General features: G+C 42.1%; 1 protein-coding gene across 1 annotated transcript; it reads right to left on the minus strand.

Moving 5' to 3' along the window:
- Positions 1–335: 335 nt before the first annotated feature.
- Positions 336–38,979, minus strand: PXDC1 (PX domain containing 1). Its single transcript, XM_081950920.1, has 5 exons — positions 38,015–38,979; positions 20,561–20,652; positions 14,143–14,260; positions 8,030–8,141; positions 336–3,134 (listed from the first exon to the last, which is right to left on the minus strand). The coding sequence occupies exons 1-5, from the start codon at positions 38,268–38,270 to the stop codon at positions 3,017–3,019; spliced, it is 696 nt and encodes a 231-aa protein (XP_081807046.1). The 5' UTR covers positions 38,271–38,979; the 3' UTR covers positions 336–3,016.
- Positions 38,980–72,089: the final 33,110 nt, after the last annotated feature.

Below are 72,089 nucleotides of genomic sequence, written 5' to 3' on the forward strand. Positions count from 1 at the left end.
TATTCAACTTGACTTTTGAAAGGGAGGCTAATATGTCTGCCATGAATTCATTTTAGGATTCATAACTCAGTTCCATTTTCCGCATTTCTACTGAAATGCGTAAATTAAAAGGCTGAGAAAAATGCACCATCCTGTGACAATCACAATAGAAGAATACTAGAATACCTGTGTCGACTTTGTGCTCCCAGATGGTATTGGATTACAATCCCACAATCCCAGACCTCTAGAGATGGTGAGATTTACAGACAACAGTATCTGAAACTGAAACTATTAAAAAAAGGCCAACCAGCGAGCTCCTTTTGTGCAATAAAAAAAATGATATTCAATTGCAAATGTTACATTGAAGATGAGTAATACTTTTATTTCAATAAAATATAATGGAAACATGTTTTGTAAAAGAGTTAGGGTTTTCAATAACTTATTAATATTTACAATTGCAAATGTTGCTTTACAGTTATTATACAAAAGATTCTGAAAAGCTTTAGCAATGGGGAAAATGTACCATATCCTTCCCAGCCAAGAGGGGGGAAACGGAATTAATTAATAGAATGTACTGATTTCCATTACATTATGGACATTACAAGCATGTGTTGATTTAATACTGCCTTCACTGTCATTTCCCAATCCTTGTAAACTACAGTTTGACATCAATAATTCACTGTGCCCTAACTCTAAAATACAGAACAACGGTTCCAGACCATCCTGACAAAGGAAGCAATCACTGAAACACCTGCAGGTGGGCCTCTTCTAAATAATTCAATCACTATGTGGTTGAATGCTACCCTGTGAGCTCTTTCTCAAATGTTAAGGCAACAACACTCAGCAGTTTAAGCCCTATTTTGGCTGTTGTGTTTTCATGGGAGAATCAATTCTCTTTCTCCATCCATGTGTCATTTGTGGCCTTAGCTGTGTGGATTTTACTTCTGCCATACCTCTTTCATGGAAAACGAGTTGTGTATTTTTGTCTTCTGGCTTATGGCTACCTGAAAGGAAGGTGTTGTGTACTGAAGCTGTCCACCAGCAGATGGCGCTGTCCCGGTCTTCCCTGATTGGCCCCTCCGTTTGGCGGGAGAATCCCTGTTACCCCATTGGTTCCCCGACTGACAGCTATCAGTATAAATAGCTGTCAGCCGGGGTTTTTGTTGCTCTGTTCTGTTAAGTTACTGTTACGAATAAAAGGTTAAATGTTCAGCAGCCTCCTCGTACTTCATTACCTCAGAACATAAAAGAAGGTCTAAGAACTACAAGGATCACTCTTTAGGGGAGTGATTGTATTCTTAACAAATGAGTACAGAAGTTCAATAAAGGCTGCATGTCTATCTGTTGGTACTATAGGCTCTCAATCTCCTATGCTATTATGACAGGAAAAGGAATTCTTGTTCAGTTACCACACAAGATTCTGTTACTTTGCCACTGACGTGATACCTATTTATCTACTCACATTTGCATGCTTTCGAACCACTAGGTTGGCAAGAACTGGGGCAAGAATGGGAGCTCACCCTGTCACGCAGCGCTTAGATCTTTCCAGCCAACAAGCCTAGTGTCTTGACTGTTCAGTGATACATGATGTCATGCTGGCCACATGACCATGGATACATCTTTGGACAGGGCTGACTCAATGGTCTCGAAACAGAGATGAGCACCACTCCCTACTAGCAGAGTAAAAACGACTAGCAGGGGCTCCTTTACTTTTACCATATCACACAAGATAAGCTGGGGAGGAAGGTTGGTGCTAAAACAGAACAATGGGGTAACTTTCAAATAATGTAATAAGCTTATGGCTGAGTGAGTGGTACGAACAGTAGCTTGCATTCCTATTATTAATGGAAAAAGATATTCTCTCCTTTCACAAATATTCAAGTTTTGCCACTGTAAAGTCACCTAATGCAAGATCAGATTTTTCTCCGGGCTGAAGCTCATATAGCACATGCCAGTGATGTGCCACAGAAAGCAGTGTTTTTGTGGCACATGATTCATAACAGTAAAATTATTTGATAACATGAATCCGCCCCACCAAATTGTGAACTTCACTCCGTATTCCTTTGTTGTTATTTATATTTAAGGGAGCAGTGCTGAGGATTACTCACCATGGAAATCATACTTTTGGCAAGTTCCTTGTTCTAGTCCGTGGAAAGTTAAGTGACAGGAAGAAATGTACCCCACCTGTGTAAACATTAATACTGAGAATTGCAAAGTGTTCCTATTGTAGAAGAAACGAAATCATGGAGAATTCCTGGAGGAGGAAAACCAAAAGTTTGGATGGACCATTGAAAACTCATCACATTTCCCTTTCACTTAGAGCTACAACTTGCTTGTTTACTCTTTTGTTTCACTATTATTATTTATTTCAGGAGAAAATGATAGTTGCTCAAAAGATTAAAATCCTTGGTTTCAAATGAAGTTGAACTAAGCAGTCAATTCAGGAGCTTATTTCTTGTAGGCACACATTACATAAGGCATTACTTACTCTGGAATACTTCCTGTAAATGAACTACTGGACATTTCTTGCAAACCGTCATGAGAAATGGGGATTGGGGGAAATCCTCTAGTGTCTGATCATAATGAATCTTTTATTAAAAAGAGGTTCAAAATGTTGGGTGGGATTTAGAGACCACTTGACAGAGGAGGAAACATGAAGTTCCTTTTCAAATTTCACCGTAGCTACTGGTACCGCTGATGCTTTGTTTCCATTTTGGTATCATCAAAGTTTTATCAGTACATCAACTATTCTTTTACTCAACAATAGCTTTTGATGTCCTTGTTTCACTCTTTTTTGGCGCTAGAAAAACTTCTTTGTCCATTAGCAGAGAAACACATCCTTGGAAGTTGACCCAGGCAGCCGCAGTGAAGAATCAAACAATGATATCAGCTTCAAGGCTTACCTTTGTAGGAATCCTTTTCTGTATTGTATCATATACTTGCAGCAGGCATGATCAGTGCAAAGCTAGGGGGGGCAACTGAATGCCCCAAGAAAAGACAATTGCCTGATGTCAGCCGTGAAGTCTGTTTGACAGTCTTAGTCCAAAATATCCGTTTCAAATGGAACCAGATGATAGTATGACAAGTTGGTGACATAAGCTGTTGGGTCATCAGCATCCTGCAACTCAGAGGTAAATTCACTAACATTTTCAAACCTAAAAATGGACAAAACAAAGAACTGTCATTCATACCAGGACATACAATAAAGGGGATACCGACACAAAAGGAGATACTGGTTTATGTTTTCTATGTTGTAACACCACCAAGATAATAGCCAGAGGTGGATACTATATAAGTCATTAGGCCCAGGGTACCTGCGAGACCACCTACTGCCACCAGTAGCCTCCCACCGTCCAGTACGATCCCACAGAGTTAGCCTCCTCAGGGTGCCGTCAGCCATACAGTGTCGGCTGGTGTACCCCCAGGGGGAGAGCCTTCTCTGTGGGAACGCCTTTCCTCCATGAATGAGCTGCCCCCGGAGCTTCGCATAATCCCTGACCTCCGGTCCTTCTGACGCGCCCTAAAAAGTTGGCTTTTCCAGCAAGCCGGCCTGGCCTGTTAATTTTAACTCATTTTTAAATGTATTGTCTTATAAATTCAGGGTTTTTTTTGGATATGTATTTAATTTATTTTTAACTTTTGGGATGTGTGTTTTTTAATGTTGTACGCCGCCCTGAGTCCTTTGGGAGAAGAGCGGCATATAAATCCAATAAAAACAAAACAAAACAAACAAACAAAGCCCAGCCAGAATTTGGGGGATCCACCTGAGTGCTCAAATGTAACTGTCTTTTCAAAAAGATTCTCCAGTCTGAACAATCTACAAGAGAACCTGTATAGATACCGCTGGCCTATGGAATTTGAACACCTTGATCTTGAATGCAAATAAACCACACTGACCTTTGCCGTCTGCTCTGGGCCTTGTTTCCTGCCTGAATGAAATGATGCCATTCTTTCTATCTCTTTCAAAAGATTTATGTGTAAGGATTCCAATTCGAAGCGGCAGAGTGGGGTCTTCCTTAAAGGAGACTAATTGGATGAGACTATGAGATGATCATAGACCCAATCAACAAACAGCTACAAGAACATAACTAGATCTATGGCATGACCCAGGTCCATTTAATCAGAGATTCCTTAAACGTCTTCTTCCAAATCAAGATTTGGCACCTGTAATTACCATGCCAGAAAAATAAAATAAAAACCCGATTCCCCTTCCCATGGCACAAGCACCAAGCCCTGTGTCAACTGGCAAAACCCTAAAATAAATAATTGAAAAGCAATAAGAGTGATACATTTGAAATCAAAGGTTTTCCACTTTAAAACTCCATTCTTATGCAACCCAATAAAGGGCTCTCATAAAAGCCTTTGCTTTCTACTCTTACCATTCATCAGAGCTAGTTGGTCATTTGCAGCCATCGTCCTCTGAAAACTGAGTTTACATAACAACTGCCTTGGAATGTTGCTCAAGTTGTTTCACTATTTTAAGCCATATTTCACATGGTAATTCACTATTTTTAAGCTGCTCACAAATGGGCACAAACCACAATTTTGCAATCTGCAAGGTTTCTTCAAATTATGCAATTGATGAATCACAATGAAATCCTCTACCCTGAGTACATGCATTTTAATTTACAGATCGTTATGACAAGGGTTTTAGCTATACATCAGGAGGCTCCATTTTATTATGAACTTGAGTGAAGAATGAAGGAAAGAAGTTAGCTAGAAAGCACTTGAGCAATGAGTGATATATCTGAAACCCAGATGTTCCCATTTCACTCTAAAAAGCTTTTGGCAGCTGCTTTGAAGACCTTTATGCTTGGCAGAACACAATGAAATTTGTAGTTTTTTTTTAATCTCTTAAAATGAAGATGGCATTTCTTTGACCATTGACTTTTGCAGCACTGAAATACAAATATGGCACTGGAGATGAGGTTTTATTCCAGGGTAAATTTATCCACGTACAGAGCTTCTTGTATGGTTTTTAGGTGGGTGCTGGCCTGCCTGAAAACCATCACGGATCCACTGTTAGACTCCTTTCAATTTGCCTACCGAGCAAATAGATCGACAGATGATGCTGTTAATATGACTCTGCACTACATCCGACAACATCTTGAATCTCCAAAGACGTGTGCAAGGGTCCTCTTTGTAGACTTCAGCTCAGCATTCAATACCGTCATTCCAGATATTCTTCTAACTAAACTAAATCAGCTAGCTGTACCTGACCACACTTCTAAATGGATCATAAGCTTCCTAACAGACAGGAAGCAGCAGGTAAAGCTAGGCAAAATCACATCAGATACCTGTACAATTAGCAGAGGAACCCCCCCAGGGCTGCGTGCTCTCTCCACTTCTATTATCTCTCTATACCCGTGATGGCGAACCTATGGCACCCGTGCCACAGGTGGCACGTGGAATCATTTCTTAGGGCACGGGAGGCATTGCCCTGTCAGCTCCAGCTAACTTTGGCCTTCTTTTAAGGCCGTCTTTCACCCTCCGGAGGCTGAGAGCACGACAAACCGGCCCTATGGGCAAACTGGAGGTTCAGGAATGGACTTCCGGTTTGCTCGCAGGGTCATTTTTTGCCCTCTGGAACCTTCAGGAGGCTTCCCTGAAGGCTCCAGAGGGCAAAAAACGGTCCTACGAGCAAACCGGAGGGTGAAAAATGGCCCTACGAGCAAACCGGAAGTCACCGTTCTTGAACTTGCAGGTTGTCCATAGGGCTGTTTTTCATCCTCCAGAGGCTTCAGGAAAGCTCTTGAAGGCTCCAAAGAGCCTCCGGGGGCCCAGGGGGGCTGTTTTTGACCTCTCCAGGCTCCTAGAAAGCCTCTGGAGCCTGGGGAGGGCAAAAACAGAATGCCAAAAGCAGGGGGAAGCACGGGTTGTGCGTGCATGTGCAGGGGAGTCGTGCACATAGCATTATGGGTGTGGGCATGCCCATGCATGACCCCCTTGCACTCCCCCCGCTTTTGGCACGCGATCCAACAAAGGTTAGCCATCACTGCTCTATACAAATGACTGCACCGCAAAAGATCCCTCTGTTAATGTACTGAAGTTTGCAGATGATACAACAGCGATTGGTCTCATTCGAGACAACAGTGAATCTGCATAAAGATGGGAGGTTGAACAACTAGCCTCATGGTGCAACCAGAACAGTCTTCAACTGAACACACTTAAAGCTGTAGAAATGATAGCAAATTTTAGGAGAAGCCCTCCTACACTATCACCATTCACAATACTAGACATCACAGTATCAACAGTAGAGAACTTCAAGTTTCTAGATTTATTATATCTCAAGACTTAAAATGGGGATTGAACATCAAAAACATCGTCAAAAAAGCACAACAAAGATTTTTCTTCCTGTGTCAACTCAGAAAGCTCAGGCTGCCTAAGGAGCTGCTGATCCAGTTCTACAGAGAAATTATTGAGTCTGTCATCGGCACCTCTATAACTGTCTGGTTTGGGTCTGCAATCAAACAAGACAGACACAGATTTCAAAGGATAATTTGAACTGTAGAAAAAACAATTGCTACCAACTTGCCTTCCATCAAGGACCTGTATACTGCGCAAGTCAAAAAGAGGGCTGTGAAAATATCTACAGACCCTTCACATCCCCAACATAAATGATGCTATAGGGCACTGCACACCAGAACAACAAGACACAAGGACAGTTTTTCCCTGAATGCCAGCACTCTGTTAAACAACTAATTCCCACAACATTGTCAAATTCATCTACTAAGACTGTATTACTATTATTCTTCTCATCCTTACTAGTACCTATCTCTGCCCACTTATGGCTATATCCATGTTGCTTGAATCTTTACAACTTATATTGTTTTTATTGTTTCCTAGTATGATTTGATTGCTTATTAGTATCCTATGACTATCACTAACTGTTGTATCTTATGATTCTTGACGAATATACTTTATTTTTCCTTTATGTACACTGAAAGCATATGCATCAAAGACAAATTCCTTGTGTGTCCAATCACACTTGGCCAATAAAGAATTCTATTCTTTTGACAATGGTACATCAGCCATACTAACATCTTGGTTAACTTGGTCTGAATGGATCAAGCCTTGTAAATGGCCAGGTTGGTATCACAAACTGGTTGCAAGAAAAAGCCTGTTGACCTGGCCCTGTGGCAGAAATCCTCCACAACCCGTTTCTCAGGAAACCTTGATATTTTTTGAACATAGGTTGTTGTATTTTTATAGAACAGTATTTAAATTATTTTCCAAATAAAAACATGTCAGAGAGAACACGTGGCTCAGTAAACTGCTCTCCATTTCAATCATGGACGACTGGGGTTTGCACCGTAGATAAAAAGGATATAAATTTGGGTGCTCTGGCCCAAAACTCTTTTTTTTTTAATGCTTTCCATAAGATTCATGATTCATGTATTTGCATGATTCATGAATCTGCACATTTTCTGACTCGCGATGTTTTACTATGGGCTGATTGTAACCTGAATTTTTATGTACAAGGGGATCGTTTCAAACTATCCTAACCGCAGCAACAATACCTGTACAGATAAAGGCACAAGGGGAGAGACTGCCACCTGCTGAATTAAAAAAAATGTCTTTTTGAAGGACTCGCATTGAGTTTATCTGCTTCCTCTTTAATCAAAAACTAAATCGCTATCCTTTCACAAGATTGAAAGTTCATCTGGGTGGAGAAATATAGTCAGTATGTTATTCAAACCTGTCTTTAGAGTAAATGCACAGAAGTAGAAATGGCTCTATTATAGTTTGGGATATGTGAAATGGTTGAACAAATTGACACAGGATCGGTTAAAATAACAACACACACACACACACACACACACACACACACACACACACAGATTTATGAGCCTAGTACTGTCCATATAACATACCTAAACATAATGTTGATCCTTAGTAACATTTTTTTTGTGTGATTAGTATTTTTTCTTATTCTGCCATCCTGTTCAAGACTCAGTTTTATACACTCAATGTGGGGGAGAAAAACAGAGGAGGTGGTTTTATACCTACAGGGGAGGATGCATATCATCCAAGGATCACAATTACTTACAAATGTTCTGTTGCATCGGCCTCCATGTGTCTTTCTTTGCCATTTGGTATACTGTGGTCGATCACTATCGTTTCAGTATTAGCTAAACAAAATCCATTCGAACGCATGATTTCTGAAGAAAAAGAAAAGCGAAAGATTACAAACCTGAACTATATTTCTGAAAAGTACATGCTTAAAGGTAAGTAAAGCATCATATTTCAGGGTGTGCGGTCTAGGGAATTTTACGGGATCGCTATTAAAACGATCAGGAAATCCCAATTTCCCGAGGCTTACTCAGAAGTTAAGTTCCATTGATTTAGAACTGCAGCTCAACTTCCAAGCAAGACAACAATAACATAGCTTTTCTTTACAATTAAAAAAACCCACACAATCCTTGAAAATACAGTCATAATACAGACATTAATGAAGGATCTTTATACAGTTTAATGGCAAGCAGCAATGGAGCTGGCAGTGTTCCTGAAGCCTGGAAGATACTCTGTTTGTATGTCCCTTGGGGTTGGCACTACAAAAAAATTAGTCAAGGGCTTTTCTTACTATTTGCAAGAAGATATTAACCCTTAACCACAGACCACAACAGTTTTCCAAAATGTTCAGGACACCCCTATTTTTAGAAATGGACCATTCCGGTTGCGAATAGAATTTATAACATTTGCTAATTTGATCAATAAATGAAAATTGTAACTATACAAAGTAAATTTAACAACATATCCCACCTATTATTTTCATAGATTAGGAAAATTGTATGAGTGGTCGTCATTATGACCTCATGTCTGTAATAGCTTAGCCGAAATAGTACATCTGTGGTTAAAGGTTAAATTGATCTCTTCTGGCAGCGGTGAGATTTGGCGATGGTGGAAAACAATAGCAGGGATGCATAAGGTTGCTTGGAAGGCCCCACGTAGCATACAAGACGAATATTGTGCAGAATGATCTAGTCTGAAGTTACTTCTGCCACTCTTTGGGAGTGACATAATGTCTGAGACACTAAAGGGAGTTCACCAGAGTTTCTTTTATGGGAGCTGGATTATCAAGGTTGAGAGTGAAAAATTAATACCTCCGAAAGTTAAGGGATCACCCTCTGCAATTTCAATATGTGATTGAATTATTAAATCAATAATTTTTAAAACAACACCTTATTTTATTAGAATTTGGGGCATACACAGAACAAGCGTTTTATTTTCCCACGATCAGTCTGAAATGTTACAGAGTGTTCATCTCCATCTTCAATTCATTTTTTCCAAGTTCCAAAATAATTTTCTAAAAGTATGATAAATGTTAGTCCAGAATACGTGTATTCAGAGTGGGTTCCTGCTGGTTCGGACAGGTTCGGTCTAGTAGGTAGTAATTCAGCCACCCACGCACCCGACCGGTTCTATTGTCAGCGGTGCCATCTTTATTTTTGATTCTGCATATGCGCAGAACAATCTCCATTGCAGAAATATAATTTCCCCCCTTTTCTAACTTTCTGCGCATGCACAGACCTTTTTAGGAGTAAATGCGCACGTGCGGGGAGCACAAAAAATGTTTGTGCGCCAAACCGACAGTAATGCCGGTAGCAACTCACCCCTGCATGTATTTCTTAATAATTTCCAAATCCCATTATACACACACAACACAATTCACATGCATGTATGCCAGTGGTGGGTTTCAAAATTTTTTAGAACCTTTTCTGTAGGTGTGGCCTGCTTTGTGGGAGTGGCTTGCTGGCCATGTGACTGGATGGGAGTGGCTTGGCAGTCATGTGACTGAGTGGGCATGGGCAACTTGTAAAATGTGATGAAACTCACTTAACAACGCTCTTGCTTAGCAACCAAAATGTTGGCTCAGAAACTCTGGCATTTGAAGCACGCAAGTCTTCGGGCTGTCAAGTTACAAGACCCTTGCATGCCTAAGCCTTTAGGGAAGAAAAACCTAGCAGTGTTCAAACTTGACAGCTTTAAGACTTCTGGACTTCAAGTCCCAGAATTCTTCCTCCAGTCACGTTGGCTCAGGAACTCTGGCATTCAAGTGTGCATGTCTTAAAGCTGTCAAGTTACAAGACCCTTGCAACCCTAACCCTTTAGGAAAAAAAAACCTAGGGATGTTCAAACTTGACAGCTTTAAGACTTGTGGACTTCAACTCCCAGAATTCCTCCTCCCGCTCTTCATCTTGATGATGTGTGGATGGGCAGGGGGAGGGAGCGGGAACCGGTTCTAAACGGCACTGTAGATTTGTGGAACCTCTTCTATAGAAGAGGTTAGAACTGGCAGGAACCCACCCCTGATGTATGCGTACATACACACAAACACACACTCATGGTCCTTTTTGGGGGGCAATTGAGGCCAGGTGCCCCACCAAACCTTTTCCATTCTACAACCTTTTCTGTGTTCTCTAGGATCTCGATGACTTTTTAATTTTAATAGTTTCATCTTGGGCAGCAACAAATCAGGGCATGGACAGTTTTCAGTCTTTAATTGGGGTATGAGGCTAAAGTTCTCCTAAACTGAACAAAATTTTGCCAAGCAATCTCTGCCTTCAGGAACAGTTTTCAAATGGGAAAAAACACAAGAAAGGGCTTTTGTATCTTACATGTCAGGGTTTTGAACCAAAACAATAAGAGATTTTTCTCTAACTATAGAAAAACGTTCATAATCAGAAATGTTTATCTGTGAATCCCGACGTTTTTGCTCACTGTTTCTAGATGATGTGAGTATGTAAGGCATAACTAAACTTTCGTTATGTATTTTTCCTATCTAATGCTTTAAACATGTAGATGATTCTTGTATCAATTCCAACTTTGTTTCCTCTCTTCCCCACACCAGGAAGTGCAGTTAAACATGATTTATTGCAAGAAGGAAAGAAAACTCTCAGCCTTATTCTTCTCCTTCCTTTTCAGGCTTCAGAGAGGGGCTGTTTGGGAAAACGGTGTTTTTTTTTTTAACTGAACATAAAATTATGTCCTTTTCACTCTTTTGATGATGCAGTGGCCCAAGCAAACAAGCTAAACAGACCCAATGGAAGGCCTTTGTTCCCCTGTTCTCCCTAACCCTTATTTTGTCAAATTAAATATTACCTTGTTGCATACCATCTGTTCTGTAAAACCTACCAGATACATTTGCCCTGCAAGATTCTGAATTCAACAGCACATCAAGAGAAGCCAAAGGAATCTGTTTGAGTTCTCCATTCATTTCCCCCCAAAAAATAAACAGGAAAAATCTTACTTGTATTCTGACCTAGGCTTCCCCAGCAGCACGAAGCCGAATCCTCGTCCCGATAAACCCCTTTTATTTAATTTACAGTGAATTCCTCTCCAACAAAATCTTTCCTCTCCCACAGTCCTTCAAGATAGTTCACAATGACCGACCTTTATCAGGCTTGGAGAGTGGCCAGGCTGATATCAGACGCCACAATACTTGGCAAGAATGCAGGAATGAACTAATTGTCTCCTGCAAACACCTCGCCCCTTTCACTCCTCTTTTACTCCCTATGGGAGGGGCCATTCACCATCCACCTGTGGCCTTACTCCCAAGTCAACCCCTGTTCTTTAGCTGTTCCCTTCATCTGGCAACTCTATGCATTCACACACTGGGAACAGGCTCCAGCTGTTCATCTGTCTCACGAATGTCTGACTTTGAGGCAGCTGATAACTGTCAGATGGCCCTGGTCCCATCTCTGCCTTCGACACAGAGCACTCGTCAGAGCCTTCCCTAGACTCCAGAACTGGCCCCAATTCCTCCCCAACCTCCTCACTGGCTGAATCTGCTGCCAGCTCTGCTGGCTGCTAGCGGGCCACAACAACTTGTGTGTATGCTTTAAATAGTACACAAAGCATGCCGTGAATAGTTATAATGAATATATTTATATTTTATCCTTTCTGTTCTGCCATAACCAAGGACACATTATTTTCTTTTATGCAGGCCTAAAACACTGTTCAATATTACGTTTCAGCTCACAAAATGCTTCAGATTAAGCCAGCCTTCCCAACCTAGTAACTCTTCAAATAGGAGGAATTTATTTCTCAGAAATCTCAACAATGGTCACAACTGCTAAGAATTCTAGATGTTGAACTCAACATACTACAACTGGAGGCTGCCCAATCAGGAATGTTGCATTAGGCTGTTATTAGGCTGGTGATAGTACACAATTATTCAGTCACTTCCAACTCTTCATAACCCAAAAGACATTACTCTCAAAAGATTGTTGGGAATTGCTTGCGTTTTCTTTTTATTTATTTTATAGATGCTTGAAAGAAAGTGTAAGAAGGGGGAAAAGGGGGTCAAGAAGAATAAAAGAGCAGAAAAGTAATAGCAAAGAGATTTGCAAGCTGTATAAAACTGAGTAAGAGTTAACATTAGACTGGCACTGCATGTCAAGGTGACTTTTAAAATCAATTTAGCACTTCAAAACCATTCTGAAAATCAAATCAATATTCAGTAGTCAAATAAGGCAGTCAATAGGATAAACATCATTGCCCGAATAAATAATTAATGGGAATTTATGTGTAATCTGAGAAAGCCTGCCTGTATTATAATGAATAAAGCTTTATGTTAAGAGAAATCCAGCCTTAGAATGTGGTAGAAGTGTATATGCACAATCATAATCTATAAATAGTTTCCAGGTTAAATTAAATTCAGTACTGGATTATTAACTGCTTTTATGAGTGCTTGCAAGCGCAGGCTTGTGTCATTAGTGATAAAACTTAGCCATCTTCTCTTCTATCAGCCACTTCTTCATTTGTCTTAGATTTTCCAAACATTGGTGTCTTGCAAGATTTTATATTGTTTGGCTGGCATTTCAGAAACTCCTGCAGCTTTGCTCCTAACAACATTTTCTAGAGGGCATTGGTCTTTACTTTCACAAACATCTGGCTGTAGTTCTGTGAACAAACCTTTGTGTGGGTACATAGATGTATCTCCTTGTCTCTTCTTGTTCTTTTCTGGAACTCAGCAATTAGGTAGGCATGTTTTTCTGTGTTTGAGTTGCCTTATGGGTGCAACCATACAGATAATGAATTCTACGGGCATTTATTCCCAAAATGAATGAATTCTATGGGCATTTATTCCTATTCCTAACAACACAAGTGTAAAACTGCACTTAAGTGTGATATGATTGATTTGACCTCACTCAGGGAAGGACTTACCCAAGCAAAGATGTGAATCAGATTTCACCTGTGCAAAACTGTCAATTTCTTCAAATTGGGAGACCGACAATAACAAAATGTAACATCGGTTCAGCTTCCAAGATCTTGATATGTATAGTTTCATTTCTTACATTTTAACAACCAGTATCAATAATTAAGGCTGTAGTGCAGGGGTGTCAAACACAAAGCCCATGGGCCACATCCGGCCCGTGGTGTCCTCAGGTCCGGCCTGCAGAGCCGCCCTGGAAAATGTAAGGGGCTGGCCCATGTTCACTTTGGCCCGGTCTACCCAATGTGGCTTTGGCCCAGTCTACCCAATGTGAAGAGGAAACATCGGGACTGCTTCTGCCCAGTCTACCCAGTGCAAAGAGGAAACATGCCATAGTTTGGGGAGTGGTGTCAAGATGGCCACACCCACCTGGTCAGCCATGCCCAGTGAGAGTCCTCAAGTTGGCCTTTCCCACCCAGTTGGCCACACACCCCCAGTCGGCCACTCCCCCAGCCCCCCTGGCCCCCCAAGGTCAACCACAGCCCTGATGCAGCCCTCAATGAAATTGAGTTTGATACCCCTGCTGTAGTGGTAAAAGAAGGTTCAGAGAGGGAACAAGCTTAAAGTGGTTCTCCTAATGAATATTCCAAAGTCTATTCTCATCCTTCTTTTTTATGCAGATCACAGCCTTGCCATCAAAACCTTTTGCAGGCAAAAATGTAATCCAGCAGTTACCATTGCAATACCTGCTGCCCAAGTGACATCCCACTAATAATGTCCATAGGAACCCAAAATGAAATGCAAATTGATTTTAAGGGGGTGGGCAATGTAAGCATGAAAACAATTAAATTTTCTGAGATCATAAAAATCTCATGGGATTGAATATAAAAAACATCATAAAGTATTCTATACTCCCACCAGTTCATACTGAGTTTGTATTGAGATGAATCACAATTCCTAATGCATTATCTAATGCAGCTTAAAGCAAACCACTTAAACCTTACCAGATATTTTAACTGGACTCTGGAAACTGGGTTGGATTTTATGGACGTTGTCGTTTTTTAACACTTGATCTAAAGGAGACCTTTCGAAAAAGGTGAGGACAACTTCAGATCTGGAATACTGAAATAAAATTAACAAAGACAATTATAATCACGGGAGGAGGTAAAATAACATTTGAGGCATATTTTATGGGCCAAACTAGAAGCCCTTTGTTCAATCCTTAGCACTTGCAGATAGGACCAAGAAAGATTTCTGCCTGAAACTCTACAGGTTGTAGACAACTTTTTGAAGATGCCCTCCACACTAGCTGGGAACGCTGCAAGTTCTAATTCCAACAAATATAAAGATTGTGGAAATTTGAAGTGGGTAATGAGTTTGACGGAAAGTAGACCAGTGACGTGCGGTGAGGTTTATGGCTGGTGAGGCTGGTGATGTCATCAGCGCGAGCCGCGGTCCCCTTCATGTTGACTCAGGAAGGCGGGGAATGGGACCACATGTGCAGGAGGCTGAAGCTGCCTTAGCCTCCTGCACACGTGGCCCCATTCCCCGCCTTCCTGAGTCAACATGAAGGGGACTGCAGCTCGCACTCCGCTGTCCCCTTCATGTTGACTTAGGAAGGCTCGTGTGCAGGAGGGAGGCTGAGGCTAGAGGAACCTCCTGCACACGTGGTCCCATTCCCAGATCACGTGTGCAGATGGCTCCTCAGCGCCTTTCCCCCTTTTTTTATTTTCATGATGAGAGCGGTGAGGCTCTGCCTCCCCTGCCTCCCCTGACCGCACGTCCCTGAAGTAGACCATCTATAGATCTGCGTACTGAACCATATGTAACAGCTATACTGTTCTGCTAAAATTCAGCTATTGATAAGTGGCTTTTTGATTAGTTTTAGTTTTAGCAGAAAAGAAACAAAAAAGTCACAAGCGTTTAGGTTTTACCCACCTAGAATATCTATGCTCATAAACCACAAACGGCCAAGAATTTAACAAACTGCAGCACTGTTTGGTTTGGCGACAGCAGTGCCTCAGATAGAAAGTCCATGCAGAGAGTGGTAAGGACAGCTGAGAAGATTATAGGAAGCTCACTTCCTGTCATTCAGAATACTGCTTAAAAGCACTATGTACGTAGAGCTCAAAGCATTGTTAGAGACTCCCCCACACCCACTTCATGGTCTGTTTCTGTTGCTCCCTTCTGGGAGGAGGTTTCAAAGTATTTCTAGCAGGACTACCAGATTCTGTAACAGCTTTTTTCCCCTATGCCATCCGTCTGGTAAACTCACAAGATTAGTTTTTCTCACCATGTACATGTATGCATCCAAACTAGACTGCATTGTTTCTCTGTGTCATATAACATATGTGGGTATATACATAATTTTGTATTTATTTATTTAGTCATGTTCATGTCATGTATATTGGAGGTGGTGACTCCCTTTGAGAGCTGTAGGCAATGAAATTTCATTTTAATGTATGTCGATTCGTGCACATTCAAAGTGACAATAAAGTTATTATTATTCTATTCTATTACCATTCTAATATTAAAATTCTCAACCAACCCATGTTGGCGAAATCTTTTCCAGTTTGCCCTAATACTGGGTCTTAGAGATTCCCTTTAAAAAGTACAATACTTGGTCTCTCTCAAAGCGAAGGCTGCCTGCCTCTCAGCTACACAAACTAATGGTCTAGTCCAGTGATGGCTAACTTTTTTGTTGTCACGTGCCAAAAGCTTCCCTGCAGCCTCCTGGGATCAAAAACAGGCCATGTGGGGGGCACATCATCCATGCTCCCCTTACATGCGCATGTGACCTCTTGCACATGCACACCAGAGACTGGCTGGTGGGAGGCGCATGTGTATGCACAGTTGAGCTGAGTTGGAGTGATGGCTCATGTGCCCGCAGATAGGGCTCTGTGTGCCACCTGGGGCATGCATGCCATAGGTTTGCCATCACGGGTCTAGTCTTTGTATCAGAAGGACTTTCACCCACAGCAAATACTTTACAGGTTATCCTTGTTTAATGATCCCTAGTTCAGCCACTGAACTAGCAACAGCAGTGAATGAGTGCTAATGACAACCAGTCTCCAAACTTACAACCCGCTGCAGCGTCCTCAGAGTCATGGGATTGCAATTCAGATGCTTGGCCACCAGCATGCATTTACAATGTTTGCAGCATCCTAAGGTCACAAGATTGTGATTTGCAACGGTTCTGGCCAGTTTCCCACCAGCAAAGTCAATGGGGAAATTGGCAAGAGGTTGGCAGTCACAGTCACAAGAGGTCCCTGCTCAATGTTTGCAACCGACACTGTGGGACTGCTGTTGCTGAAGGGCACAGTCACATGGTTTTCAACTTATGACCACATCACTTAACAACAGGTTTCTGGTCCCAATTAGCTTTGTTATATGACCTGTATTGAATTATGCCTTGCACGTGAAGCAGTCCTAATTCTTTAAAATAACTTGAGAAATATAAACCCTGAACAACACATGCAATATTTCTCTAATTGGTTCATAATGCACTTTCTTAGGTTTCTTCTTTCTAGTAATTTAGGTACTAAAAAGGTCTCATGGTCCAAGAAGTTATTCCTTCTAGTCTACAGCCAGTGACGTGCGGTGAGGTTTATGGCTGGTGAGACTGGTGACGTCATCAAATGATCATCATGAAGGGAGGACTGTGACAACTTTGATCTTCGCAAGCGTGCAAGCAAAAAACCCCAGGATCACGGTGGCGGGGACAGCAACTCCTTCCGCTGCGCTGAAGAGAAGAGCCACACTGTGCAGGAGGCTCCTCAGTGCTAGCCTCAGATCAGCGCGAGCTGCGGTCCCCTTCATGTTGGCTCAGGAAGGAGGGGAATGAGACTGCATGTTCAGGAGGCTCCTCAGTGCCAGCCTCAGATCAGCGCCAGCTGCGGTCCCCTTCCCCTGCACACATGGTCGCATTCCCCTCCTTCCTGAGCCAACATGAAGGGGACCGCAGCTTGCACTGATCTGAGGCTGGCGCTGAGGAGCCTCCTGCACACGTGGTCCATTCCCCTCCTTCCTGAGCCAACATGAAGGGGACCGCGGCTCGCACTGATCTGAGGCTGGCGCTGAGGAGCCTCCTGCACACGTGGTCCCATTCCTCTCCTTCCTATGGCTCTTCTCCACAGTGCAGTGGAAGAAGTTACTGTCCCCGCCATCATGATCCTGGGGTATTTTGCTTGCACACGCAAGAAAGAGATGAAAGAGAAAAGGGGAGAATTTTTTTTTTCATGATGAGAGCGGTGAGGCTCTGCCTCCCCTGCCTGCACGTCACTGTCTACAGCTATATGAAAGATTCATTCCCAGGGGTATTGTAGCCCTTTAAAAAAAGGCAGTTGCAAAATAGTCAGATTGATAACATTCAGTAGCAGGGCAGGGGAAATAAGTTGGGAAAGACAGGCCTTTGGCCACACAGATTCCCAAGAAGAAGAGTAAACATTTGCGTTTCCTCAAATCAACCACAACACCTTGGGAAGTGCTCAATTCTAAAGCCCTTAGAGATACAACAAGGGAGTGGTTTCCCTTTCCCTCAAGGCCAGGGTGTTAGCTGGCCTTCAGATAAGAAGCTGGAAACATCTCGTGATGTTCCCTTCCCCTACCTCTTCGCTCTGAGGAACAGGGCATGTTGGTTGGAACTGGTCCTCTGTGGACCTTCTAGGTTGGGAGAGAATAAGAATTGAGGGTATAGCTGTGAGGTGGGAGAAGGGAAAGTCAGTCCGGTAGGATAAAGCAGAAAAGAGGGGGGGGGAGGAGGGAAGAGAAGAGCTAGATACCAAAATATCCAGTTGAGGAAGAATTGGGCAACTGTTGCCCTCTAGAACGGACAATGATCCTATTTATCTTTTCCTAAGGGTAAATCCCATGGGATCACTTGTTTTCTCATTTAGACAACAAATCTGTGCCTGTCACAGATATTATTTTAACAGTAATTAACTATGGTACTCTTTTCCTCATTCAGGATGAAAAAAAAATCCTCAAATGTTGCTCTAAACAGAAATGTTTCTGCTATAAGCTTCTCTACATCCCTTATAGGAAAAATATTGTACATGGGATGTTCAAGGCTATGATTTAATCAAAGCTTCCTTGGAGAAACTTCATTAAACTCAAGGAGACTCAATGCCCAACTCTATTACATTGAATGAATTGCTCACTTTCTGGTATTTTTTATATGTGCAGAGTGGGTTTTTTGGAGGTGGGATGTCATAATATGCAGGAAGGGAAGTTTATCTCTCTCAGCCAGACCCCCACACCAATAATATATCTACTAGTGGCAGCTAGGGACATTATTTAAAAATGGAATGAATGGGATTTTCTCTATAATTATCCTTGTTGAGGGGGAAATTCTGGTTCCTTCCAAAATTACCCATAGAATTCAAAGAATAAGTAAATGAAAAGTAGAACTGGGATGTGCAGCTTAGCTCTTACTTCAACATAGATGTTTTGTACAACACAAACGAGGATCTCTTTTCTACCTTCAACTCAAAGGGATGGAGTGAAGTGATATTGCTCATGAAAAATAAAGCACCCTATTTCAATACCTGCAGTTAAAGCACTTTGCTTCACCTCAACTGCTTCACTTTGATGGAAATAGCTTTTTGTTCTCCTATTACAGGGGTGTCAAACTCGATCATGTCGTGTGATGCATTGTGATGTATCACAATGTTTTTTGCCTTTGCGGAGCTGGGATGGGCGTAGCCTACGTGTGATGCGTCTGGCCCGTGGGCCACCAGTTTTGACACAGGACTCTTATTACATCTAGAAATGGGACATCTACCTCTTTTACTGGGCTGTATCAAGAGCCGTTCGTCTCTCATGTGGAAAGGCATTAGAGCTGAATTCTCTAGCCCCATGATGGCAAACCTATGGCACGCGTTCCAGAGGTGGCACGCAGAGCCCTCTCTGTGGGCACACATGCCGCCACTAGCTGCTCTTCTGGTTTAAAAAACTGTCTGTTTTGGGGGCCTTTTCCAGGCTGTTTTTCAGGTTGTTTTCAGATTGAAAAATGGCCTGAAAACAGCCCCAAAACAGCCTAAAAAACGGCCTGAAAACGGCCTGAAAAACGACCTGAAAATGGCCCCCAAAACAGCCAAAAACCAGGCATGCATGCACCTGCCAGCTAGTCTTCAGGTTTCTGGCGCTCCAGCGCGCACACATGCATGCACATGCACACATGTTCCCGTTTGGGCACTCGGTGCCGAAAAGGTTGGCCATCACTGCTCTAGCCACACGACTTAACACTATAGGCCAGGGGTGTCATACTCGATTTCTGCTGCATCAGGGTTGTGTTTGACCTTTGGGAGGCCGGGGTGGGCATGGCCAACTTGATGTCACTTGTGTTGGGGGCACCTGTGGTGGCCCGAGCGCTATGCCAGCAAAACCAGGGCTCCAGTGCTCAGTTTTGAGACGAGACAGCTTCCTGCAGCCCTTGTGCAGTGAAAACGGAGCTCAAGGGGCCCATGCAGACTCCCTGGGCCCCACTATTGGCAGCCATGGCCTCCTGTAGCCCTCTGCCTGTGCCCCCCCCCCAGCTCTGTTTTCTCAGGCAGAGGCAATCCTTTGCTATTTCCAGGGCAGCCCCACGGGCCAGATCTAAGCACTCTGTGGGCCGTATCCAGCCCCCAGGCCTTGAGTTTGACACCCGTGCTATAGGCCCTGAAGTAGTGCTAGAGAAATCATGTCACTTTCCTTTGCGATATTTTCATTCCTGGAAAGGCGCAAGAGTGGGAAGATGCTAAAGTGAGGCTTCTTTAGGAAGACAGAGAGGAAGATCAAGATGTAAAAATCTTCCGAGAGAAAAGGTTTGAGACCTCCATCCTTGTACCACAAGGTCTCAGCAGGGGTCTCCTATAGCCCCAAAAGCCCATCTTAAGGTTTATACTACGGTTTTAGTGTTAGTCTGTAATCTAGGCTAAAATGCAGCCACTTGTGGCTCTCTTCCAACCATAATTCTTAACTTCGTGGACATTTTAACATTTCTTCACTGGTTTTTCATGTCTCCCTGGCAGTGGTGGGTTCCGGATTCCGTCCCAACCGGTACGGTTGGAATGGCCCCGGGGTCACACACATGCACGCGCGCACACGCATGCAATGCGTGCCTGCATTGTAGCATCAAATGACGCTTCCGCAAGCCTCTGTGACGCTCCAGCTTCTCAGCGGAGCATTGCGCAGGTGCCGTATGTACCATGCGCGTGCTCAGAAGCGCCGATAGCATAAAGCATAGGTAAGGAGCGCAGGTGGGCGGGTGGGCCCTCCAGAGCACCAGAACAGTACCCGGTGCTCCGGCCAGGATCCGGTATGCCTGTACCAGGGCATACCCCCTGCAACCAACCACTCCTCCCAGGTAATCAAAATCAAACAATTGAAAAATCAACATTGCCTAAACTTTCATTGAAATTTATCATTCCTCTCACTTACCTTCCAAGGCATATTTATAATATTCTTTAGGAGCTTCTCTACCTCGTTCAGCCTGGCTTCTATGTCATGAGACTCTTTAATTGTAATTAAGCCTAAAAAGAAGAAGAGGAAAATCTTTAAGGAAGTATTCTGAGGGAAAGCTACATTTTATTCTGGACTGTACACATTTCAACCTGTATTCTATGTTCTCAATACGTGAGAATATAACTTCAATGTGTAAGAATGAATGAGACAAAATAACTCCCACTTACACATATAAAAGACGTATGAATAACAACACGTATCCATATGCGTTAACCCTTTGCCAACAGTTCCTTGTTATAGAATCTTAGAGGAGTGGAAGGGCCCTTGGAGGAAGTCTTCTAGGGCAGCGATGGCGAACCTTTTTTGGCTCGCGTGCCATAAGTGGGGGGAGAGCAGGGGGGTCGTGTGCGGGTGTGCCGCACCCATAATGCAATGTGCGACACCCCCAGTGCGCATGCGCACACTACAGGGGCGACCCCCCTCCATTTTTACATGCTTTTTTCTCCCTCCCCAGGATCCAGAGGTTTTATAAGAGCCTGGGGAGGGCGAAAACAGCCCCCCCCCCAGATGCTCTCCGGAGGCGTCAGGGAAGCCTCCGGACAGTTCCTGAAGCCTTTGGAGCGCTCAAAACGACCCACCGAGCAAACCGGAAATCACTTCCGGTTTGCTCGGAGGATCATTTTGAGTGCTCCGAAGGTTTCAGGGACCGTCCGGAGGCTTCCCTGATGCCTTAGGAGCACGTGGGGAGGCTCTTTTTGCCCTCCCCAGGCTCCTATAAAGCCTCTGGATCCTGGGAGGGTGAAAAATGGCTTTAAAAAAGGTGGAACTCAGCTGGCCAGCGCGTGCATGCGTGCTGGCCAGCTGACAGGGCAGCGCCTTGCGTGCCCTGACAAATGCCATAGGTTCGCCATCACTGTTCTAGGGCAAGAACTCTCTTACCATGCAATTGCTTAGAACACCTAGTACAACTCAATTACTAAGTTCAGACAGCAAATCTGGGTTACTCTATTCCAAGAAATCTGTACATTGAGGTAGCCCTCAATGGGAGGACTAACTGTAATAATACTACAGCATTCCCTTGGTTTACTAATCTCATCACTGTCAATCAAGTCAGTAAGATTTGTTTTGCACTGTTTGTTTTTAACTCATGTTGACTTCTAATACTCATCTTGTTCAGTGGTGGGTTCCTACCAGTTTGGACCAGTTTGGCTGAACCGGTAATGGTTCGGCAGCCTGGGTTGCTGGAACCGGCAGCAACCCAGGCCTGCCACGCCCCGAACCAGTTCTCCGGTGGCACCGCCATCGTGTTTTTCAATTCTGCAAAACACAGTACATTTTTTATTGTACTGCGCACATGCGCACAGGTGGCGCAAACCAGCAATAGTGGCTGCTGGAACCCACCCCTGATCTTGTTCATTCCTACGTGCTTGCAAATTGATTGTCTTTCTTAGATATTTCCAAAAAAACTGATGTCCAACTGTTTGATCTGTAGTTTCCTAGGCCCACTTTTTTTAAAAAAATTGGAACAACTTTAGCTTTTCTCTAACGTTCTGACATTTCTCCTGAACTCCAAGAGTTCTCAAAGAGTATAATCAGAGGTTCTGATATTATGCCTTATGAAGTGGTGGGATCCTGCCGATTTAACAAACAGTTCGCTTTTGCGCTCTGTGCACCTGCGCAGTTTTAACAAAACTTACCTTTCATGTTACTTCTGTGGAGTGATACAGCAGAGGCACGAAATCAGCTGAGAGGATATAAGTAAGTGCAGTTTGCTGAGCCAAACTGATCGTCAGAGTGAACCTGTTCACTCCCAGCTGAACATCGGAGCTAACGGTTCACCTGAACTGGTCTGAACCAACTGAATCCCATCCCTGGTTTATGTCTTAATGTGTCAGGAACCAGCACAGTGCAGAACAGAGTCAGTGCCGCAGAGCCATCTCGTTATTTTATCATCTGACAAATAAATACTTTATGATTGGTTATAGCTTCCTTAATTCTTTTTGCTCATCATAGTTCTGTCCCCTCCTCTCATTGTGTACTCTAGAAAGGCCGTCAAAGGTTGGGGGTGCCAGGGACCAGTTCCATGGAGAGGTATTTCTGCGGACTGGAGGGAGCGAGGTTTCATATGTTGCCTGCATCCTGCAGATGGTGCTTTGCTTGTTTGCATGGCCCAGTTTCTGGCATGCAACAGACTGGTGGCGGTCAATGGACATGGGGTTGGGGACCCCTGGTGTACTCTATTGTATAAATTTCCAACTTTAGAAAATCTCTCAACATGAGGTCTTTCCACTGCAATTTGGTCAGTATCCAATAGAGGGAGCCATACCTCCACACATTGCTACTTCTAAAATCTATGGAACCTATCTGAATACAGTTCTGCTAAATTCAGCTATTTTGTCCAATTACATGTCTTCCCATGTCTGGATAAATTACACAAACGGAGAGACCTAAACTAGTAGACCATTTCTTAGTTAAGTGCCTCCCCTCTGCATTCAGCAGAGAAGCAACCATCTATCAATGCAAGATACATTTTGAAGACTGGCCTTTCAATAAAAAAATTATCAAGGAAAAAGGATGAGGAAAGGATGATCCTGCATAGAGAAACCTAATTGTTCAGCAAATATTAGGTAGTATTTTATCTCTTTTCACAATGCAAACAAAAGCATAGGGGACTTTATGCTATGGAGAGGCATTTAATCCCAAAGTACTTTCTTACAGTTTGAAACAGCAGTCAACACACAGTCTAGATATCAGAGATAAATCCAACACAAATCTTCCACTTAGCCAAATTGCCTGATTCATTTGGGTCTTCATGGGTTGATTTTGGCTTGAGCCACATGTAGATACTTGAGATAGTGGTGGAAGCATGAAGGATTTCTCATTAAAACATCCGTCCCACTTGCTATCAACTCCAGCTATGTATTAGGGTTATCGATACGAAAGATATCCATTGACAAGAAGTCATTTTTAGGGAGCATAAAGTAGTCAGCCATTAGAAGAGGTGAAGTATGACACTGAGCCTGGAAGAAACCATTTTCTTTTGAAATTTATCCACAGATATATACAATCCTGGAGAAAAATTCCATGACTTCTCATATATGTTTGCTCCATGAAAATAGGCAAAATAATTTGCTTTGTTTTCTGAAGACCTGGGGCTAAAATAATAAAATAAAATAGTGGTGGGGAATTTTAATGGTTAGGGGCTGCACTTAATATTGAAGGGAGGCAGAGAAGAAATGCCTTGATGATGCTCTCTGTATTAACCACTCTCTCTACATTAACCTGAATCACTGTTTCCCTGCTCTTTCGTTTCTATAAAAGGCATGTTTCGGCTTGTTGGTTTGACCCTTGGTTGAAGTTTTTCTGTCCCTTTAGTGCAGGGGTGTCAAAATCGCATTGTCATGGCATCATCATGTGACATATTGTGACTTCCTCCCTTTGCTAAACTGGCCAGTGCGTGACAAACCCCGCCTGCTTTAGCCTTTATGCAGGTAGTGTATGCAGGTAGTCCTCGACTTACGACCCCAGTTGAGCCCCAAATGTTTGTTGCTATGTGAAACATTTGTTAAGTGAATTTTGCCCCATTTTGCGACTTTTCATGCCATCGTTATTAAGTCAGGGGTGTCCAAACTTGGGAACTTTAAGACTTGTGGACTTCAACTCCCAGAATTCCCCAGGCTGGGGAATTCTGGGAGTTGAAGTCCACAAGTCTTAAAGTTCCCAAGTTTGGACACCCCTGTATTAAGTGAATCACGGCAGTTCCGAAATAAGTAACATGGCTGTTAAATGAATCTGGCTTCCCCATTGACCTTGCTTGTAATAAGGTCACAAAAAGTGACCCCGGAACATTGTAACCGTCACAAATATGAACCAGTTGCCAAGCATCCAAATTTTGATCACGTTACCATGGGGATGCTGCAACAGTGAAAAACACTTGCAAATCACTTTTTTCAGTCTGGTTGTGACTCTGAATGGTCATTAAATGAACTGTTGTAAATTGAGGACTACCTGTAATTACCACGTTGCTGAGCAAATGTGTACATATGGTTTAGAATTATTCTTTTCTTCTGAATATTATTGAGGCTGTAAATGTAATTTGTATCTACAATATAAATGCTAGCAGTCAAGCAAGATCTGTTTGCATGTGCTTATTTAGTTCCTTCCTAATCATTCAACAAGGAAAGAAAAGCTATAGTTCCCATTTTTGTTTTTTCTGTTTTTTTGACATGCATTTTTTTTGACATACATTTTGCAACTTTTCATGCCATAGTTATTAAGTGAATCACAGCAATTCCAAAATTAGTAACATGGCTGTTAAATGAATCTGGCTTCCCCATTGACCTTGCTTGTAATAAGGTCACAAAAAGTGATCATATGATCCCGGAACATTGCAACCGTCATAAATATGAACCAGTTGCCAAGCATCCAAATTTTGATCACATGGCCATGGGGATGCTGCAACAGTGAAAAACACTAGCAAATCACTTTTTTTCAGTCTGGTTGTGACTCTGAATGGTCATTAAATGAACTGTTGTAAATTGAGGACTACCTGTAATTACCACGTTGCTGGCAAATGTGTACATATGGTTTAGAATTATTCTTTTCTTCTGAATATTATTGAGGCTGTAAATGTAATTTGTATCTACAATATAAATGCTAGCAGTCAAGCAAGATCTGTTTGCATGTGCTTATTTAGTTCCTTCCTAATCATTCAACAAGGAAAGAAAAGCTATAGTTCCCATTTTTGTTTTTTCTGTTTTTTTGACATGCAGCCAGGAAAAGACCAAATTTGCAGATGAATTTTTAAATCTTGAGATGGATGCAGATAGTTCAATATTCCTGCCTGTAAGATAGTTCTTTAGGCATGGAAAGCATAGACTTAAAAGATTCTTTTTAAAAATAATTCCTTAATGACTTGTCTGGAATTAATGTAATGGTTTCAGCCAGAATACTCTCCTGCCCTGGAGGAGGTAATTGGTTCTAAAGAATTCTACACTGTGGGAAAAATTGAAAAAGCAGACTCTCATTTATTTTTCCTGCATTCTGCTTAATTAAAATGTCTCCACTTCCAAGCAAATTGCTGCTCAATGTCCAAGAAAGACTAGGGCTGGGTGCAAAAATCTAATCCAAAATGTGATTAATTCCCCCACCCCTCTCTGGAAAATAGTAATTTCTTTCATGTGCAACAAAAAGTGAGGGCTATATTGTAATACTGTGAGCATATTAACCTTCCATTTCCCAAGCTGGCACATGTATACGACTACAATACCTGTAGATGGAAGTTATGCAAAACTTATCCCTTTCTCCAGGGGTGAAATGCTACTGGTACGGCGAACCAGTATTTCCGATGATCAGCGGTGAAAAGCGATTTATATTAATTCGAATTATCGGATTTCCTGCTTTCTAGGTAATCTAAATCGCATGGCACAGTGGATCCCCCCCCCCTCTTCTACTTATCTTTGCAGGCGCGCTCGGTAGCAGCTCCGCCCACCCGCCCGAATGTCATCACGTTCCATTTTTGATGCTCTGCACAAGAGATTTGTGAATACCTTTACATTTGTGAACCGGTAGCGAAGGTAAGTTGATTTCACCCCTGCCTTTCTCCCTCTTTCCCTCCCTGCCCCCTCCCCTCTCTCTCCCTCTCATGTAGCATGTCTATATGCTCTTCTATTTCATCTTTCCTTTTTGGGGGGTGGACTGGCCCTTCTCTGGTATTAACTGGCAGGCAGGAGAATCCATGGAAGGTCAAAAAAGTCAAGCTAATACAGGTATCCATGCGATTAGAGCTTTGATCACATAGTCAACTGCTTCCAAACTGACTTTTTCAATCACTTCCTGTCCCCATCTATACATAAGCATGAGGGCAGCCTTCGGATAGCATAGCTTTAAAAAGTCCAGAAATCCCCCAAAATACTTTCATTGAAATTTGGCAGCAAAAACCCCCAAATAGGTGTCATGCTTGCTGATGGTTTTTCCCTATTTTACTTTAAAACCTCACCCTCCAATTGCTTCCAAATTCCTTTTTTTTCCCCTTGGAAAGAAAGAGAACCCAGCAACTAAGGGCACAGACTGTGGGAAAAACTGTATTAATTTTTCAAGATGCTATTGGATTGGATATTTCCTAAAATTGGCTTTTCTTTTTCTTTTTACAAATATTTATTAAATTCATGTTTGGAACTTTATTCACTCAATGTTTACAAGCATGCAATACACACACACAAAAACCTCACTGGGGTTTATGCCACAACCTTTGGACCAAACAGCTAAGGCATGCATTCTGAAACTAACCACACATTATTCTGAAATATATTAGTATGATCGCTGACACACAGTATGGAAATGAGGGCTATTTCCTCTCTCTTTAAACACCATCTGAAAAAATCAGTGCATCCGGCCACTTACTCATAGTTTGACAAACATCTGTTTCTCTACACACTGAGTGTGCTTATTCTTAGAAGTGTTTTCAACGAAATTCCATTTATCTCCCTGCTATGAAAAACCAGATGATATTTTTTTTTTTTGGAATTGTGATGATTGCATCTGTGTTCAGTGTTTTGAGTAGAATTTTATGTAATGTTGTCCTGAATGGCTGACTTGAGAAACAGCAAATAGCAGTAGCATTTAGACTTATATACCGCTTCACGGTATAAAGCCTCTGGAGCCTGGGGAGGGTGAAAAAAGCATGTAAAAATGGGAGGGGGAGCGCCTGTAGTTCGCGCATGCACACTGGGGGTCATGCATTGCATTATGGGTGCGGCATGGACATACACAACCCCCCTGCGCTCCCCCCACTTATGGCACGCGAGCCAAAAAAGATTCGCCATCGCCGAACTATGGGATTTGGTTAACAGCAATTGGGACAGCAGGGATTTCCATTACTAAACAATGTGACCAGGCTTTATGATTACATCACATAGCAATAGAAATTTCAGTCCCAACTACCATTGTAAATCAAGGACTACTCTAAAGAGCTGTCTAAATTAGCTTTTGCTGCTCTCTAGCGGTCATCTGGATGTTTGCAGGCCATGTATGGTAACACTACCTTAAGATTCACTTTTCAGTCAGATACCTCTAAGCTAAGGCAGGGGTGTCAAACTCGATTTCATTGAGGGCCGCATCAGGGCTGTGTTTGATCTTAGGGGTTTGGGGGGGCATGGTCAGGGGGGACAGCTTAACAGCACTCCTGTTGGGGGCATCTGTGGTGGCCCAGACAGGGCTGGGGGGATTCATTGTCTCCAGTGGAGGAAGGTAAGACCAGAGAGAGTGCCAAACCCTTCTTTTTCCTTCCTGCTTCCTTCCTTTCTTTCCTTCTTTTTCCTTGTCTTTCCTTTTTCTCTTTCTTCCTTCCTGTCCCTTCTTGGATTCTCAAATGCAAAAGGGGAAAACATTTCTCTTTTTGTTTTGTTTTGCTTTGAGTTTATTTTGCTAGCCCCCTGCCAGCGAAAATGGAGCTTGGGTGGGGGGCAAGAACAGCCTCCCTGGGCCCCATTTCCAGCGTGGATGGCCTCCTCCAGCCCTCTGCCAGCGAAAACTGAGCCTGGAGGGTCACGTTTCCTCCCCCACCTCCAAGTTCCATTTTCGCTGGCAGAAGCCTGCGGGCTTGTCCTTTGCCCACGGGCCAGATCTAACCACCCTGCAGGCTGGATCCAGCCCCCAGGCCTTGAGTTTGACACCCCTCTTCCAAGCAAATGTATAACTGGGCAACAAACTGTCTTTCATAACAATAAGAAGTCTATATTTATATAACATTAACCATGCAAAATAATGGGGGGGGAAGCGTTTCCTCTCCATTCAGGCAACATCTGGTTTTACAGTATATAATCAATTGGATCCAGTCTTAGTAATACATGTGTGGATTAATTGAAACCTATGGGGCTTAAATTGGTTCTGATTGCCTTAAGTACCACTGATGGCCATGGATTTATTCTAAACACTGCTGTGTTTGCACAGGTAAGTACCGTAAAGTTATTACTGATGGAGAGCAGTATTTGCACTGATATTTTCTGATGTAGAAGTAAATTAGCTATTTCCAAGACAGTAGCTGCTGTTGCTATGCTGCAGCGATAAAGATTAGTTTCACAACAGATAAATTGCGTCAACTGTGACACATTCTATTGTGCAATGCCGAGAGTCCATTAAAAAAAGCCCTGCCTGATAAACAAGGGAACGGACTCTTTAATTATCTAACTGAAAGTAAGTTTTTAGCTGTATGTTCTCCTCTAATTGTTGATGTTTTTAATGGTAGGGGTGGGGTGTTGAACATCGTGAGTACACAGTACACAGAATCAGAAACTTGTTTGCATTTTTTGTAAGAATCAGAAACTTTCATGCATTTTGATGGAGCAATCTTGCTGATATGCTGCAAATATTTTAGCCGTTCCCAGGATCATTTTTAAGGAATACAGATAGCCGTGACTTAGTGACTACAATTGGGACCAGCAATTCGGTTATTAAGCAAAGTGGTCACTCATCTTATAAATCTTATAATATTATGACATTCTTCTCTTTTAGATCTCACGAAAACATCCTACAAAATAAATAAAATTTGACAAATCTAGGAGAAGTGTAGGCTGCCATTCCTATTTTATACCAATTTGTAATCATCTGAACTTTGGCTTAGCGTCCTATAGTCTTTTGCAATTGTGGATTTCATCAACGATATTTAATTGAAGGGGAGAGGATACAATACAGAGGAAAATCTATATTTTATAAGGTTATTATAAAGGGCTCTGCAAAATGGACAACAGTTTAATGCTTGTAAAAAACGTCTTGGAGATTCAAATTCCTACATATACAAAAGCCATCTTGGTGCAGTGGTTAGAATGCAGTATTGCAGGCTAATTCTGCCGACTGCCAGGAGTTCGATTCTGACCGGCTCAAGGTTGACTCAGCCTTCCCTCCTTCCGAAGTCGGTAAAACGAGTACCCAAATTGTTGGGGGCAATATGCTGACTCTGTAACCGCTTAGAGATTGATGTAAAGCACTGTGAATCAGAATATAAGTCTTAAGTGCCATTGCTGTATTGTCTTTTCAAAGGAACTAAATTATCTTCTCATCTATTCTACAACTTCCATCTCAAATCCCGGAAAGTAACACACAAGATTCACTAGGTGCCTGGCACAAACAACGTTGCCAAAATATTTCCATTAAGCTATCTTTAAATCTACCTCGAAGAATTATTATTGAGTGTCTATGGAGATTCTCAGTCATCCAGGTCATGGTTGTCCCAAAGGTGCTTTTTCAAGAGGCAACTGGACTTTCTGGTTACCAGAGAGTCCAGTTGCCTCTTGAAAAAGCACCTTTGGGATATTGTAATATTGAGACTGAAGAATTGTATTTTTGTTGGCTGGTAGGTTTCCGCAGCAGTATTGCAGAATTGACTGCAGATGGCAGCTTAGGACGGTGAGTCTCTCCAAAATTCTTTCAGCTTCTTGCTTTTAGCTGAGCAGAAACAAATGTGGGAATAACTTCACATTCCCAAGATCAGAAAAATGAAATGAAGAGCCCAAACAATATAATGAAAATTACGTGGCAGAAGCGGAGGAAAGAGAAACTATGTGAATCCCCAAAAAACAAACTGCAATACTGCAGATTACCAGAAACACCTGAAATTTAATTGAAGACAACAGGTCTAACACTGCTAAAACAGGTAACTCTTTCTCTGTCTAACAAATATTAGATCCCCAAGGGAACTGATCCTCTGGCTGAGAATTTTCTCAGTAAACTAATTTTCTCTCTGTCATCAAGCAGTCCTATGTAAATTCAGACATGTTTATTGCCCAACTCATTCACCAGAGTCCACTGGGATCTGCAAGAATACAGGTAGTCTTTGATTTACAACAGTTCACTGACCATTCAAAGTTACAATGGCACTGAAAAAAAGTGACTTATGACCATTTTTTCACACTTACGACCATTGCAATATCCCCATGGGGGCATGATTTACATTTGGATGCTTGGCAACTGACTCACATTTATGACAGTTGCAGTGTCCCGGGGTTTATAACAGCTGCAGTGATTCACTTAACAAACGTGACAAGAAAAAAGTCGTAAAGGAGAAGCCGGAAGCATTGTGATGAGACCAGTTGAAAAATAGAGGAGCTTGACGAGCTCTGTGAAAACCCAGCCGAACAAACTGCTGTCAGGGAATCTTTGGATCGGAACCATCTTGGAGGGACGGGGAAGAAAGAGAGACACCTCAGATGACCAAGAGGAACAGGCAGTTTCTTAGTAGGTCAGAGGAAAGCTCTCCAAAACTGGCAGCAGGGGCAATGGCCATATTTAAACCACCACCTTAAAGTTGAGGCAACCGGACCAAGCTGTTTGTGCCAGAGCGGTGTCAGAACAGAACTCAGCATATGCCAGAACACACAACGTCCCAAGGGAGGTACACATTAAATTTCTCAGAAAGACCACAAGAGACGAGATTCTGAGTGCACAAAGGGGGCAAGCATTACAATACAAGGATAGAGAAATAGCCATCCTGAAACAGATCCCAAAGAAAGTTAGAGATAAAAGAAAAAATTATTCGCTTCTAGCGAAGAAATTATACCAGAAAGGGGTGTGGTTTAGATGGCTTTTTCCAGAAGGTATGCTAATATTCTGGGAGGACACGAGAGTTAGAATTAACACAACTATGGAGGCTGAGGCTTTCATGGAAAAAAATTAAGTCCTCCTAGATAAACCTGATGACACTACACCGGACATACAGGACACGGGAGGTGCCGGAGCTCTGCTGGAGGGGGGAGAAGAGGCAACATCTAGAAAACTCAGATCACAAAAATGAACTAGAAAATCTGTTTGATATAAAATGATTGAAATTATTTGAAGATAAAAGTTTATATGCTGACAAAATACTATTTTATTTTATTTTATTTTATTAAATTTATAGACCGCCCCCTCTCCCCAAAGGGACTACTACTATTAAGTAGTAACAATCGAATGTATTGATAAATGAAAGTTATGAGAATGGGGGAGAGGGCCATTTCCTGCATAATGTAACTGTCAAAATTTGTAACTTTATCCATTACCCCTTTCCTTGACTATTTTTTTTTAAACCAATAAAATTTTGTTTATAAAAAAAAAAAAGAACAGAGTGTGGAAACAGGGTGAGTGATTGACCAACTCACAGAGGAAAAGAAAAACTGATTTTTATCTTTAAAAGGGTCCCGGAGCGGAATTCGCAGCTAACTGGCTCTCGGGGAATTTTATTGAAGAAAAAAGAGGCAGCGGAGGCTAAAGCACCAAAGCGTCAGAGGATTTTGTCTTCTGCAGTATGGAAGTGAAGAAAGTAACTAACCAAAGAAAGAACCCAGGGGGAAGTCCTTTTTCTCCTTATTTTTTGTGGATTTATAGCACTTTTGACAGGTATTAAAAGTCAGCTGTTGGATTGTATTGCGGTTTGGAAAGAGCCATCTAGCGGCAAGCAGAAAGTACTATACCAGCTAATGAAAGAAAAAGAAAAAAACTACCGGTATCTATAGCTGTGGAACAGAAAGTAAACTTCAACTTAGACTGGACTGGATTAATTCTAAAATTGAGCAATAGAATTTGGAAAAACCTAAATTGGTAATTAAATGTGGTATAACCCAAAAATTTAAAAATCTGTTAAAATAGTTAAATTTGTATAATGATGAATTATTTGGGATGCTGAAAAGTGTGCATGAAACTTTGATTAGTTAAAAAAAAGTTAGAAAATCAAAGGGAACATACAGAACAAGAAATAGGAGAAGAGTGGGTAAAAGAGGGCACAAATGAGGTACAGGAAAATAAAGTGGAAAAAAAGAAGAATTGAAAATAAAATGCAGATAGAAGATTTCACTGGGATTTACAGTCACAAAGAAAAAGCAGACAAAGGGTAAGATCCCCCCAAAGGAAACCACAAAATAGTAAGGAAAGGAGGAGAACAGGGAAAACCCTGGTGAAAGTTACTAGAATAATAAAATTAAACACTCTGAAGAAAAGATACAAACACTACAAAAATAGGAAAAAGAAAAAGAAGTTAGGGGAAAGGGGGAGAAGAAGAAAAAGAATTAAAAGTGGAATTTTTGAGAGCCCAAGAGAAAATGGTTAATAGAGGAAGAAAGGGAAAAGAGTTACATTAGTAGACTAAAGAGAAAAGCAATAAGATTGTTATTATGTAACTAATTAAGAAATAAAGAAATTATAGTATATTGCTAACTGTAGAAAAAATTGAAAGAAATGCCCTCTATGTTTAAATTGGAGGATGTATGTTGTTTATAGCAAAATATACCAATGGAGAAAATAAGAAATGGAAATTTGGTGTAACTTTGAAGGGGCAATTGAAGATATTGTTTATGTATTAAGAGAAAATAACTATAAAGATGAAAAATAATGGAAGAGAATAATTTGGCTGAAAGTGAAAACAAAACTATGATGTAAAATGGACTATGTAAATGAAAAGACCCGGACAACGCTTTCTTCCAATAATGTGTATAATTTATATTTTTTTAAAAAAACACCCTTGAATTAAAAAAAAAGAAAAAAGTTGTAAAATGGGGCAAAACTTGCTTAACAAATTATATTTTCACTTAACAACATATATTTTGGGCTCAATTTTGGTCATAAGTCAAGGACTACCTGTACCGCAAGAAGTTCATGATATAGAATTGTTTTTTCTTCCTACTGCTTTCCTCCAAGTGTAAGGGTGGGGGTGAGGGAATCACCTGATTGGTTGTGTCAGGAAATTGATTGACCAGCTTGTCACCTGCGCCTGACATCATGGGCTGAGAGTCACCCAGACAACTTTCATCGGTAAAGTGGAGCTAGGATTCACAGGTTCCCTGCCTAATCTCGTGCCTTCACCACTAGACAAAAGTGGTTTGCAAAAATATGAAATAGAAGCCAAATCTTGCAAAATTTGCCCTGTTCATTTGAAATCTTGTGCTCTTGGTCAATCCTATGTGTCACTGCCAGCTCAGATTCTGACAAAGAAATTGACAAACAGCAGCCAGTTCCTGAATTGTTGGAGAACACCTTGCCTGGAATCCCAGGCAGAAGAGATTGTGCCACAGTGGCCTCAGTTAACCAAGAGACCCAGCTGTCCCCCAATCTCTAAAGATGAGTTGAAGCTGCCACTCCCTCCCAGTGCAAGGGATCGTTGTGTGGTCAGCAGAGCAAAGGGGCTCTCCAAGGCTCTTTGCTAGAAAGGAACCTCACCCTTCCAAATGGGATTGCTTCTATTTAAGAAGAGCAGCGAGCTGAAGCCTTTCCAATGGTGACAACCGTTTCTTGACCTACAACTTGAAATTTTCATGTTTGTGACTCTGGACCTGGGCTGACTGATGACCCTGTCTGGTTCTTGTGCCTGCTGTTTTTGATTTGGACACTTTCTCAAGGCAAGCTTCCTGGGTTTTGGGGGACTCGATTTCTCTCATCTGTGTGTGCATGCTTGCACACACATTTCCTTGGGCACTTGCTTATTTGCTTAAAAACTTTCTAATAAAATTTGCAAACCTCTCTTGAGGTTGCATATGTGTGGCCTGAGACAGGATATTTTATCTCCTTTTTTTGTTACATAAGCTTAAAAATGAAATTAATGTGTTTTGGGGATACTGTCTAGAAAGAGTCATGATGCCAGGAAGTGTCACATAATAAATGCTGATTTATGCACTGGTCTTTAAAAGCCTTTGATGATGCTGTAAGGGCATGTGCAAAGAAGAATGATGGGCAATGCTATTGTACACCCAGCTGTTTTTTGATAAATAGAAGACTAGCTCATGCTCCTGGTGGCTTCATCAGAAAATTAAATGTTCTTGGAAATCTTCTGATGAGGCCACCAAAAGCATGAGCTAGCGTTATGTACTTAATCTTCTATTGAGAAGAATTGTAGTTCTAAACAGTGCAATTCAGAACTGCAATCTGACAATGATGATATAACAACTAATGATATTAACTAGTTCTTTACCTATACAATACAATATCTCCCTTTCCCCTCCCTTCATCCAGTGTCCCAAAAGTCAGGTAAAGCCATCACTTATGCATAGTATGCTAAGCTTGATTAGCTTTAACCCTGGTTTATTTATTATCATAACAGTATGAAGTTCACCTATTTGCTTAGTAACCCTATTCTATAGATTGCGTGATTAAAGGAACTCTGAAGGAAGATCAATTTCTACATTGTTACCAGACATAATAAGCTTGACAGTGACACCATTCAAATATATTGTGGTCAACTGGTTTCTAATTCCACTGACCACAGAAAACTCCATCTAAGGACAGTGTATGAACGCTGTCCTTAGCCAATTTAATCCTTTAATAAACTGTGATAATCAACCAACTAGAGAAGATGTGGTATTGTTCTATGTTAAATCTTCTGTCCATCATATAGTTGCCAACTCAAAAGGCTTTGCAACATTCAGCAAGCTATTATTTGGGCTGCTATCCAGACTTCCAAATCTGAGTCCACTTCTCCAACCATAAAAAAGAAAAACATATGAATCCAGCCACATCACAAGTGCTTTACTTAGTGGCCTGAGAAATATTACTTGGAACTATCTATATCAGTATAAAATCAGTGTGGTCAAGATGCCTTATTCCTTATGAGGATTACAAGGCATTTGCAGCCTGGCCACAAATGCTCAAATTTTTCTAAGGATGGTAGCCCAGAGCAAAGAACTAGTTATGGGGCTCAAGCTGTGATTTTATGCTACCTAGCCAGGAGATCGGTCCATAGAGTAGCTGAAACAGAGGACTCCATCCATTTTTCTCCCTCTGTATCTATCTATTCAGCAGTTTCAGCAGCAACTATGTACTGCCTATGTACATAGAGCCTGAGTACCCCGTTCAGTTTCCCAGCAATCAGAGCCAAAGTACAACCACAGAATTAACAACAAAACTGCCTGCCAAGGATTTTAACGTGACTTGACTGCACTGCTTGTTCTTATGGCCATCCACTTGCCATCTTATACATGACGCCATGCAAAGCCAGGCCTTCCACAACGTAGCATTTCATTCTTCTTCTTAAAAGCAATTATCCTAAAACACAAGTGTAACTGAGGCTACAATTTGGGAGAAACAATGAAATGGAGAGAAAACATTACAGAAAGGGATCTATATTTAAGTTTAATTTTATATCAATAATGAATATTATATGAATGTTTTCTCTACTTTTTGTCAGTTAGCCTTTTTTCTTCTTTTTGTCACATTTAGATAAATTTAATGACCATAATAAATCTAGGATTTTTTTTTCCTTTACCGTATACCAATATCATTTCTCTTTTCTTTTCTTGAGTTTGTTTGTATTTCGTTATTAAAAGCAAACTACATCTTTTAGAAAGATCCTTTTTTTTCTTTAATTATGTTTCTTTTATTTCAGTTAAAATCAATTTCAAAATGAATTAAAAATGGGTTTTTTATATACCTTGGGCTGGCAATATCATCTAATGAAGAGAAGTGTTATGATAACAGGAATAAAATTATATATAATATAGGATGCTTACATTTTCAAGATGTTTTAAATGAATTCAAATATTTGACTCTTGACAAATGTTACCAAATAGCTGGGAGTCAAAAGCCCTTTGGTAGAACATATTTTACACATCAAATTAAATCTGCCTGTGAGAAACGCATACATTACTTGAATAGATGCATATATGTTGGATGGAGAAATACATGAACCATACAAATATCAAATGTAAAACTTGCCAACATGGTGATTACATCTGTATTACAGAGTCAGGAATACAAAATCGTAGCCCTTAATTGCCCTTTGTGACAAGTGTTTTTCTGGGATTATCTTCAATAGTTATCTAAAAGATTATTCGATTCTGGATCAGTGAATCAATTTATGACAAGTTGGTTCTGAAGAGCTGCTCTGTCATTCCACCTGAGTCATTTTTGTTTCAATTTTTGTTTCTTATTATGAATGAAGGGTATTTCTGAGAGCTGCACTATAATTATAGGATTCCCTTTGCAAACCCAGGTAAATTCAGTCCCTGCAACTTTTATAATCTTGAAACAGCATGGAAAAGCTGGTTGGTGACAGCACATTTCTAACGAAATGTACTATTTTAAAGCATCTATTTTAATGTATGTTTCAAGGTGTCCACTAAGTGATTTGAGTCAACGTAGCAATTTAGAAATCTGAAGGACGAGAATAAGGCTGGAAGGGACAGAAAGTTCATTTTATATTTTTATTTATTAAATTTATACGCCACCCAGCTCACTGTTCAAGCAACCTGGGTGGCACAGGGCAATTCTGGGAGGCTCAGAAGGATCATCTGTCTTTTCACTTTGCTATCATGGATTCCTGGATTAATGTCACTTAAACTGAGTATCATAGTTTGCTTCACTTCTCCGGCTGCAATAACTGTTTATCTACTTGTGTAGGGAAACATTTGATGAATTAGGATGTCCAGCACTCATACCAGCTACACACAGAGGTGATTACTGAGAATCCAAAGAACAAACAGGACTCACTTGTATCAACAACCAGTAATTGGGATCTGTAAAACAAAATGTGTTATGAGGCTATTTCTTTGCTGATTTCCTGTTATCAGCATCCCTACCAGTTATGAGGTTGAAATTTTGCATTGATAAAGTTGCGAACCCCATGCCAAAAGTCAGAAAATCCGAATAAATGCACATCACATCACAACTCCCCATACCACAGCAACCACAACTATAGTCAAGTTTCATTTTAGGAATGTACTTGTACAAGCCTCAGAATTAGAAGGCAGTGCAACAGGCCAACCATTTTCAACACCCATAGAAGCCTACACTCAGAAAGACCTACACACAGGACATCTCTGTCTCAAGAGCTGAACTCAAGGAGGTCTAGAGTGGAGCTGACCAGGTGACCAGCCACGTGGCTCTCTGCCCCCTCTATTCCTACAGTCCTCCTTCATGGCTAAGGGGAAAAAAAGGAGATTCCCACTCGGTCATTAGCAGAAAAATACCATAATTATCACAAGTATTCCCATTTTGATGGTGAAGTCTTCGGGGGAGGCGCTTTTAGTATGCCCAGAGACATTCTATTGGTCATGAATATCAAGGACTGACTGAGACCAGGACCAGTTCTGAGTGTATGTTTGAAATGGTATATATAGGGTTTCCTGCCCGAGCAGGGGGTTGGACTAGATGACCTCCAATGTCCCTTCCAAATCTCTTGTTCTGTTCTGTTTAGAAACCAGCCTAGAGACACTCTGTCCTATCCTGGTTGCCTTCCTCTACTACAAGGAAGGATTCAGAGAAAACGTCGGGTCTATTTAGGCTTCGGCAGCAAACAGGTTTAATAAGAGGCGAAAAGTTTCCCTCACCACCCCACCCCGATCCTTCAACTGTGGCGCGAAGGAAGCGCCGCTCCTTTTCAAGGAACTTCCTCTCGCCTTAGCGACGATTCGCCAAGTGGGCATAGGATGGAGTCGGGGGGGAGGGAGAGAAAGTCAGAAAACGAGGCGGCCGGCAAACCTTGGAGGAAGGGGGACTGTGACAGCTCGGGTCGATCCTCCGGGAAAGAGTCCAGTAGGCGCTTGAAGAGGCGGCCCAAGTCCGAGTAGCTGCGGTGCAAGTAAAGGACGTTCCGGTCCGACCACTCGGTTCGGATCTCAAAGAACTCCTCCTCGTCCCCGCGTCGGTTGACGATCAGCCTCCGGATGCCGTTCACCCAGCAGCCCCGCACGTACATGTTCACCAGCGAGGTGCCCTCAAACACAGCCGAGGCCATCCCGCCGCTGCCCGAGCATACCAGCCCGCTGCGAGGGGGACGGCGGATAGCCTCCGTCCTTCGCTAGAAGCCGCTGGGCGGTCAGGAAAAGGGAGCCATGGTCGAGCTGGGCGTCGACGGCACAAGGCGCTGCCTTCAAGCTCCGCGCAGGGCGGCCACAGGCGCCTCCGGCATTCTTCGCCCAGGCAAAAAGACCAGGAGGGGAGGGCTCAGCCGTCGTCGTCGCCCTCCTCCTCCTCCTCCTCCGCCGCCGCCTCTTCTCCCTGACTACAGTCGCTTTTTTTGCCGCCACCGCTTGCTAGTCACACGCGCGGGCTGGGAGCAGAGGAGCTGTCGGGCAAATCAGACGGGCTTCTGCTTTTCAGGCCGAAGGGGACAGGCTTTTTGCTCGAAGGGCGGCGTTGCGTTGCATCTTGTGGCTTTGACGCTTCTTCCTTTCTCTCTCTGTCTCTCTCTCTCTCCTCTTTTGCGATCTTCCTGAATGTTTGGGAGGCAGGGTGAAGAATTGGAGCTGAATTTAAAACAAAAAACAAAAACATGCGCGATCGCCCACGAAAACTCGGGGGTTTGGAGTCCTGCCTGCCTGCCTGCCTGCCTTCCCTCCTTCCTTCCTTCCTTCCGTCTGTCTGCCTTTCTTTCTTTCTTTCTTTCTTTCTTTCTTTCTTTCTTTCTTTCTTTCTTTCTTTCTTCTTTCTTTCTTTCTTCTTTCTTTCCTTCCCTATCCGAGGTTTTCAACACGTGGAAGAAAAAAAGAAAGGGGGTTTGGAGTCCTGCCTGCCTGCCTGCCTGCTTTCTTTCTTTCTTTCTCTCTCTCTCTCTCTCTCTCTCTCTCTCTCTCTCTCTCTCTCTCTCTCTCTCTGCCTGCCTGCCTGCCTGCCTGCCTGCCTGCCTTTCTTCTTTCTTTCTTTCTTTCTTTCTTTCTTTCTTTCTTTCTTTCTTTCTTTCTTTCTTTCTTTCTTTCTTTCTTTCTTTCTTTCTTTCTTTCTTTCTTTCTTTCTTCTTTCTTTCTTTCTTTCTTCTTTCTGTCTCTCTGTCTTCCTTTCTTTCCTTTCTTTTCTTTCTTTCTTTCTTTCTTTCTTTCTTTCTTTCTTTCTTTCTTTCTTTCCTTTCTTTCTTTCTTTTCTTTCTTCTTTCTTTCTTTCTTTCTTTCTTTCTTTCTTTCTTTCCTTCCCTATCCGAGGTTTTCAACACGTGGAAGAAAAAAAAGAAAAGGGGGGGGAGCAAACGCGTCCTGTTCCCTGGACTCTGTGGCCCGTCCGATTCTCGTGGCAGGGGAGGTGCTAGGCAGGGAGTTTTCTCGATCCGATGTTTGGCAGGGCATCGATTTTGGCAGAGGCAGGCTTTTTAAAAAGGTCGTGACGCAACCGGCCGAAAAAAAAAGATATACGTATAATAGATTAGTTTGCTCGCTTACTGGAGAAAGAGGGTGTGGGCGGAAAAGACCGCCGGGATGCTGGCTCCCCGCCCCCCTGTCGTAGGTTTCTCGCGGAGCTGGGGGAGCTTAAAGTTAACTTCTCCCTGTTTCCTTCAAGAAAGCTCGAAAAATGGTTTTCCGGAGGAAACCGGGCGATCTTTGCCGCTTCGGAGACACCGGTACCATCTCCTCGAGCAACCGGCGCGTCTCTCAATTTGCTCGCCTCTTTCTTTCCGCCCAGCGCGGGTTAAACCGAAGGGTCAAAAGAAGCGAAGGAGCGTGGCCGGGGAAGGTTATTCGGGAATCCCAAGCTCTGCGTGCAACAGCTGGAAAGGGCGGATCGGATCCAGACCCGTGGTTCCCAACGTGGGGTCCACGCCCCACAGGGGGACAATTTGATTTTTAATGGGGGAAAATTTGAACTTTGTTTAAACCAAGTTAATGGCCTTTTAGGCTTCCTCCAAGTGAGTAGAGTTCACTTTTTGGGTAAAGTAAGAATTATATGTTGGGGGGGGGGGGTGCATCAGGATTTTAGAGATCCTGGGGCATGGCCAAAAAAAAGTTGGGAACCACTGATCCAGACTTACAATACAGCTGAAAAAGCCAAGTAGAGGTAATCCTGGATTTACAATGGGTCAGTTTAGTGAACCATTCAAAGTTACAACAACAGTGATTTATGACCGTTTTTCACAGTTAACAGCTTTTTCAGCATCCCCATGATCACATGATCAAAATTCAGCTGCTCCTCAACTGGTTCATATTTACCACAATTGTTGTGTCTGGGGGAAAGTCAACGAGAAAGCCAGATTCACTCAACAGCCTAACTTAGCAACAGCAGTGATTCACTTAACAACTGTGGCAACAAATGTCATAAAATGGGGCAAAATTCACTTAACAAATGTGTCACTTAACAACAGAAATTTGGGGCTCAACTGTGATCGTAGATCGAGGACTACCTGTATCAACCATATAAGAACCGGCCTCTGCTAAGCTACCCCCATGTACAATTATGTTAAATGGAGCATTTCGGTTCTCAATATCCAAAAAGATTGAGTCAGAAAGAGCGTATGATATGATTAGCTTCAGGTTGGCTAGTCTTGGGGCCAGTCAGTCCCCTTTGCAATCAATGGGACAGGGTGACCTTACTTAAGATTGGAAGATGGCACTACGTTAGACTCTGTACAGTACACTATGTGTCTTCAAGTTGTGGACAACTCCTAGCCACTGCCTAGTCCAGGGGTCAGCACCCCGTGGCTCTGGAGTGACATGTGACTCTTTCATCCCTCTGCTGCAGCTCCCTGTTGCCAGTTGGTAAAAGGAAAAAGGACGCCACGCTAGGAGGACACTCTATGGTGGAGGAATCAGACTTTTGATGGGCAGACGAAAAAGGAGGCAGCACTAGGAGACTCTATGGTGGGAGAATCAGACTTCCGGTCGGCTCCAGAATTGAATGGGGGTGGGCGGGCTTCCAGTTAGGATCTTTGTGGCTCTTTGAGTGTTTAAGGTTGCCTAGTCCATTGAGTTTTCCTGACAAGGTTTTCAGAAACTCTTTTCTATTGCCTCTTCTTAGGGTTGAGAAACAGTAACTGGCCCAAGATCATCTAGCTGGCTTTGTGTGGGACTAGAATCCCTGGTTTTTAATCTGGTACCTCAACCTCAACCACAACACTAAACTGACTATCTACCCTCAGGACAATGGTGCGTTTCAAATTTTTTAGAACCTCTTCTGTAGATGTGGCCTGCTTTGTGAGAGTGGCTTGTCAGCCATGTGACCGGGTGGGAGTGGCTTGCCAACCATGTGACTGGGTGGGCATGGCCAACTTGTAAAATGTGGTGAAACTCACTTAACAACGCTCTTGCTTAGCAACCAGAAAGTTGGCTCAGAAACTCTGGCATTTGAAGCACGCAAGTCTTAAAGCTGTCAAGTTACAAGACCCTTGCACCCCTAACCCTTTAGAAAAAAAAACCCAGGGGTGTTCAAACTTGACAGCTTAAAAAATTGTGGACTTCAACTCCCAGAATTCCTCCTCTCGCTCTTCATCTTGATGATGTGCGGACGGGCGGGGGGAGGGAGCTGGAACCGGTTCGAAACGGCACTGTAGATTTGTGGAACCTCTTCTATAGAAGAAGTTAGAACTGGCAGGAACCCACCCCTGCCTCAGGACTGCCCCCAAAACATTAGTTGCCTGAGCTGAAACAGTCCTCCCTGCTGGCCTGGCATAATATCTAACATAGTTATTTTGGGCCCTGAGACCTAATCCCACAGCAGTTCTCTTACCACTTAAAAAGCAGTAACAATAATTTCCAATTAGCTGCTCTTTCATGACATCCAACATCTGCTGACTGCTGCAGATACCACACTGTCTAATGGTAGGGTTGGTGTTGTGCCTTGCTACCACTTTAAATTCCTACTGTGGCCTGATTAAATAGAAGCTATGCCTAGTCATCCAGCAGTGTTTGGAAGAATGGTATCATAGCCTATTCTTAGGTCCAAATACTGGGCTTTTCAGTGCCTAGTGATGAGGCAAATCCTACCATCTTCACATGATGGTAGAATTTGTCTTCTGTTTACATAGATGCAAGTAAATCTTTGGTGCCTTTGCTGGACAATCTTTTTTCCTTTGCTCCCCACAACAGATGGTCATGTCCGGAAAAAGGATAGTTGATAACCACAAGTCTGGAATCATTGGTCCATCCTGAACTTGAGTCCTAAAAAGCAGTGGATGCAGTTATATCATTAAAACCAATACCTAAATAACTCTTTAAGTAGCCTAAAGTACAACAAGTGCCAGAACCCATTCTGAGGTTCCAATAATATTAGCTGGTTGGGCTACTTCCTGATGGATTTCAGCCGATATTATTAGTGGGAAAGCTTTATCAATAGGATTTTCTTATTTAGGTATTAAGTTATAAGTCAGCTCTAATGAAGCCACTTTTTCATCATTCTGTTCTTTACGGTTCCTTACAATCAAGAGGAAACGCCATAAAAACTCTTGGAGACGTTTACTAATAGTTTTTTAAACACATGTTCCGCTTGAAATTAAAATATGTGCGCAGCAAAAGTTTGTGGCCTCATTTCGAAGCTGGGAAAGACTTCTGCCTTTGCCCTTGCTTAGTGCCACTGACCCACCACAGACATAATTAATGGAGGAAGTAAAGTTTTTCCCTCCTCCGCCTCAGGCTAGATCGGAGGAGATGCCTCATCAAACACAAGCACAGATGTCTGCTCTTGGCTCGGGGCTTTCAGGAGAGAGACAGATTTTAACTTTTTTAAAGATTATGTTGAGGAAAATCTGACGTGGGAAGCTGGGGCTGCAGAGCAAAACCTCTTGAGGGAGGACCAGGCTGACAATGAGGACACGGTGAATTGAGGCCTTGCATCAGCTTCTCCAGAAAGCAGCCTTGGACCAAAGCCCAGGGTGATGCAATGTTGCTGGAGCAACAAAAGTTTTGGCTGCAAATGCCAGTATTTGACAACAGTGGTAACGAGGGAGAAGAGGAAGTCAAAGTGTTTTGCTTTTGAGCAAAGAAAGCCACATCAGGGAGTGGAATGGGGATGGCGGGGTGGGGGTGGGGGGAAGACTTGGTTATATTTCTTAGAATTGTGTGGGTTGGTTTTAGGTCTGACTGGAAAGACTGGGGTGGCATTTCATGGGCTTTGGATTTCCCCCCCCCCCTTGATTGTAAATCTGATCCCAAGAAGGCCCTTTCTACAAGCACATAGTTCCAATAGGGTGCAATTATATTACATTCCATAAAAGATGAAAGACGGTGTCCATTACATTGTTGTTCGGCTTCATGAATAACCTTAAAGTTACAGAAATTATGGATGTTTGTCAATTATGTAAAGTTGAAAAGTAAACCAGGGATGTTCAGACTGGCCAAAGATATTTCTAAAAATTGACCGTTGCGAAGCAGAGGCATCGGGGAAAATCATAATCCCCTTTCACACATCTCCTTTTTTAAAATACACTTTGACTGCAGCTGCCGGGAATTCATTTTAATGTGCAGCACAAGTTTTTGAAAAGCGATTAAAACCCTTCTGAACTCTATTTTTCTCTGCAGAAATTCAGTTTCAATTTAAAAAACCTACCCCCCATGTGCCCTTAATCAGGATATAAAGATGGCTAAATAGCCAAAATAGCCTCCCAATCTCCGTAAAATTGTTCATATCTTGTCCTTTGGTCACTGACTATTCTCTCCCACTGCTTCTTTTCCAGATTTTGCTTGTTTCTCAAGTTCCTTTCTTGCCTGTCATTTCCACCCTGTTCTGTTTTCCATATCAGTTTCTCCACAGGCTTCCCTTGGGATAAAATAGCTTAATGTAAAGAAAAAGAGGACATGTATTTGTGCTTCTCACTACTCATCAATTTCGATCATTCCCTCTACCCACGAATATGAGAGATGGTTGCCCACCAGTTAGGGAAAAAATTCTCTTATTTTGTGGGACACAGTTAGTTGCAGACTATGGTCTTGTCTCATGTTTCTTCACTTCACATTTAGTTTAATTTGGGAGAAGCCCAGATGGAATGTCGAAAACCAAGCAGCCTGGAGAAACTGGGAGAAGCCTTGAAGTCAGACCTTCCCATTCATTCTGACTGGTAGATGTTATCTCTCCTGGCTAGTAGCATGTTGGCAGGGGAGGCAGTATAAGGGAAAAACAATCATTTTTTCAACAGCAAGCAGAGAATACCATTCATCAGTGACTCAGAAGAGATACAATAGAGGCACAAAATGAGTTAGCAACTGGCTGGCACCGAGAGCCAGCAAACATGCCTTGTGCTGAGTTTAGTTTGGGTGCCTAGCAAGGGAGAACGGTCCTTTGCACTGCACTAATTGTGCGAATGTAATGTGGGAGCTGTGAATTTTCCCGGTGAATTGCTATAGATAGAGAGACCACAATAGTGCTTGAGAGGGATATTCTCTCAACTTCTCTTGCTAAGCTGGTGCAGGGATGCTTTTTGGTTTACTGAAACACTCCAAGAAATCAAGCGCATGAGGAAATGCTTGGAGTGGTGGAAGATCAGAAATGAAAATGGTTCAATATGTAGATGGACTGAAATGTAAACATGTACAAGCAGAGAAACACCAGTGTGTCTCCACATTTATTGAGTCTTTGGGATGCTAATCAGCTTTGGGATGCCAATCAGCTCTGTTAATAGGATGACTCAGTTCCTCTTAAGAACTCTGGTCTAAATATCTTCCTGTTGTTCATTGTGGGCAGTTTACAGGCACAATCGCTCCCAGCCACTTTGAGGTAGACACCATATTGGTGGGTTCCCATGAAATAATAAGGCAACCATTTACAACATTGTTTGGAACTCTTGTCAGCTTGTGATATCTGAGGAAGTGAATAGGATCTCCTGTGGAATGAATTCAACCACTTGCAAATTAGATCTGCACACTTCCTGACTTCCAGACAGGAAGTGGACTTGAAAGAGGAAGAAGCTTTCCTCTTTTTCAAAACAACTTTATTTTACCAAAATGCCTTAGACATTTAGTGACCAGTTTCCAATCTGTTTTTTTTAGATAAGTTTGTAGCGGTAATGGTGTAAGTACGGACAGCCCTATAGATTACTTAGACACCTTTCCTCTGGGATACTGGACCAAACTTGGGGTAGAAACCACCTTGGCAACTTCTGTGGATGACCTGCAACAGGACTCCAGTAAGTGTGATGTAAGATCTCCTAGCCCACTAGATCTGTAAATAGCATTCAGTGGTATTGACAATGGTCTCCTTTCAGATTTTCTGCAAGAATTACGGATTAAGGGCAGTAGTTTGGTTCAGGGTGGGCTTCAAAAATTTTAGCAATGGGTTCTCTGCCTGATTGCTGGGTGGGCGTGGCCATGGTGGGCGTGGCCTAGTCAGCCTCCTGCACCATTGGGGGGGGCGGTTTTGCCCTCCCTGGGCTCCCTGGGCTCCGGAGTCTCTCTGGAGGCAGGCATTGGACCTATTTCTGGCCTTCCAGAGCCTCCAGGAGGCCTGTTTTTCACCCACCCCGAGCCTCCACGCGGGCCCTGCACTTACCTGGCATCCAAAATGGGCTGCGTGGAGACTCCAGGGAGGGGAGGGGAGGGGTGGGCAGGGCCAGCCAGGAGTGGGATTTGTGAGTTTGCCGAACCATGCAGAATCTTTACTAGAGGATCGCCCGAACATGGGTGAACACAAAGCAGCCCATCCCTGGTTTAGTTCCTTTGTAGTTAATAAGGGAGGAGAAATGGAGCCTGCAGAGAATTCATATGGAGTGTTCCAAAGCTTGACCCTTCCCACAATACTTTTTATATTACACGAAGCCTCGGGATGAAGTCATCTGTGTCAGGATCCCCAACCCCTGGGCCATGGACCTGTTAGGAACCGGACCATACAGCTGGAGGTCAGCAGCAGGCAAGCGAAACTGTGCATGTGCTGGATCTAGGTTGTGTGATCCTCTCCCCCCCACCTCCAGTCCATGGAAAAATTGTCTGGAAAAAGGAAAATGGTTTCTGTGCCAATTCAAGATGATCGTGGTTATCTAGGAAGCCCTATATGTATGGCTTGAATCCTAGTCCCCTTTGGGTCTACTTGTTCTAGAATGGAATCTGCTCCCACAACAAGGATTAATTATGGTGGGAGAGTAGACCAGTTGCTTTTTGCTGAGAGATCAAGGTGACAGGAGCTATAAAAAGGCCTTCTCAGTAAGAGCCACCTGATTGTTGAAGAGCTTGTCATCCAAGGTCAAGATGAACCCTATCCTTCGGTTATTTAGGAAGGCATTGAACACAATCCTTTTTTTCTAAGGGGTTTTATTGATAATATGTTATTAATTTTGTTGTTATGTTTTAGGCACATAAACTGTCTAGAGTCTGGTATGTGGACAGCATACAAATTGATGTAATAAATAAAGTCATCGCAGATTGTGGTTTCTACATTATATTTGCTTACCTCAGTGGAACAGTCATACAAACAGCTCTGCTAATGTTGGCTATTAATATTGTTTCATAATTTTCATCTTGGAATATATCTACTTTTTTAAAAGATTGGGTTTGATAAATTAAGATTGTGTCAATGTATATAATTGAATTACATCTCATTCAGTTTAGCATCACTTATTTCTAAATAATCTGTATAACATCTGGCTGGATCCCACCTGATTATTGCACAGATGGTGGATCAATTTCTTTGTAGGGAAAGGTTGTAAACTATCATGACATAAGGAGGGCCCTAAAACCTGTAGCCATTCAGTCTTGTCAGGATTGAACGAAAGCCTATTCTTCCTCATCCAGACCTGAAGTGTCTCCAGGCATTGAGAAAGCATTGTGATGACATCATTTAGACAACCCAGGGCAGAGTTGATATTTTATGTCCATGCTGATGGATGACCTAACTCAACAGTCTCATGACAAAGTTAAATGGAAGAAGAATAGGGCTATTAACCCTGTAAGGTAGTTGAGACAAGAAACACAAGTAGAAATATTGGCTTTTACACACCAGTTGTCCAAACTGCGGCTCTCCCTCCTGACTGCCAAGTTCATTCTCACAGAGCATTGCAAGAACCAAGCCCTGGACTTCCTTCCCCTCCACCGGACTGACTAAAACATGGGTGTCAAACTCACAGAGTCATATTGTCATCACATAATATATGTTTTTCCCCCAGTTTGACATCCCTGAACCAGTGGTGAAATTGTAATTTTTTTACTACCGGTTCTGTGGGCATGGCTTGGTGGGCATGGCTTGGTGGCCATGACAGGAGAAGGATACTGCAAGATCTCCATTCCCACCCCACTCTGGGGCCAGCCAGAAGTGGCATTTGCCGGTTCTCCAAACTACTCAAAATTTCCGCTAACGGTTCTCTGAACTACTCAAAATTTCCACTACCAGTTCTCCAGAACCTGTAGAACCTGCTGGATTTCACCGCTGCCCTGAACCAAACTGATCTTGAAAGAAGGGCAACAATGCACAAGTATGTTTCCTGCTCCTGCTCCTAACCCCTCAACTGGCTCAAAGGGGAACCATGATTGACAGTATTGAAAATTGCCGAGAGATCAAGGGGGGCCAAAATGGATATACTATCCTCATCTCAAGACCACGAAAGGTCAATCAGTGCCATAAGTACTATGGCCCAGTTTGAAACCCAACTGTTACACGTCCAGGTAATCCACTTCTTCCATAGTTCTTCTGAACAACCATTCTTAAAAAGGGGATGGTTGAAAACTGGACAAAGATGGGTGAACAGACATCATATAAGCTACTCCATCTTTCCATCCTTGGGAGATGTTTTTCTAATGCAGCAAGACAGAAAAAACAGTAATGAAACACAAAGTGCTTGTGTGCATGACGCAGTGTGCATGATCAATAAAATACTCTGTTTTATGAATTATTTAGAATTATTTGACATCTATTTTTAAAGATTAAAAAAAAGAAATATCACCATATATTTGACCAGTCAGAATGTACAATGTCAGGAGCGTTCAGGATCTGTGGACTTCAATGCCCAGATTTACCCATCCAGCCATTAGCTGAAGTCCACAAGTCTTAAAGTTGCAGAGGTTGGAAACTCCTGCAGTATATTATGCTGTGCTACATGAGTTATCTGAGACTAAAATATCAATAAATTGAAACCAACACCATAGTATTCCAAGCCATTTTTCTTCCCACAATACTTTATGGTGATATGATTTGGTTTAGGATCATATAATTTTTGAGGAAAACTGTTCATGTACATAGAATTATCTGCAGCAAATGACAGCTTACCTAGAAGAAATGCAGGTTTAAAAAATGATCAGTCTCACAAGGATAAAAATATTGAATTATCATCCTGGCATTATGTTGAAGATGAAACTATTTAACTTTGTTTTTCTGCTACAGTATGTCACCCCAGCGTTTGACTATTTGTTTCCTTAGGCAGTTCATTCTACGCTTTTTCTAAAGAGAGGATGATCATTTATATTAAACTATCTCTGCAGAGAATTGAGAAAAGAAAAGAAAATCTATCTTGCTTCTCCAAGGGTAATTGGAAACATTATCCGCATCCCAAGGGACAGGCTTCTTAATAAATACAATTTCATTTCATTTCTCAATTTCTGCATGCCTTTTATTTATACTGAGAATAAAAATGCTAACCATCTTTGAGAGATCTAGAGGTACAACTTCTGATATTGTTTCTGCTTGAAGAACTATAATCATCAGAATGTGTCAGCTACTTCTGTGACTATTTCTAAAATTTATTTCTCTTATTAAAGGAATAAGCTGTTGCTTGAACAATATATTGATATTCCAGCACATTTAAGACTGTCAATGTTTAGTCTCCAAATACATTTCTTCATTTCATGTGATATTGAAGAAATGACTGCCTCAAAAGATGATCTCTTTAAATGATAAGCCAGTTCTCTGAAAACAAAAGTTTTGAACACTTTTATTGAAAAGATTGATAGAAATGTTTGATAGAAATTGGTAAAAACCAGGTTTGACATGATTCTTTTAATGTACTCATTTATGCATTCATTTTTTAAATATATAGGTAGTCCTCGTTTTACAACCGTTTGCTTAGTAACCATTCAAAGTTACAATGGCACTGAAAAAAGTAACTTATGACCATTTTTCACATTTGTGACCATTGCAGCCTCTCCATGGGCGTGTAAACCAGTGGTGGGTTTCTGCTGGATTGCACCGGATCGTGTGATCCGGTTGGTCAATGAACCCGGAAGTAAGTTCCTGCCCCGCCCCTGTCATGGGACGGCGCTTGCCTGTGCTCCACCAGCTTGGGCACGACTGGAGAAGTTTCTCTTCTCAGAAATGTCTTCAGTGGAGCGGTGGCAGCCTGCGTCCCTTTCAGGAGCTCCACTGAGGAAACTTCTCCGGTCGGGCTGGCCCATATGATCTGAGCAACCATGCGATTCACCTCACTCACTGTCTCCCTGGCGACGGGATGGCGCTTGCCAGCGCTCCACCAGCTCGGGCGCGAACAGAGAAGTTTCTCTTCTCAGAAATGTCTTCAGTGGAGTGGTGGCAGCCAGCGTCCCTTTCAGGAGCTCCACTGAGGAAACTTCTCCGGTCGCGCCCAAGCTGCTGGAGCACAGGCAAGCACCATCCCATCGCCAGGAAGACAGTGAGTGAGGTGAATCGCGTGGTTGCTCAGATCACACGGGCACAGCCCGAGAAGACATTTCTGAGAAGAGAAACTTCTCCGGTCGGGCTGCGCCCGTGTGATCTGAGCAACCATGCGATTCACCTCACTCACTGTCTCCCTGGTGACGGGACGGCGCTTGCCGGCGCTCCACCAGCTCGGGTGCGATCGGTGAAGTTTCCTCAGTGGAGCTCCTGAAAGGGACGCAGGCTCAGCCTGCCAGGCTGCCACCGCTCCACTGAAAACATTTCTGAGAAGAGAAACTTCTCCGGTCACGCCTGAGCTGGTGAAGTGCTAGAAGGGGGTCGGGTGGGGGGGAAGGAGCAGAAAGGACAAAAAGGAGAATGAAAGGGAGAAAGAGGAGGTGGGGGATTGTGGGATCCTTGCTGCTTTCTGAGCTTGGTGGCATTCTTACAGACATTTCATTACCAAACTAGGTAACATCATCACTGCTAGAAGGGAGTGGGGTTGTGGGGAAAGGAGGAGGAGGAGAAGTTGAAGGACAAAAAGGAAAAAGATAAGGAGGGAGAAGACTGTGGGGTCCTTTGGTGTTCTCTGAACTTGGCCGGCAAGCCACTCCTACCCGGTCACATGGCCGGCAAGTCATTCCCACCCAGTCACATGGCTGGCAAGCCACTCCCACAAAGGAGGCCACACCCACAGAGTAGGTTCCAAAAAAATTTGAAACCCACCACTGGTGTGAACAAAACTATAATGCTTGGCAACTGCTTCATATTTATGACAGTTGCAGTGTCCCAGGGTTATGTGATCAAATTTTGCACTGTGGAAGACAGATTCATTTAACAACTGTGCTACTAACGTAACAGCTGCAGTGATACATTTAAAAACAAGAAAGGTTGTAAAACTCACTTAACAACAGAAATGTTGCACTCAATCGTGGTCATATGTCAAGGACTTCCCGTATTAATTTCCCACCTTTCCTTTGACCAGGAGTTCAAGGCAAGATACATACACTATATTGCCAAAAGTATTCCCTCACAACTACTTCTGATTATGTGGATGTGTATTTCTTTCTCCAGTTTTTCCTGGCAAGAATGACTGGTCCAAAGTCCATGACAGAAGATGGACTTGAACTGGAATTTCTCCAGTCCTACTTCAACAGCTTAATTACTGGTTCCTCAAACCACTTGTAATTTGAGATGTAAGCCTTGCACTATAATCACTTATGAATAGAATTGTTAGAGACTGCTGCCCACTTGTATAAACCCTGTGAAAATTGAATAATAGAGAGTTGACTGATCATCATCAGTGATGATCAGATATACATCTTGCATGTACAAAATCTTGCTAATACAAGAATAAAAACTATTGTTAGACTGAAATTACCTCACTAGCAGCCATGACCCTTTAGAGTGATGGTAACACAAAGGTGATGTCCCTTCCCATATTAGTATGCCACGTTGCTTGTGATCCTGGAATCTCACTGTCTGCAATTGAGACAATATATCTAACAGAGTTAATAAAAGTTCAGGTAACTAGTTTAGGATTACTTTACAGTTCAACATATTACTGCATTATGCAAATGCAGAAAATTAAGTAATCAGGTTAAGTACACTGTATAAGGCTAGCATTTGGTGTGCTGGGGCCAATTGATGTACCCTACCTCACCTCCTCCATTCCTCTGAACTGTTGGCTGTGTTATTATGATGGAGTGTGCATCCAGAACAGAAACAGGAAGGATTGTCAGAAGTAGCATTGCAATTTCCCAGTGAGGAGGCAGTGCATTCCAGAGAGAGGCACAAGAGGTAAGAGACTGCACATAGGGCATGCCATTTAATGGGGTGCAAAAATAATTTTTGCAACTTTTTTCAGTGAGGGGGTTCTAAAAATATGTGGTTTTACACCAAGAATTGAAATCTGCTGTTATTTTTGCATTTGTACAAAGTTTGGCTTGGTATGGTAAATCTATAGTCCTGATGGCCTGGGGAAGAAAAAGTGTAAGGTAGCCACACCCTAGAATCTCTCAAGGTGTATCTGTTACAGTGGTGGGTTCCTGCTGGATCACACCGGATCGCGCGCGCTCCCTTTCAGCGCTCCACCTGGCTTGCGCACTCCCTTTCAGCGCTCCACCTGGCTTGCGCGCTCCCTTTCAGCGCTCCACCTGGCTCTCGCGCTCCCTTCCGGCGCTGAAACCGGAAGTACAGTCTTGCCCCGCCCCTGGCGAAGCAACGACGCCTGCCTGCGCTCCACCAGCTCGGCTGGGAACGGAGATGTTTCCTCAGCGGAGCGGAGCACCGCTCCGCTGAGGAAACATCTCCGTTCCCAGCCGAGCTGGTGGAGCGCAGACAGGCGTCGTTGCTTCGCCAGGGCCGGGCAAAACTGTACTTCCGGTTTCAGCGCCGGAAGGGAGCGCAAGAGCCAGGTGGAGCGCTGAAAGGGAGCGCGCAAGCCAGGTGGAGCGCTGAAAGGGAGCGCGCAAGCCAGGTGGAGCGCTGAAAGGGAGCGCGCGCGATCCGGTGCGATCCAGCAGGAACCCACCACTGATCTGTTAGATTAGCAGAGTATAGCTTTTGTGTTACAAAGATCTGCCTATTAAAAGGTAAAGGTTTCCCTGTCGGTCATGTTCGACTCTAGGGCATGGTGCTCATCTCCATTTCTTGAACAAGGGAGCCAGTATTTGAAGACAATTTCTGTGGTCATGTGGCCAGCATGTCTATATGCCAAAGATGCATACAACACTGTTACCTTTCCACCAAAGTGGTACCTATTAATCTACTTGTATTTGCATACTTTTGAACTGCTAGTGGGCAGGAGCTGGGGCAAGTAATGAACTCGTCCTGTTGCATAGAGCTCAGGTTTCGAACCCAGGCTGTCAGCTTTCCAGCTGACAAGCTCAGCATCTTTAACCACCATAAGCAAATAAAGATCAAGGGCAGGTATTATGGGATTGTGTCTGTGGCAATTTATTTTATTTCTAATGTACAATTTTACAGAGAAGCAATGCATTCTTCATCTGGTTTACCATTAAGCTTCTCTCATCCTGGAATGAAACTCCTCTGAAATCATTTTTGAGAGGAAGCTATTCAACAACTACGGTAGTGAGGGCCGAAGACTTGGTAGGAAATAAAGCAATGCTTCTGAATGGAAGTTGAATGCAGGGGCTGAGCTGTTTTGCTGGGCTCTTTCCCTTTCATCCATTCATGCGAGATGGATAACCTCAGGCCTGAAACGGGATGCATTTAACAACTTCTTCATTTTTTTTTTCAAATAGGGGAGATGACACTTAGTAACTGACAAGGCCAGTGGGTTTATCTCATCACCTTTTTGTTAATAATGTACACACACACACACAGAGACTTTCCAATTTACAGTGGCATATACTGGTATCATGTCTGAAAGCAGTTTGAAACATTCTCACTTCCATCCTTTTAATAGTAAATGCTGAATTTCATATAATGGATGAGACTAAGATTCATGCCATTAAAAACATCTATCATAAAAGTTCAAGGATGCATGAATGGCCTATAAAGTCGGCTGTATCAATGCCATAGGGTGATTGTGTTCCATCTAAAAGATAGTGCTTCCTCAGAGAAAAAAACAGTGTTGTCTTGTGTAATCTTCAGATAACAAGGAAATTATCTACAAATAGTGCAAGAATTTCATTGTCAGATTTTTGTGAACAGGATTAGGAACTTATATTTCTTAACGACACTGTTCTCTATCCTACAACTTCCAGATTTTTTGGGGGGGGATTATATATCTCATTATCATCAGTCAACACAGAGGCACATGTTATCAGAAAAATGAAGAAAAAATTACATTAAACATTACAGAGAGAGAAAAGGAACTGGACATCATTTTGTAGGGATGGTCTGCCTGTTGACTGATGGGACTTCACTGATGTAGGAAGGAAAGCTTCTTTAAAACCCAATATTGTTCTGCTTTATTTAAAACCATGTCCGTTCAACTTACTGTTGCCTGATTCTTTGGCCAGGTCAGAGTTGGTATTCAGCCGGTCCTCTCCGGTTTGGGTGACCCGGTAGTAGGGGCTGAGGGAGGCTCTGCCCACCCGCCCTGACATAATGCGCAACCTTCATCTTTGCTCACATTTGTGAACTGGTAGGGAAGGCAAGTAAACCCCAACACTGGTCCAGGTGTGTACTTTTCTAAGTAAAGCACTGAATTGTAGTCCCTTACTTTTATTGTGTACGAATGCCTCTAGAGTATCCAGTAGATTCAATAGATTCAAACCAGTAAGTAATGCTTGAGGTTAGTGCTTTGATAGCTTACCATTTATTATTTTTAATTTAAAAAAAAATCTAAAATAAATAAAATCAAATAGGGCATGGTGCCAAGTAGGTTTCAAAGGAGGCACATTGATCTCCATTGGGCCTACATTGACTTCCATACAAAGGGATCCAGCATATTTCAGTATTCCCTGCTTAACTCAAATCTTTATCCATAAATTATTTGTCCTGAAGTCACAGCAGCATATATAGAGCTGTTCCATTTCATCTTTATAGCAACCTTTTGATTTAAAGTAGGCTAAGTGGTGGTGATGATGATGATGATGATGATGATGATGATGATGATGATGACATCCATTCAATCATGTCCATACTTTTGAGTTTTTCTATGCTAGTATCAGCTTTGATAGTGTCCAATCATTATGTTCTTTGGCAACCTGGTTTCTTTTTACCTCTAATTCTTCCCAACATAATTGCTTTCTCCAGTGAATTCCCCGGCATGACATGACCAAAATAAGTGAGACACAGTTTTGTGATTTTTTTCCTTCCTGGTGTTATGCACCAGCCTTGCTGTCCAAGGAATATGCAGGAGCGTTCTCCAGCACCATCGCTTAAATGAGTTGATTTTCTTCCTGCCTTGCTCCTTTAAGGTCCAACCTTCACAACCATAGGTAGGTAGAGCAAACCAACCTACATTTGATCTCCTTGGTTTTCCATTTTTGGCTCGTGGTCAACATTGCTGTCTGACCCAACGCAATCTGATCTTTTATTTTTAGGTCGCACTCGCTGTATTGCGCAATCTGCGACCCTAGGAATGTGGATTTTCCCATGCGTTCTCTCTCCTCACCATCAATCTCTATTTTGATTTTTCCATTCCTTGCAGTGGTCATGAGCTTGGTCTTTTTGTTGTTCAGAAAGAGACCAAAATTCTCACTTTCTTCTTTGATTTTTCTTAATCAGGCGTTCCAAGCCTTCTTTGGTTTCTGAGAGCAGAGTTTATGAGGACGAACCTCAAGGCCGGGCAATTATTTTAGGCATAATTCTAGCTTTTGAGGAAAAAAGCAGAACTCTGCCATTCTGTTTGAAGGTGAGCTCTTTCCATTTTGCTTTATGTATTCAACGTATTGAAAAACGTTTATAAAATCTTGAATGGGCATTTAAAAAAGCGAAAATCAAGTGCTTTTTTTGATATATGGGTAATAGCTCAAATGAAGTTCTTTCTGTTCCCCAGAAGACACTACATGACTAATACATAGCCCTTCTGGATTTATCACTTTAAACGTTTCATGTCAAAACAAGTATAAATGATTGGAAGTGTCTGACTAGCATAATTAGAGATGTAAATGACTTCTTGTCAGAAACTGGAGCATTAGACTATGTAATTACTGTACTTGAATTACACATGGAATTGTTTCAGTTTAAATGTACTGTAATACACAGCACTATTATGATTTGAAAACCTTAACTTCAGGCCAGCATTTAAAAAAATATTTTATTCATCAAATTTTGAAACTGCCCAATTCCCTCACAGAGATATTTTGACTATTTTTTTGTTGAACATTTCTGTTTAAAACAGTTCTTTATTGATACTTTTTAATAACAGCTGGAGGGATGAATCAATTGCCAATATTTATTCAGCTACCTTTCCTTTATGAGGGTTATTTCTAATTATCTTAACTCCCAAATTATTCTAACTACACATTATTTGAATTTTGGAACTGTTAATTTAGTCAATCCTTGAGACTGTCCCAAATTCTGTTACTCTAATACAGGGGTGGGTTCCTGCCAGTTCTAACCTCTTCTATAGAAGAGGTTCCACAAATCTACAGTGGCATTTCGAACCGGTTCCAGCTCCTTCCCCCTGCCCATCCACACATCATCAAGATGAAGAGCGAGAGGAGGAATTCTGGGAGCTGAAGTCCACAAGTCTTAAAGCTGTCAGGTTTGAACACCCCTGGGGGTTTTTTTTCTAAAGGGTTAGGGGTGCAAGGATCTTGTAACTTGACAGCTTTAAGACTTGCATGCTTCAAATGCCAGAGTTTCCGAGCCAACATTTTGTTTGCTAAGCAAGAGCGTTGTTAAGTGAGTTTCACCACATTTTACAAGTTGGCCATGCCCACCCAGTCACATGACTGCCAAGCAACTTCCACCCAGTCACATGGCTGGCAAGCCACTCCCACAAAGCAGGCCACACCTACAGAAGAGGTTCTGAAAAATTTTGAAACCCACCACTGGGCAGGTACTACTGCCGGTTTGCTCTTGTGCGCGCTTTGTGTGCGCGATTGATGCATGCTATGCACGCATGCACAGTACAATTAAAATTTTTCTGCGCATAAGCAGAAGTGAAAAGCAAGATGGCGGCACCAATGGCGCCGACCAGGGAACTGGTTCCAGGGTGTGGCAGGCCTGGGTCACTGCCAGTTCCAGTGACCCAGGCTGCCAAACCACTACTGCCAAACTACTAGGAACCCACCACTGCTCTAATATCTCTTCAGATTATATAAATTTTCCAAGTATTGTACATACTCATTAATAAAAATATTGAGGAACGTTTCAGTTTCTGCAGTTCTGGTCACCAACAGGTTTTCAAGTTAAAAATCCTTTTTTGGCTTCTTGGTAAAGAAATAGCTAGAATGTGAATATCTTGACTATATCTATATTCTTGCGGAAAAAAAATACTCCTCATTTTTTTACATTCTTCCTTATTACAAAAATGAAACCATCTTTTTCCTGTTTCTGAATGTTCATTATTGTCTCTTTGGATATTTTAGGTAATTAAATTTGGGCAATTCTACATGACGCAATAAAATGCTGTGATTCAAAGCTTGCAGAAAGTGTGCCAGCTTAAACAACCACTGACTGTATGAGAAGGGGCAGACGAAAGAGACAGGGTGGGGAAATCACTCCCCTGGAGCCAGCCAGAGGTGCTATTTAGCCGGTTCTCTCTGATTCGAGCGAACTGGTAGTGGCAGCTGCGGGAGGGTCCGCCCATCCACCCCGATGTCATGCGCGAGCACGCATTCACATTTGCAAACTGGTAGGGAAGGTAAGTGAATCCCACTGCTGGAGCCAGCAATCATTCTTTGGGATCAGAGAATGGGCAGCAAAGTAGCCATTCTGCACTATTTCTCTCCTTCTCCAATGGGAGAAATAGGGTCAAGCTTCCCCATCTCTTCTTTTGCTATGGATAGCAGATGACGTGGGAATGGAGAAGGAAGCAAGCAGGTCTTCTCCTATGAGCTCTCCTGTTTGATGGAGCGATCAGTATTTCTCAACTTCCGTAATTTTAAGATGCGTGGACCTCAAGTCCCAGAATTCCCCAGCCAGCAGGCCAAATATTGTTAACATACTGCAGTAGTTACTCAGCTCATCAATGCAAGAATGTCTGTGCCACACTTAATAACTGTTATGTGATTGCTCTCTACCATTAAATGAATTATCACAGTGTTGTCATTTCTGTTTACATGTAGTCCTCATTTAGCAACCACAAATGGGACTGGTAACTCAGTTGCTAAATCACTAAGTGGAAAAATCACATGGCCATGACTGTGGTTACATTTTTACTGCAGCTTTCCTTTTTCCCTCCTCCTCCCTTTTAAATGCTCACCCAGGCACTGAGATGAATAGCAAGCAAGAAGGGAATTAATGTTTGTATTTACATTTATTGAGGACGAAAGAATTACAAGAGAATCAACAGGCACACAATGGGGAACACGCATAGTAAGGAATGCTGCGCAAACTGTTTGCCTATCATGATCAGGGCTGGGAGTTGCAAGCATACTAGGCAAACAGCTGCTGTATTCTCCATTGGGTGCTTACTTAGTCTCTAGCAATCCCTTTCTCTCCAATATCTCCACTCTGTAAGTGGGGAGGGGAAAATAATCTCTTGGGGGAGATTGCCTAAATCAGGGCTGTCAAACTCCTGGCCCGCAGACCAGATGCATCACGTGCTGGCCACAACCATGCCCAGTTTAGCGAAGGGGGAAAAGTCCTGATACGACATGTGACGCCACTGTGATGATGTGAGTTTGACACCTCTGGCTTAAATAGACTGTGTTCTGACCTAGGCTTCCCAAGAGCAGGAAACAAACTCCTTGTCCTGACAAAAACCCTTTTTATTAATTTACTGTGAATTCAGCTCATTCACATCCAACAAAGTCTTTCAAGGGAGGATTTACAGCCACAGACCTTATCTGGCTTGGAGAGCTGCCAGGCCGATATCTGCTAAACTTGGCAAGGACTTTCAGAGAGTCATGAACCAATTAAGCGAACTAATTGTCTCCTGCGAACTCCATTCCCCTTTTGTTCCTCTTTTATTGCCTCTAGGAGGGGGCCATTCATCGTCCACCTGTGGCCTTACTCTCAAATTGGCCCCTGTTCTTTGGCTGTTCCCTTTGTCTGAATCCTCTGCACATGCACACAATGGGAACAGGCTCATCTGCCTCACTGATGTCTGCCTCTGAAGCAGTGGTGGGTTGCAGGCAGTACGCCCAAGTACGGGCATACTGGAGCCTGCCCGGAGCACCGGGTACTACTCCAGTACAGTGCTCCAGAAGGCCCACCCGCCCACCCGCACTCCTTACCTGTCTTTAAAGTCTTCGGCGCTTCTGTGCATGTGCATGGCACGTACAGCACCTGCGCAATGCTCTGCCGAGCAGCTGGAGTGTCACAGAGGCTCGTGGAGGTGTCGCTGGATGGTAAGATGCATGCCCGCACTGCACGCATTCATGTGGATGACGCCGGGCCGGTTCCAACTGGTATGGTTGGAAAGGGATCCGGAACCCACCACTGCTCTGGAGGCAGTTGATAACTGGCATATGGCTCTGGCCCCCTCTCTGCCTCCGACACAGAGCTCTCATCAGAGCCTTGCCCAGACTCCAGGACTGGCCCATGTTCCGCCCCAACCTCCTCGCTGTCTGAATTTGCTGCCAGCTCTGCTGGCTGCTGGCGGACCACAACAAATTGCTTTGTAAAGCTATATCTCCATCTGCAACATGGGCAAAAAAAGGGGGGATATGTCAGGCACAGAAGAGCTTGCTTAAAGAGAACACTTGTTTAAGTAACCTCTCCATTCTGCAAGGAGAGAGAAAAATGGGTCAGGCACAGAACAATGCATACTGACTGAGTAATGGTGAACATGTGACTGAAAGGAAGATATGTGAAGGTCATAAATGCATACTTTAGTTGCAAAGTGGTTTTTTTTTCCAGCACTGTCATAATGAGACTGTCAATAAGTGAGGTCTACCTATATTATGATGGTTTGCTACTCTTCACATCCACTCAATAATGGATGTGCATGTATTCTGTTTTCAAAGTAATACCTTTTATATCTGATGAAATGGACTATAGTCCACATGATCTTGTGTCATAACAAACATGGCATAACTAAGAAGCCACAAGATTGCTTTTAGAAAAATGGGAAACCCAGAACATCTCATGCATGTCCTCATGTGAATTTACAGACAAATTAAAGGTAAAGGTAAAGATTCCCCTTGCACATATGTGCTAGTCATTCCTGATTATAGGGGGCGGTATTCATCTCCTTTTCAAAGCCGAAGAGCCAGCACTGTCCAAAGACGTCTCTGTGGCCATGTGGCCGGCATGACTAACCGCCAAAGGCGCATGGAACACTGTTACCGTCCTACCAAAGGTGGTTCCTATTTTTCTACTTGCATTTTTACATGCTTTTGAACTGCTAGGTTGGCAGAAGCTGGGACAAGTAACGGGAGCTCACTCCGTTACGTGCACTAGAGATTCAAATCGCTGAACTGCGACCCTTTCTAATCGACAAGCTCAGCACCTTAGCCACTGTGTCCCTTTTTAATAGACAAATTAGGAAACCACAATACAGACAGAATATGGTGAAACAGACTGGTTCCAGGATGGCAAAGCAATGCAACAGGGTCTTAAATTCTCCCCTTATTTATGCAACTTACAAACTGAATATGCATTAAGGGAAACTGTTCTGGGAGAAGATGTGCTTAGTTTTAAAACTGGATAAAGAAACATCAAGTACCAGTGCTATGCTGGTAGCATTGCTCTGATAGCTGAAAATACAAAGAATTTACATACTCTAGTAATGACAGTTTAGGTAGGAGTACAGTTAAGGAAAGAATAGGACTAAAATTAAACATAAAGCAAACCAAACAAATGGCAACAGGTACAACACTTTTAGAATTGATAATGAAGGTACTGTATTGAACTGGTAGACAGCTTCTGTCCTTTTGATTCAACCATCAACAATAAAGGAACAAAGTACTTAAGGAATGTGGCAAAGACAGGCAACTTAGGAACGCCTTGGACAAGGTATTCAGATGCTTTGATGACCTACAAAGGTTGAATAATGCAAACAGTGGTATTCCCTGTGCATTCTATGGAAGGGAAAATTGGAAATGCCTGGTACAAATTGACACTTTTGAATTTTTGTGTTAGAGAAGACTACAAAAAATACCATGGACAACCAAGAAAATAATGGATCTTCAGCCAAATCAGTTGAGCTTCCCATTGGATCTTCAGCCAAATCAGTCGAGAGTTCTCACTCAAGGTACAAATGACCAGGCTCAAATTATCCTACTTTGAACACTTTTAGGCAAAGATCAAGCTCTCTGGAGAGGGTGCTATGGTTAGGAAAGATGGAATGAAAGAGAAGATGACCAGCAGCAATGTGGCGGTGGATGCACCATCGGAAGGCATGAAGGACTACAGTAGGCTAAGGATAGATGGAGAGCTTTTATGTGATTGCTAAGTCTACACCAACCGAATAGCACATAACAATCAATCAAAAATGAAGCTAGCGTTTTATTTAAAGGGCCTGCTTCATCTGCTGGAGCTCAGGAATCAGAAAGAAACTGAGACAGACTTCTTCTAATGGGGAAATGGATAGTTTACAACCTCTCCAGATCCCCTGCAACTTCTAATGGAGGACTTTGATTACATCTTAGTTGAGATGGAAATAAACTGTGGGACCACAGATTCCTGGAACTGCTTATGAACTGGTTCAGAGCCCTTACGTGGATGTTTCTGGGAAGCTAGAATAGAGTACATAATGAGTACATAACATTTTCTTTTCAAGACAGAAGCAAAGCTAAAGTCAGAATTCATTTCTGGAACTTACAACTTAGCTAGCTAGATACCCATGCTCTGCTTCAAAACTATGTGATCAGGCTTGATAAATTGACACTTACAGCTTGAAAATTAATGAGTAGTTACGATCGGCCTCTCCTCTCTCCTTCTCTCCCTTTGGCTTGCCCCACAGAAGCCTTTCCTCTCCTATCCCTCTTCTCTCCCTCAGTCTAGCCCCATTGATCCTCTCCTATCTCCTTCTCTCCCTCAGGCTTGCCCAACTGAGGCCTCTCCTATCTTATCCCCTTCTCTCCCTCAGTTTAACTCCTTAGCATCAGAGTGTTTTTCAGGTGGGGAGAGGGAGTAGAATGTCTAAACTCCCAGCCCGCAAGCCGGATGAGTCATGCGCTGGCCATGCTCATGCCCAAGTGACAGTTGGAACAGAGTTCCAATAATATAATAATATAAGAAATACTAATAATCTGATGATCAGTTCTAAAAATTCTTTCTTAGCAAGCATCTAGAAGCCAAGAGGAACATACGTGCCAAATTTCAAGTTTGCAGGCTTTACGGTTCTGGAGATTTTGTGATGATGCATGAATAGTATTACGCTTTTATATGTATAGATATCACTGCATATATTTTATTTCCTATCTCTTCCTCTACTCAATTCCCCATCAGCAACCAATAATGTGGAGTTGAAATGTCGATGCAATGGATCTTATTTCAGGACTAGAAGTAAGAGAAGAAACTACACAGAAAGACTGGCTTTATCGTCTTTCATTGATGGCTGGCTGAGACTAGTAAATTACTAGTGAAGAAATGGCAATCTTAAATTCAGGACAACAACCTAGGGCGGGGGAAACTTAAGGCAACATGATCAATAAAAACTGTCCTTCTATATTGTTGCTATCCATCTTTATTCCCATGGAATGCACACCCAGCATATTTTGTGGAAAATATTAATATATGTGTAGATCCAAATAAGATTCCTGCTAGGGTAATGGAATAACCTATAATTATTTGCAAGGTTACAAAGAAAAAAAAAGTCTTAAATGTTGATCTAGCTTAAATGCAGTCAGTCCCCAGGCTTTGCCCAAATGGAATAATCTAAAAGAGAGAGAGAGGTCACAGAAAGATTAGCGAGCTGAAAGACAAGTACGAGTTAAGCTGAAGGTTTAGCAAAATAAGATCCATTACAAATTCTATTCCCAAGGAAAACATTTACAATTATTTATACATGTAATGAATGTATTGATGTAGAAATTGTATTAGTCGAATAAATAAGTTAATAAATATTGCAAAAGAACTTTTGTGTACCAAGTGTGTTAGACATCTATTTCCATAGTTTCAATGGAACACATGTCCTGAAACCAAAAGTAGGAAAATTTTTGATGAAGAACAAATATTAATAGCCAAGCATAAATCCTATAAATTGCATCGTTATTTTTGTACTCAATCTGGATGATTCAATAGAGCTATTGAATAAAATATTAAATCACTTTATAGACAACCCTATGTCACTATTCTGTCAAGCTGAAATAGATTTGATTATCATAAACAAATGTAACATAATGATCTTGAATAAGCTTTTAAGAATTCAGTGCACACCCATTGGTATCCAGCCACTAAAGGAAGGACATTCTTCCCCTGCTAAGTCAGCCAGTTGAATTATCATCATTTCTGCTTTGAAAGAGTATTTTGATTCATTAGATCAGCTGTCATTCTAGTTAGTTCAGTTAGCTTGCTTTCCAGGTGTGTTCATTGGGACCTGCCCAGGATATCATTTCATTGCTTCAAAGGGTGTAACATCAGAGGGGGACTAATAGAAAAAAATATAATCCATCCCAAGTGGGTGTGCCTACTTCCAGTTTGTCTTCTGATCCATGTTTGTCTCCATTAGAATGTATTTTGAAAGTCTAAACACGGAAACTTTTCAAACCACAATGATAAGCCAGAATTTCTGGCCTGATGGGAAAGTGAGAAAGTTTATATAATAGATCCATATATCGCTAAAGGGTTGATTCAGCTATTACCCCATTGTGCAGAAAGTGTTGAAAGATTTTTCCTCAGGTTGTATGTCACACAGGAGCTATCACTGGTTTTTGTTTTGTTATGAGCAAACATTGCAGATCTAACAAGATAAAAATTCCCCTTTGGGATTCCAAGTGTTGAACCCGTGACCTAAAAGATCTTAGATAGAAATCCCGTCTATGAGCCATTATTTGCCTAAGATGGAAATCATATCTTAGACAGCTATTTGGCACCAACAACCTAAAGTACTGTTTATTCTTTCAGATTAGATCTATTCTTTAGCATGACCAACTGGGAGATCTGCTCTTTCTATGTACGTTCAGCCTTTGTCTCTGAATCTACATTCCAGATAATAACCAGTGGTGCCAATATATGACTATAACTTAGTGTGTATGGAGCCATTTGAACGGTGCTGCTGAATGGATGCTTCATTCTGGAAGTTATCCTTATTGATGTAATGATGTGGTTACTCAGCATAGTTCAAAAAAAAACAACTACTACAGAATCCTTTCCAATCATAGGAGCTACATGGGTTGGACAATTACTCCATGGGAAAATGTACACAGCTCATCTGATTCAATGTCCTTTGATACTCACAGACTCCATAACTACTACTGAGGCGACCTCTCTTTTTTCTCATTATGCTCAAATGTGAAACCCCATAATTTCATATGATTTCATAACTAAAAGAGTTAATTTTAGCAGAAATTCCTCTCCATCCCGAGTGTAACTAGTCAAATAGATTCTTGGCAAGGAAATCACCTTGAGTAAAAGCAAAACAGAAATTGTAGTGCTGTATTTATAGATATCCCGTGGGGGCACAGATTGAGAAATTGCTCAGTATGAACCACAGGCTTGTATACACAGAAAATGAGAATAGTTCTGTTTGAGAAATAGTGCTACAAGCTACACAAATTAACTCATCTGAAAACTCAGAAAGAAAATATTAGCAGAAACAAATCCTTGTATTATACTGTCATGCATAGAATAATTCTCTTGGCTGAGAATTTGTAACCAAGGTGGTCTCCTTCTCCTCTTCTACATTTTTGCAGTTCAGAGGATCTCTTCAAGCAGGCTGATATTTCTTTCTTGTAAGTGGCTACTCAAGAAAATAGAGTTTCCATCATTACATGGCTCAAAAATTGATTGAATGAAATTATTTTCTTAGATGCTGAGGCAATAATGGTAGGGTAGCCGCACTGGATATTGTTCATGGGTCTAAAACAAGAAGGGAATTGTGTAATTTTTGAAAATTCGGATTTAAAATCCATTTTTCAATATCCATAAAATAAGAAACATTAAAAATATCAAAAGCAAGCATCATGTCAACTAGGGGAGTTAAAGCATTTGTTTAGCCTCAACCAGAATCAACATGATGTATCTTTTTGAGGATGGAGACTATTGCAGAAAAATCATGAATCTTCCTCTTGGTAATAAATAGTAATAGTAATAAATAGACAATAAACTAAAAATAAAACCATATAAGAACAGATGTTGCTTTTTAGGGACATAATCTATGTATAATACAGATCTATTACTGAGGACAGTGATCTAGAAATAGCATAAATGAATACCACCCAGTTTCTGCTGAATGACAAATCCCTTAGACAGAAGAATCATACAGTTCCACAACTTTATGTTGCAACCAATGAAACAGACTAAAATTAAATGGTACAATTGCTGTCATATCTCAACAGTAGAGCTATTGAGTCTTTTGTTATGTCTAAAGAAATAACCATATTTCTTCAGAAATGCATTGCAGTTTAAAACCACATTGTTATTTCCAAGCCAACATGACTTACAGGAATCCTGTAAAAGGAACATCAGGTGGAGATATACTATTTAGGCTTTCTGCATTACTAAACTCAAATATTGCCTCACAAATATATTAAAGATTCATCTGACACAAGTCTGGAATCTCTCAAAATATCCATCTAAATGCTATTTCATAGGTTCCTACTTTCTGCAGCAGGAAGATGCTCCACAGACTTCTTATACAGGAGGACATCTCTTAACATTGCCTTCATCTCACTTCCAGCCCCCAGCTAAGACAAGCCAGTTAGCTTAGATGTTGCAATGTAAAAGTGATGTCTTCCCTCTTAACCTGGTGAAAGACTTCCTATGAGGATAATTTTGATGCCCAAAGAATATGACAGCCTAGGTCAGGGGTGTCAAACTCTATTTCATTGAGGGCCGCATCAGGGTTGTATTTGACCTAGGGGGAGGAGCAGGGGGACATGGCCAGCTTGACGTCACTTCTGTCGGGGGGCTCCTTTGGTGTCCCAAGCACTCTGCCAGTGAAAACAGGCTCCCAAGCTCCGTTTTCAGCTGGGACAGCCTCCTGCAGCCCTCTGCCAGCAAAAACAGAGCTCGGGAGGGCCACATGCAGCCCTCCCAAGCTCCATTTTCACTGGCAGAAGCACTTAGCTGTTTCCAGGGTGGCCCCGTGGGCCAGATCTAAGCACCCCACAAGCCAAATCCAGCCTGTGGGCCTTGAGTTTGACCCCTCTGGTCTAGGTCAACCATCTGCTTGGGTCCAGTTGGCCAGCAGGCCTCTTTTGGGACTGTCCTTTCCTTTCTGATTTCTGGGCTTTGTAGTTATGATGTTGCTTTGGATGCAAGGCAGAACAGAACCCTGTCTTCCAAAATGCTTTATTTGCTGTTTCTAAAAGAAAATATTAACGTATCAGTTTATAGAGTTGGAGTAAGAATATCCAAAACACTTTGCAACTTAACTCTGGCTCTTCAATAATTTATTTAGCAGCTGCATGTGTGATACGTCAATCCAGGTGGCCACCACATAGTAGTAAAAAAAGACAGAAAATATTCGTTTTTTGCTACCATTTAGTGATTGATGGATTGGTGATGTAATGGAATTGTGGATGTCCTTGAGGAAATAGGGGAAGAGATGCTGCCTAGGACACAACCAGTGATGTGCAGTCAGGTGACGCAAGTGAGGCACAGCCTCACTGCTCTCATCATGAAAAGAAAAGAAAATGTAAAAGGAAAAAGCTGAGCTAGTTGCTGCCTCACCATGAATGACTCTGCTTAACTGTTAAAAAAGCCTCTAAAACAGTACCCTCTACTATGAGGCAGGAGAACTGCATGCCTCATCTAGTCTGACTTTAGGTGTTTTATGATCACTCGAGCAGAGGTAGGCAAGGGTTAAAAGCCTAAAAATTCCTGACTTAGGTGAGGCACGCAGTTCTCCTGCCTCATAGTAGAGGGCGCTTTTTAGAGGCTTTTTTTAAACAGTTAAGCAGAGTCATCCACCGAAGCCAGGCAAAGAGCCATGCTGTAGCACACATACTTTTCCCCAGCCTCTTTCTTTTGGAAGGCTCGGATTGGCTCCCCTCCGGCTTCTCTGCCTCTCCTCTCACCCCAGCCTGCCAGCAGGAGGTGAGTAGGTGGGCTTTATTGAATTCCAGGCATTTCCCACCCAGACAAAAGGCTGCATTTGCAATGGTGGAGGTGTTTGGGGAAGGCAGCAGGGGAATGGGGAGGATGGCAGAGGAGCTGCTTTCAAGCCACTGGAAAAGATATCCAATCCAACTTTTGTGTGTGTGTGTGTGTGTGTGTGTGTATGTGTGTTTGTTTGAGAGTGAGTGAGAGAGGGAAGGGGGTAGGAGAGATAGTCCAATCCAACTTTTGTGTCTGTGTGTGTGTGTGTGTTTGTGTTTGAGAGAGGGGGAGGAAGGGAGAGAGGGAGGAAGAAGGGGAAGGGAGAAGAAAAAGAAAATGAAAAAAGGAAACATTTCGCAAAGGAGAAAAACAAATGCTGTTCTTTTAAATCGGAACTGAGCATGCCTGGCTGTGGAATTATGGGAGTTGAAGTCCACAAGTCTAAAAATATTTGAAACCCACCACTGTGTCAGTGCCTCACCAGCCATAAACCTCACCGCACGTCACTGGACACAATAGGACAAGAAAGACAGGAGCCCTCAGTGGCTTAACAGTCAGAAACTCAGGAAGAAACTGCCACAATAGTCCAAGCAATTAAAAGTGGCAGCAGGAAGTTTGTACTTTCAGACATGCAAGATTCTGTTAATGTATCCTTAAAATAAAGTTGAGTTACAGTAGTTCATCTAGTTATGTTTCGTAGTCTGATTTATCTGGGGCAGCTGACAAGTACTGATAAGCCTTTTCCGAATTGAAAGATTTAAAAAAAATCTGTCTGGAACACACATCAACCTGTGTATATTCATATGGTAATCGATGGTCGCTTTCCATATGGTTGGTGATTTGGGACTGGAATTTCAGCCAAAGAAATCACAGTCACTGCCTTTATTGTCTTGCACAGTGGAATTGTAGGATCACAACATAAACCCTTTTTGGATGCACATTAAGGATATGCATTAATGATTCTGACTGGCTCAAGGTTGACTCAGGCTTCCATCCCTCCGAGGTCGGTAAAATTGTTCAGGGCAATATGTAAACTCTGTAAACTGCTTAGAGAGGGCTGTAAAGCACTGTGAAGCAGTATATAAGTCTAAGTGCTGTTGCTATTGACATATGCAATGTGAGCAAGATGATTTATGCCAACATGATTTCCTAGTGGCTCACAGACAAGGATGAAGCATGGCAAAACGGTTATGTGGATGAGATACTTTTGTAAGCCTTTTGCCCCATCTTTTTTCACCTCCATTTTTTAAAGTGTCAGATATCAAACTAGTTAGACACAGTATATCTCTAAAGAAATGGCTATGCAAAAGTACCGCACTTCCAAATGCCTAAGAGAGATAGGGCTTCGTGTTTCTAATCAAACTCTTTGTTCTCTTCCATTCACACCTTTCCTATTCACTTCCTCTCAACCCACTTCTTATACTGAATATATAGCTGACTTAGACACCTCCTAAACATTCCAGGACAGGTAATCTTCGACTTCACCACAAGTGAGCCCAAAATTTCTCTTGCTAAGCAAAACAGTTGTTAAGTGAATTTTTCTCCATTTTACGACCTTTCTTGCCACAGTTATTAAGTGAATCGCTGCAGTTGTTAAATTACAAGACAGTTGTTAAGTTAATCTGGCTTCCCAACTAACTTTGATTGTCAGAAGATTGCAAAAGGTGATCGCATGGTGTCGGGACACTGCAAGCGTCATATATATGAGTCTGATGCCAAACAGCTGAATTTTGATCACATGACCATGGGGATGCTGCAATGGTCAGAAGTATGAAAAACAGCCATCAATCACTTTTTTCAGTGCTACTGTAACTTCAAACAGTCACTAAATGAACTGTTGTAAATTAAGGACTACCTGTATTTTAAAACATTACAAGGACCAGTCCTTTGAGATAGGTGAGAATCTAGATCAGGTTCGTCAAAATCACGGCATCACATTATCGTCACATGATGTATCACAACTTTTTCCCCTTTGCTAAACTGGGGGGGAGGCATGTCCAGCACGTGACACATCATCCCCACGGACCATGAGTTTGACACCCTGATTTCAATCAAGAAACAGATTCCAGGAATGCTACTACATTGTTGTAGGGCATATTAACCAAATCTTGAAAGTTTGTTCAACATTTTATCTGGCCCTTTTTAAGGACAATAAGGTTATAGTGGAGCTGTTCTGAGTTTCTTTATTATACTTTCTAATTCTCCAAGGCTGTATAACCATATTTCCTCTTTCTCAAGGCCAGAACTCAATTTGTCTCTACAAGATGACAGGCATTTTGACATTTGCTCAGGACTTATCTTTCCATATTTTCTTTCCAGAATGCAGGAAATATGTACCTGTTGGCATACGGAGATAGACAATTTATCTGCAACGATGCATTGAAAACAAAAAACAGCTTTTTCACATAGCTGGCCTTAAGTCAACCTTGATTCTATAAAGGCGAAAGAGAAGAAGTCTCCTCTTCTATCAAATAAAATCTAGAGTTATTTCTTTTACACAATATGATAAATCTGTGGGGAGGCAGTAGAAACAGTGTAAGAAAACAGAGACATAAACAATCCAGACACTGCAGTGGTCAAGTCAGCTGACAGCTTATCTTAAGAATAACACTTCAGCTCAGGTGATGAGAAATTTGGGAAGAAGCATTTTAAGGTATTCAAAGAGACTCTGCCTTAATTAACTCATAATAAACAAGGCTGGAAAAATTCTTATTACAGTTTTATAGAGCCTCAACTTACAACCAGTTGCTTAGCAACCATTCATAGTTATGAGAGACCTCAAAAAGCTACTTACGACCCAGACTCAAAGTTCCAATGCCCAGCCCTCTCCAAAGTCATGTGACTGAACTTTGAGTGCTTGGCAAACAACACACATTTACTGCCATTTTCAGCATCCCATAGTCAACATGACTGTGATTGACAATGTTTTTGCCTGAAACCAGTGCTTGCTTCCAATTTCTAGAAAAATATATCCCATGGCAAACAAAGGGTTTGCTTAATGACCACAGCATTTGTTTAACAACCGCAGCATAACACTGCAAAAATGTTAATAAAATTGGGTATGGTCACAGGGTGATCTGCTTTACATCCACAGCAACGTTTGACTAAAATTGCAGGATCAGTAATGGTTGTAAGTCGAGGTCTACCAGTAATGCATTCAAGATACCTTACAGGTAGTCCTTGACTTACAACCACAATGGCGCCCAAACTTTTTGTTGTTAAGTGAGACATTTGTTAAGTGAGTTTTTGCACCATTTTATGACCTTCCTTGCCACTGTTGTTAAGTGAATCACTGCAGTTGGTTAGTTAGTAACCTGACTGTTAAATGAATCTGGCTTCCCCATTGACTTTGCTTCTCAAAAGATGATCACATTACCCGGGGACACTGCAACGGTTGCAAATACGAACCAGTTGCCAAGCATCTGGATTTTGATCACATGATCATGGGGATGCTGTAAAGGTCGTAACTGTGAAAAACGGTCATAAAGTCACTTTTTTCAGAGCTGTTGTAGCTTTGAACGGTGACTAAACAAACTGTTGTAAGTCGAAGAGTACCTGTATTTGAAAAACAGCTTCTTCTGTTGTTACAATCAGCAGGATGATTACTCAGACAGGGTTGTTGAGTGGATCGTGATCCTGGGATTATATTTTAAAAAAAGAGGTGCCCACTTGTAAGTATGAAAATTACCCTTGAGTGCTAAGTGCAGCTGCATACAAGGGAAGTGAAGAGGAGTAGGCAGTGTGGGAGTGAAGAAAAGCTGAGATGATCATGAGAGAGCAAAGGAAGGAATTATATTTAAAAAAAACAAAATTAGCAAGAGGGAGAGGGAGGCTGCAGCAGGAGTTGGGGAAGCCAGTTAGAAGGGCATAAAATAGGCTTCTGAGGGAGCCCAGTCCTTCAAGCACAAGGGAGACCATCTTGGTTTCCCTCAACCTGAGGGAAAACGTGTCAAACTAATAAAGTGTTACAATGATCAAATTAAGTACTCTTGAGAGTTAGAGGGCAGAAGAAGAGGTCAGACAGTTGAGACTCCCTCCTCCAGAAAGATTAAATAACTGTCTATGTGTCTTTTTCTCTCTCTAATAATGTATTTTTAATCTTTGTGGTTTTTTCTCTGGTTTTTTTGTCATTATTTTAAAAAGCAATAAAATAAAAAAATAATATAAATAAATAAACTGTTCTGTCAAAAAGTCTCAGATAATTTTCTCCTTGAGTCCTAATCCAAGCCAAGCCAAAGTAATTTAGCAGCCAGCCAGCAGGCTACAGGGCTGTTTGGGGATGTTGTTTTAGGTCTCAGGTAACTGGCTTCCTAGGGAGAAAAGCGTATACTACTTCAAGGAGCTTCCTTGGAGTAGTAGTACCCATCCACCCTCCTAGAGAATGAAATATTTTGGGGAATAGTAAAAAGGCAGGATAGAATATTTCCCCTCAAGGAGAAATGGGGGAAATCTTAAGGGAGGCAGAAACCAGCACCAGTCTCCTTGTCCCAAGGAGAAACTGAGGAGACCATCTTTTAGAAATGCAGATTTGGTAATCCATTCAGAAAGACTGGTCAGACAGAAACTCCAGATAAGCAATTAAGCAAGGCAAGATTAGCTCAGACAAACACCTAGGATTTGCATTTCCCCTTTTGCCTATAGAGTCAGTCATGACCCCTACATGACCCCATGGAAATAAAAAAGGTATAAAAACCCACCCTACTCTCAACTCCATTCTGTCAGCTGTCCCAGAACTGCACCCTGTTGTGTGTGTTGGTTCTGTTCACTAATAAACAGAATCCTCCTTCCAATCAGCCTCCATTTCATTCCCAGATGGGAATGTACCTGGATTTTTCTTCCAACATAGTATCTGCCAAGAGGTCAAGGGGTCAGAAAAGAGAGTATTTCCGGTAGACCATTGAAGGAGGACAAGAGTTTTGCAGCTATTTAATTGTCAGTAAGGATTAGCAGCATAAGAAAATCACCTTGCTGATGGATTATAGCATCCGAATACAGTACAGCATGCCAGCAATAAAGACACAGCTCAGAGGGATGGTGGCTGAGCTCATCACAATAATGACATGATAAATAGGGTGGTGTAAGTCCTTTAAAAAGTTCCTTGAGAAGGTGCAGAAGCACATGCAAAAACAGCAGAGATGTTTTCAAAGTAGCTTCAGAAGTCTGGAAAAGGAAGTCTGCTGCTGTTTCAGCAGTGTGAAAAAAAGTGTTATGTCTATGTATTTGCACACTTCGCTAAGCACTTCTTTCAAAGGATTTGCCCAGCCATAATAACAAACATATATTAATGGATCAAATTCCAAGAGGAATTTGATCATTGATGCTTAGGCTATGGATTGTTCCCTTAAATAGTTTTAAATAAAGTGCTCCTAGAAACATGTATTAGTTTCCTAACTTAGGAAAAGTTCTTTGACTAAAGAAAACAATATTTGAATGTCTTGTGGTTCTCATTCCTCTCCAAACAATGTCAGTGAGAGTTCAGCCAGATACTTTAAATGGAAGCATGACCAAGCCATTTGAACCTCTTTTCTTTGCAATCCCAAATTAAATGAACTGGCTTAAGGTTCAAAGTTCACCGGATGAATATCTAGAGGGAAGA

This window comes from Natrix helvetica (genome assembly GCF_964273705.1).
Source record: "Natrix helvetica genome assembly, chromosome: 4".
Taxonomy (NCBI): Eukaryota; Metazoa; Chordata; class Lepidosauria; order Squamata; family Natricidae; genus Natrix; species Natrix helvetica.

Bases quoted from the DNA above. Each gene is read 5' to 3' on its own strand.
- PXDC1 (XM_081950920.1), bottom strand. From the start codon at position 38,270: ATGGCCTCGGCTGTGTTTGAGGGCACCTCGCTGGTGAACATGTACGTG. The intron at 8,142-14,142 runs GTAAGGTTTAAG...CTTTTTCTTCAG, and splicing joins GAGTCCAGTTAAAATATCTG to AAATCATGCGTTCGAATGGA. The intron at 3,135-8,029 runs GTAAGTAATTGT...GTCCATTTTTAG, and splicing joins GCCGATGCAACAGAACATTT to GTTTGAAAATGTTAGTGAAT.